This window comes from Cryptomeria japonica, chromosome 1 (genome assembly GCF_030272615.1).
Source record: "Cryptomeria japonica chromosome 1, Sugi_1.0, whole genome shotgun sequence".
NCBI lineage: Eukaryota > Viridiplantae > Streptophyta > Pinopsida > Cupressales > Cupressaceae > Cryptomeria > Cryptomeria japonica.
In genome coordinates, this window is record NC_081405.1 from 569880767 (window position 1) to 569952855 (window position 72089).

Genomic DNA, 72089 nt, shown 5'->3' on the forward strand with positions numbered 1-72089 from the left:
GTCTCTAAAATTGTCCACACCTATTCTTCTCAATTGGATTTCTTGGACTGTCAAAAGTCTTCTACTTAATGCATCGGCTACCTAGTTTAACATCCCTTTCTTGTGCTTAATGGTGAATGTATAGGCCTACATATACTCCACCCATTTCATGTGTTTATGACTGAGTTTATCTTGTGAGTTTAGGAAACTCAATGCTTGGTTGTCCGTATAGACCACAAATTCTCTAGGGAGGAGATAGTGTCTCCACTTCCTCAATGCCTACACTAAAGCATACAACTCAAGATCATAAGAGGAGTACTTCCTCTTGGAATCACTTAGCTTCTCACTATGAAAGATACTGGTCTTTCTTCTTGGCTTAGGACAACACTTACTACAACATTGCTTGCATCACACTCTACAATGAAAAGTTTCTCAAAACTAGGCAACACTAGTGTCGGTTGGATAGCTATCTTCACCTTCAAGGTTTCAAAACCTTTGTTTGCTGCTTCATCCCACTGAAAATTTTCTTTTACTCCACCTCTAATGTTTTCTAACATTGGTTCACATATAGCACTGAACTACCTAATGAACTTCCTGTAGTACTAAGCTAGTCCATGGAAGCTTCTCACCTGTGTTTTTGTCTTAGGAGTAGGCCAATTTACAATGGCTTCAACCTTGCTTGGATCCATCTTGAGGTTTCCTTGAGACAACATAAACCCAAGGTAAACCAACTCCGTTTTGACAAACTCACACTTATCCAAATTCATGGTTAGCTTTTCATCATACAATCTTTGTAATACATCTTGCAAATGATTAATATGATCTGCCCTATCTTTACTAAAAATGAGAATATCATCAAGATATACTACCACAAATTTACCTATGAAGTCCTTCATCACCTCATTCATGAGTCTCATGAAGGTGCTTGGAGCATTGGATAAGCCAAATGGAATTACAAGCCACTGATAAAGACCCTCAGTAGTCTTAAATACAACTTTCCATTCATCACCCTCCTTAATCCTAATTTGATGATAGCCACTCTTAAGGTCAATCTTGGTAAAGTACTTGGCTTCCCCTAAGCAGTCCATTAGGTCTTCTATTCTAGGAATAGGGAACCTATATCTGATGGTGATCCTATTTATGGCTCTAGAATCAGTACACAATCTCCAAGTACCACCTTTTTTTGGTGCCAACACGGTAGGGATAGAACAAGGGCTAATAATCTTCCTAATTAGGCCTTGTTCTAAGAGCTCTTGGATTTTCTTGGCTATTTCAACGTTTTGTTGAGGAGTCATTTTATAGGCTACCTTATTAGGAAAGAATTCTCTAAGAATGAAGTCTATTTGATGGCTTATGATTCTTTTAGGAGGTAAGGTGGCCGATTGTCCTTCACTTACAATTTCTTTGAATTTCTTCAACAAATATTGAAACTCTAATGGCCAATCTTGCACCTCTAAGGGCCAATCTTGCTGCTCTTTCTTGTCTTCTTCTTTGGGCTTCATCACAAGTGCAAACCCTATACCTTCACCTGCCTCAAGTGTCTTTAAGAACTATTTTTCGCTCACCAAAAGAACATTAGGACCTGATGCCCTTTTTTCACTTCCTCAAGGATAGACTGAATCTTGAATGTGACTCCATCTTTCTTGAATGAGTATTCATTCTTGGCTCCATTTTGGATAGCTTATCTATCAAATTGTCATGGTCTTCCTGATAGAATATGGCATGCATCCATGGGTAAGACATCACATAACACCTTTTCCTTATACCTTCCAATGGTAAAATCGACCCATGCTTTCTCATTAACAAGAACATGTTGACCTTTGTTCAACCAAGTGACTCTATAAGGATTGTTGTGAGGTACCCTTTGCAATTTGAGCTTGCTCACTACTTCTTCTGACACAATGTTGTCTGTAGACCCTGAATCAATGATCACTTTGCACACTTTATCCAAAATCTTGTATTTCATTTTAAATAAGGACCTTCTTTGCCTAGGCTCTTCTCTGACTGGTTCTTTGATCAATGTTATCCTTATCATCAAGTTGTCACGTACCTCTGACTCTAAGGCAACTTCTAAAGTCTTTCTGCTTGAAGATTCTTCTTGGAGATAACTCACTCTTCTTTCACCACCATGTGATGATGATCCTTTATTTGGACACCTATATGTTGGATGACCAAGTTGGTTACAATGGTAACACTTCATTGTTGCAAAATATGAGGAACCTCTACCTTGTCCACTAGATCTTCCTCTGAAACCACTATTGGATCCCCTTCCTCTATTGAATCCTCCTTTATTGCTGCCACTATCTTGTTGCTCAGTGAGTTTAGACTCTCCTTGTGTTCTTTGTTTAGAACTTCTTCCACCAAAGCCTCCTCTATGGCCTCTATTTTCTTTTCCTCTACCTCTGCCCCTATTGTTGCTTGAGTCATGTCTTCTTTTCAGTTTTTCCTCCAACTTAAGGGCAAGTTGAAAGGTTTGATGGACTATTTTTGGGCTCATTAAACTGATTTCTTCTTGGATGTCCCACCGTAGACCATTTAGGTACCTAGCAACCTTGAGACTCTCTTCTTCCACCGCATGAGATCTAAGGCTAAGTTTGTGAAACTCCTCTATGAAGATACTAACATCAAGGTCTTTTTGTCTTAGGGTTTGTCTCTTCCTATGAATTTGCACTTCATAGTCATCAGGGAGATAAACTTATTTGATTTTGACTAACATCTCTTTCCAAGAAGAGATGGGTTCTTTGCCCATTTTCTTCCTCTGATCTTGTACAAATTGACACCATTTGAGGGCAGCTCCTCTCATCCTGGACTTTCCTACCTTGAGTCTTTGGGCTTTAGTTATGCCTTCACATTCAAAGTGATTCTCCATACCTTCTATCCATTCTAGGACCACTTCTGCCTCCATCTTACTAGTGAACAATGGAAATCCTTCTAGTGATTTGCCACTCAAGGCTTTCAATGCCTTAAGGAAAGGTTCTTGCTCTAGGACATGATATGGTTTAGGTATCTTATCAATCTCTGCCACTTCTTTACCCTTCCCTTCTGCTCCTTCCACCTTTACCAACACTTCATCATCCTTGGTTTCAATTGCACCAAGCTTAGTCTCCAATTCAATAAATTTCTCTTTTAGGAGCCTATTCTCTTCCTCTTGATCATCCACATTCCTGGACAACTCTTCTAGTGCAAATCTTATAAGCTTTGATACCAATTTGATGGGGTTTACCTAGCCTGCTCAACTCTCCACCTAGTTGGTGTCGCTCAATTCCACCAACTCACTAGGCCTAGTTGCACTATAGACCTCCAATTCCTTCTCAATCTCTTCTATGGATTGATTTGTGACCTTACTAAGGTATTTTCTTTAGGTGTTTTGGTTAGGAACCCTATCAATTCACTGTGCTTCTCAAGTGCTCAATTTTGGCCTCTTAGCTTCAACTTGTCAAAATGACCTCCAACAATTTTGAGGGGATTCACAAGTGTAGAGAGGTCTTCTAACATTTTTTTAGTGCATTTGGTGTCCATTAGCGGTTTGCAACCTTGTGTTTTCTTACCGATTTCAAAATCTTGCCTAGAAAAGGGCTACAAGGAATGAGCCCCAATTAGGCCTCCAAAACCAGTTTTCTAGAGATTGAGGGAAAATGATTCAGAGGATCCCCAAACAAGTTTTGTTTTTCTTCAATAATTCACCCATCCCTAAAGGATTTTTGTGGTTTTAGGCCCTGGCCTGACCATACAATGTGTGAACCCCAAAATGAGGGTTTTGAGGGTTTATAAGGCCTTTAACCGATAGTGAATGAACAACTTGGGGTTTTGATGTCAAATGGATTTTTCAAGGCTCCTCCCTGCATAGAAAAGTCTACCCCAACCACATGGACCCCTCCACACTCTAAAATAGTGATGTTGTAGTCACCCCTGCACTTTAAACCACTTTTTCACCTTATTTTCTCTAGTTAGGTTGCTCCTAGACTCTCCTAGAATAAGGGAACAGTCATGTTTAAACACTTCTCCAACACTTGAACCTGCATATGTACAATGTATAGGAGGTTTCCAACCATGTCCCAACTATCCATGGAGGCACCACATATGAGACTCATGGGGCAACCATATTTACAAGAAAATTGCTATTTACAAGCCAAAACTGGTTGTTTACAAACTTGAACAAGAAAACCCCTATGTACAGTAAATAAAAATCTCTAAAATGAACCAACAGTACAAAAACACACAAGATTAACTCAATCCATTTCTGTATCAATGGATTCAATCTATATTCTATTGCAAAATTGAATAAAACAAGCCAAAATGCTGTCAACAAGACTGAAAATAAGTAGTTTCAATTGTTGGACTTACAAAACACACTTCACCAACCTTGGTAAATAGGAAAGAGAGGGTATATATTGGTTTCCCATGTGTGGAGTCCTCCTAGGGCTTTAAAAAATCCCTAACTCCAACGCTAACCAATTCTGGACAAAAGTTGTCATGACAACTTTTTGCAACTTTGCAACTTTTTCTCTTTTGGTCTCTCCAACTTATAAGACCTATTCAAAATCATCATAAGCAACTTTTCAAACATTTCTAAGACCTATTTAACCCTCCCTACTTCTCATGCCAATTTTTGACACTTTTGACCATCAAAAAGGTCAATTGGCTACTTAAACTCACTATTTACACAAAAATGCAAACCTAAGTAGAATGAACACAACCTAGGCCTACATTGACACAAAATGCTAACTCTTGGACCCTCTTGGAGTCCTTATTCATCACTGACTTGGATAGGGTCAGTACAAGCAAAAATTTTAAAAACTAAATTGCCCAAGTCCTAGGTGCTCCTGCACCAACATAGCATCATCATGAACAATTACAAATCTATGGTATATTTTTCTGTGGAGCATAAAAAAGGAATCGGGTGACTAAGACCTAATCCCACTCTCATGTACACATAGTGGAATACGAAAGAGCCTAGTGAGATAGTTCACTTTGGATACTTCTTGTGAGGAAGATAGAGCCATAAAATATCTCTTAAAATTTCTATTTCTTTTCTATAAATGAAGAGAAGATGTGCCAAATATGATGCAATGATCGACTGTGATGGAAGATAAGAAAATATGCACACATAAACTAAAAATACTGAAACTTGCAAATCTAAAATTGAGACATTGAATATAGAGAAGGGAGGGAAATTCTGATGTGTACTTGTGACTAAAATTTAGAGAAAACTGGGTAGGACAAGCGTGCCACGCCATGGTCCCTGATTCCACCACAGGGAGCTCAAACTCTAGAATTTGGGTCCACGTGGTCTGAAAAGGTAAACTATTAGAAATCACATAAAACCACAAAGGACTAGGGTGCCATGCCCTAGGCCTGGGGTGTACCAGGGTGCCACACCCTAGTCCCCGAGGGTTGGGTCCAAATTTGGAGGCAGGGTTTGTATTTGTGTCTTTTTCCAGTCTCGAAGATCATGTGTGCATCAGATTCCTGTGCTTGGACCTACAACTTGAAAAATGTTGTTTAGGTGGCTATATAGGGTTTTTCTATTAGTCAAACCCCTTGTTTTGGAGTTTTACACCTCCACAAATAGCCGAAAATGTATTAAAAATGTGTTTGCAAGAATCTTGTGTGTATGCAAGATCTAGAGTTCTACCCTAAATCAACAACAAAGTAGATCTAGAGTTCTACCCTATGCTTTGGAGAGTGAACCCTGAATAAGTGTAAATGTAAATGTAAATGCTTCAAATCACAAATGCAATAATGGATTTCAAGCATGATTGTAAATCTAACAATTAATGCCATGAAGCTCATACAAAGATATAAATATAATATGAAACCAGACGAAACCCTAAAGGAGAGGTACAAGCCAATAAACAGTCAATGATCTCTTATCATTCTTCAATGTCTTCAAAGATCCTAATGGATGTTGAAAATTATTGATGAAGGCTTGATAAATTCTTGATGAATGCTTGATTTTCCATTGTAGACTTCACATAACCTGCACTTTCACTTCACAAGAGTCTCCTTCAATCATTAGATCTTAGATCCTTGTTCAATCATTAGATCTTAGATCCTTCAAATGAGGAAAGGAAGGCTTTATGTAGGAGACCCTAAATTTGTTTTGAGTCATAGGCTGACCTTCAAATAATTATTTTCACCAATATCTTGGATTTGAATATTGAAATACTACCAAAAAATGCTCCCAAAATTTAGGGACAAATGTCGGGATCATGTTGGTACCAACATGGTCAAAACACACAATCTGACCAACTTTTCACCAAATTTTCTGAAAAGAAAGATATTGTGATTTTACGAGGAGTATGTAGGAATTTTAGATGTCTACGTATGCAAAATCGAGCCTTGAAGGTCAAAATAAGACATAATTAGGGTATTTTATGAAATGATTAATTGGGAAAATAAAATAAAAAGGGGCACACTTAGGGTAAAGGGCCAAATTTTATGTGTATAGGGATAAAAGAAGACTTTAGATTTAATTAAATTAATTAAATAAACTCTTCAAGAAAATTTAAAATATAAAATGCAAACACACTAAGGGGAGTGCTAACCTAAGCATGTAATTATACCACTCAATTATGGGTGTACAATTTATGATGCTACATCTAGCCCCCACTTTAGCAGCCATATGACACTACGTGCATATGCAAGATAAAGTATAGAAAAGTAAACATTTCATGAAAAATGATATATCCATAAGGTGTTGGACAAAGCCCCTAGCGGTATCTGCAGTACATTATTAGGAACCACACCCTACAAAACCACATGCTAGATAAAATCACCTAATTCTTACTAGGGAAGTGATGAAATTCATGGGTAGCTATATCCCCCCCACCACCTATTTTGGCTTGCTAATTTAGTGAGGTGAAACATGATATCAAGTTTACCACAACGAATTATGAAAAGAGGTGACGAAAAATGCTCTCAACAAAGCTTGATACAAAATTGAAGTGTATCATGGAACATTTGGTAAGAAAGAGAACTGAACCCAATTCCAACAAAATCAAGAGTGTGGGGATTGGAACTCTCTAACACAAGATGAAAGATTAAGTGAAAGAATGCAGAGTTAGGGTTTAGAAAAGAATTACCTTTTAAATTGTGAAAAAGAAGGAAGAGATCATTATGCAAAACACAACCACCTTTAAAACTAGAAGGGAATCTTTGATAAAGATAGAATCTTGAAAAATAGGAGAAGGAAAATAAGAATACACACCTTCTCCAATATGTAGGAAAGGAGGATTCTTAGAAAAAGATTGCACACTTTCACTAAGGAGAGATTGTTCATGAAAGATGCATCATTTCACAGAGAATAGGTGCTAAATAAGGAATAACCATATTCTATGCAAGAGATGACATAAAATGAAAAATGCAACTCCACAAAGAAAAGGTGAATCATTGGAGAAAGACTAGAAGATTTAAATATTACCTTTTCCCCCCAAGCATAGAGGCAAGGAAATCAAAGAGAGATCATTTATAAAAGAAACATTCTTCTAAAAGACATGTTGGGACTCATTAAAATTGAGTCAAGTTTAGAGGCCCATTTCAAAATTTTGCTCTGCATGTCAGAAAAGTACCTAAATGATTCAGTTTGAATGGCCTAGTTAGAGAGGGTAAAATGGAGCCGGTTGATTTTTAGAGGGTAAGGCTTGGGAAACTTGTTACACACCTTTCATTTGGCCTATTCAGTGATGTGCGAATTTCAGATTTCAATTTGGATAAGTCTACCAGGTACCCATTTCGAGGGGTGAGCTGAAGGTGCATTTTAGGCACAAATGCAGATTTTATTGAGTAGCCTACTTTGCATGTTTGTATGTTTTGCCCTGTTGATTGTCATGAAGAAATTAAAAATGGATTCAATTGTGTGCATAAATGTGAGTCAACCTGCAAAATTTCAAGTCTTGATGAATCCATTTGCAGTTTGTGTTTTTTGGCAAGTCCCTGTTTTGACAGCTAGTCGGAGCCTTGTTTCACATGAATGTAAAAGTTGCCTCAGTGAGTTTCATGCCAAAATGTTTCTTCTAGGTTAATGCTGATATAAATGATGAGCTACGTTTCAAATTTCAAGCCTCTATCAATCCATTTGATCGGTTTTCAAAAGGGTTCATTTAGCCACCATTTTCAGTCTTCTGCACTTTCAGTGTTATATCAGTTAATGTAGCCATTTTCATGAGCGCACCGTTTGCATCCTGTCAGAATTTTGGTCGAACCGAGATTTCTAAGTTTTAGTATGTACTTCAAGGTACCCGTGTTCCAAATTTGAGGGTCCACGGAGGTCGTTTGGTATTTTTGAGAAAGGCATCATGTGTTGCCAGAACATTGACTTCATCAGGTCCGTAGTGTTGACAAAGCCAGTTTGTCATTTTCGCCGATTAATATCTCTTTGCTCGAGACTCATCTTGAGAAACCATTTGGTAGATTTCATGCTTGCATATCAGAGTACACACCTGTCAGTTGGCAAGCTCCAGAAAGGTGTTTTGACAGATTTGAAAATTACGTCTTCGCGATTAAATGCAAAAATACGGCGTAATTGCCTGAAGGTTTTGAAATTCTATTTTATGATCCGAAAATGATGCCGATCATTTCCCAAGGTATGTTTGAGGTCTGTGAAGCATTTCAGAGGTCAGTTGTATGAAAACAAAAAAAAATTTAGTCGGACCCACTTTGGGGCCCGACCTGGCTCATGCTCGTGCATTGTTTTTGGTGGCAAATTGTTTTATTAAGAGATGATTTTGTTTCAAATGTGGCCATATAATTGAGAGGCTTTTATGAAGCTTTATGGTTTTGAAATTAGGTTAAAAGATGTCAATACTTCCAGAGCAACCAAGAAAGGACCAACATCTTTGGCATCATAAACATAGAATGAAGTCCTTGTAGCCTCATGCCCATTAATACCATTGACAAAGTAGAAGGGTAGACTTTAAAGCTAGTGCAGACCTAGTTAGAGAGCATGAAAGGCCCATGGACTTGAGAAACGTGCAAAATCAGCTAGAGGTAGAAGATCGTTTGGGTCACAATAGTGTTCATGTAATATGTCAAGTTGTGAGACTTGTTTTTCCTTTATGGAATCCAATGGCATGTAAGCTCCCAGCAAAGGGTAGTGTGAAGGAAATTGAAACATGGACCAAATGCATTTTGACCAAGCATCTCTCCCCTTTGTGTGGATGGCCATAAAGGCAGCAATGAAATCCTTAGGAAATCCGCACAAACTTCAACAAGTGCAATTGGAAGCTCATGAAGAGAGGATGCTGGCAAAAGGGAAAGCAGTGGTAAATGCTAAACCCCAACCCCCTCTACATGGCTGGAAAAATATAAAAATATATGTTGTAGCATGGTAACTTCATTACTTGAAGAAGCAAAAGCAAGCAGTACGAGTGTTGCAGGGAGTTCCTGCAATGCAAATATGGGTTCAAATAATTCTGTATTGCCAGATATGTTTCTATCTAGCAGTGCACCTCTCCAATTTCGCCAAGAAGTGTTTCTGGTTCCCCACGGTCAATCATGAGATGACATGGAGCAGGACCTAGTTATCTTGGATCTCCTCTGAAATTTTCCAGTTAACCTGTGAAAGAAGTCATCCCACTGTTTTGCTTTCACAATGGTTAACCACTTCCAAAGGAATTCGCAGAACAATATTTGGCAAGAATTGATCATTTTTTTTGGACACATGGATGGCTTACGAGTAGAAGACTTTAAAATTGTGACAAAGGAAATTTGCAAGCTACCTTCATTCTATTCAAGTATGCTTTTCAAAAGGATTGATGTGGATGATACAAGAGTGGTGACAAGGGACTAGTTTGTTTCTTACTGGATTGACAAGAAAATGTTGACTTTGGACTAACAAACCCAAATTTTCTCAATGTTGAAGCAGCCAGATTGAAATTATCTTACTCAAGATGATTTCCAGCCTCTATTGAGAGAGCTTTCGGCTACTCATCAATGGTTGGAATTTTTGCAGAATAGAGATGAGTTTCAAGATAAATATGCGGAAACTGTGATTTATAGGATTTTTTACTACATAAATAGGTTTGGAAATGGCCACATTACACTGAGGGAACTGAAGCATGGAAATCCAATACCTACAAATGGCATGAAGAGTGTGAGTTGGATGGAGAGGCCAGAGAAGTTTATGAATGAATTGGAGTGGCAACTCCCTCCCCGTGTTGGAAGCTCGTTGAAACCCTCAAGCATTTGCATTATGGCTTGTAAAAGGCCATTTGAGAGCCTCTGCAAATGCACTTTGCTGATGTAAATCCAAGGGCCGTGACTTTTTCTAGTATCCCCTCCAGCGCAGTGGTGAAGGGAGATTTAAATTTTTAACCAAATGCATTGGATGCCATTAAAGTCTCAACAATTGCTTCAAAAAAGTGCCTTCTTGGGCAAACACATTATCCCACATTCGTTGGGAAGTGATAGTTTTTAATGTTTATAAGCAAAACCTTACACATCAATAATGTCAAAGCCATCTGGGCTTTTGACGGATGATGCGCATTGGGCGCCCAAGGTGGGCCCACATGCGGGTGCAGATCCCAAGGCGACGAGAGGTGGCGACTAAGCGGCAACCAGGTGGACCCCACGCAAGCATGCTTCTGAGACAGACTAGGCAAAATTTTTCAGAGAAGGGCTGGCTTAACTAGTGAGCGGGTTGCAGAGGATCTGACGAAGCGTGTGATTTCAGAGCTCGAAGATGCTCGCTAGTTAAACCCTGTGAAACAGCGAAAAGAGGTAAAGGTCATTCAAGTTCTAGCCGATCCGACGGTGCACACGTCTTCGCAAGGGCGAGTTGCACACGAGTTAAAGGCTGCGAAATGATGAAATGCGAAATGGCGAAAAGCTCAGTGAAGGTTAAAGATCATGCAAGTCCGGGATGATCTGATGGTCCACGCAATTTCGGAGCCTGAAGTTGCTCGCCCATTAGCCATTATGAAATGGCAAAAGCCAGATGGCGGGGCCAGGTGGAATGACAGCTCGCGGGTCCTGTCCAGTGGTGATGACGTGGACGACAAGAAAGCGGACATGTGGCGGAGTGATGAGGTGGTGCCTAATTGGTGCCTAGTAGACCCCATTGACCAATCAGAGGCTGCCATGTGGCAGGGCATTAGAGCACAAAGGGAGCAAAAATCAAAATTAAAATCAGTAAAAGATATAGTTTCAACTATATTGAATAATTAAAAAAATGAAATGATTGTGCACATTGGAAGGATTAATTCGCCCAGGGCTGCATTTTTGGTCAAAATATGAAGTGTTATATATCGCTGGAAAGCTCTCAGAATGAGGAATCTGGTTAGATAGTTAATTTTGACAAATTTGGGATATTTTGAGAGCAGTTTCCATGAGAGTGAAATTAAGTTAGAGAGGAGATACTTGGCAATTTTAGTTGCAGATTTGATTTTCTTCCCTCTCATTCTTATTCCCAATTCTTCTCATTTTGGAAGGGTTCCAGAAATTTGGAGAATGGCTCCATTTTTTCATTGCTTACAATTTTGAGTATTCTTGAAGATTGTACAGGGCAGGACTTTTCTTTCAGTAATGGAGTTCAATTCTTTGCTATAGGTGTTCTTAGTTGCAAGTTCTTGTGTATGTAAGGCATGCACAAATTCGTGCAAAATTTGTCTCTGAAATGTAATCTCATTTTATTCAAATCTGATTCTTAAGGAGGATCATGTTGGTCATGAGCAGTTGTGTCTGTGAGTGTAATGTTGGTTTGTAGGTAATCTTCAAGGAAGATTTTAAACTTTGTGAACAAACATTAATAAAATAGGGATTATGTTTCTAGATCTGATATTTTCTGTGGATGAGCTGAGTAATGCATTTATGCAAGGCATTAAATGCAGGAATACTTAAGAATTAAGATGAATCTGTAGTATAAGTTTTCACCTATAGTTTGATTTGTGACTCTGTTGCCCTTGCATAAGGCACTAATCTTGCAATTAAGGGGGTTCTCAAACCAATTTAAAATCCAATCAGAATATCTTTAGTGTATGTTATGTTTTGAAATGTTTCATCTATCTCATGCTCAAGCATAGTTGAGTTTTATGTGTAGATCTAGCCCATCTGCAATAAACTAATTGTTTTGGAGTGAGATCTATCTGTTTATGTTGATGTTGTCATAGGTGTGTAATAGGTTTAATTCTAATCATCAAAGGTATACCTGCCTAGGTTTTGCAGAGCCTGAAGAGTAGAAGGATTCATGTCCTTGTCATGTTGTCCAAGCCCTGAGGTTCTTCATAGTTTGAATTGGCTACTTCATAGATCAATTGCAGGTGTTCTTGGGTTATCACTTTTGGTGAACAACAAAAGTGGTGACTCTGATGTAAAAGACTATGCTAAAAGTGAAGTAAATATCTTGATCTACAAGTCTTATAGCTGCAAATCTCTAGGTATTTTCAGAGGTTTTAAATGCAATACATCTCTTCTAAAATTTTGAATATATAATGTAGTTTTCCCATTTAGTGAATAGCACTAGTAAAGAGGGAAAGAGAGGATCTCAAAATCAATTTGCATATCTATGATGCTAAAGTATCCAGTGTATATGATCTTCCATAGTATACAAATTTGGAAATCCCTATGTCAAGTAATGTTAATGAATAGATTTGAATAAGGATATGTGCTTGAAGTTTTTATGTCCAAGATTGTACAATCATTTGTGGGAGTAGGGAAAAATGAGTAGTGAAGTTTTTCAGCCTTGTTTATTTCCACATAGAGCCATGCCTAGTAAACCAGAACAACCATGTAATAGGAAGAGTTTTAGTATGAAGTATTATGATGCTCTAAACTTTGAAGGTATTCCGGGTTACCCAAATCCCATACCCACATAAATCAGAAAGTATTTGCCAATTTTTCAGTGGGAAGAAATCAGAATCAACATGTCAGCATGTGAAAAGAGTTTCAAATTTGATAGGAGGATTTGAAATTTGTTAGGAAGATATATGCATGAAATTGTTTGTTCAGTCATTGAAAGAAGATGTAAGAGATTGGTTTTCTTTTTTTCCAGTGAATTCTATTACCTCATGGGAAGAATTGATTTCAGATTTCATGTATCAATTCGATGAGAAGGTGAGTGATTATGACTTGTTGAAAGAATTCACTTATATACAAATCAGAGAAGATGAATTGGTACCAACATTTAACATCATATTTTCACAAGCATTGACTAAAATTTCCAGAAAGTATAGGTTTGACGATATGGTATGTCTGGATATTTATATGAGTTCTTTTGGTAAGAAGATGGGTTTCCTATTGAGAAACAAAGAAACTAAGACTTTGTATGAAGCTTTTAACATAGCTAGAGACATTGAAAATAATTTGAAATTTGGGATAGCCAAGAAATTTGTGTCTATTGTAGTTTCTTATCAAAATGCCTTCAATGGTGAAATACCATGTGAGACTCAACAAATCATTCCGTGTCTGCGTGCATCAAGCTTTGTAGTTCCAAATGGTTTTGTTAATGCATGTGCTTCAAATTTGAATGAGAGTCAAGATCCTCTGCTGTTAATGCCAGTTGCCTCTCACAATAATGATGGAATGATTGGTGTGCAATGTTGTGATAATGTTGATACAAAGATTGATATATACAAGGGATATGTACCATTTGATTTGTATGCTGGTTATGCTGACTATGTGACTGCAAATTATCAATTTAATCATGCATCTCCTAAGGTTAACAATAATGAAAATTATGCTAATGATGACCATCAATCTTTAAATGTTGCTGATGTATTTGATGTTCAAATACCAAATACTGAAGGATCACTAAATGTTGTTGAATATGTAAGTGAAGTTGTGCAATATGATGAAAATCAGATTTTGGTTAAGTCTAATAAATCTGAAAATGAAATTGTGAATGATGTTGATAATGTGTTCAGTGCAAGTATACCCAGTGATGAATGTGTTTCAGAATGGAGTGGTGTTGCTGATTATGAGGACAATGAGTTCTATTCCTAGCACCTTGAAGGTATGCAAATGAACAATGAAAATCAATTTCAGAATGAGAACGATCTTGGCACAAGTGTTTCGCTTCCTTTTGATCAGCAAATGAATGCCAGCTATGCTACTGATGATGGTTATGAGAATTCTTATTATTCATCTTGTGAAGATGATATAATAGAAGACCAAGTTATGTACCTTAGTTATGAATCTGAAAACAAAAGTGTTTTTGAAGATAAGAATGTATGTGACAGTGCTGATAATGTTCTTTTTCCAGATTTAAATGAACCCACATTTGAATGCTTTCAGAATTTCAAGTACCATGATGAGGATGTGAATGTTGATAGTATGCTTGAACTGGATTTGGAGTTCTTTGCTTTTGATACTAATGTTCATGGTGCTGATTTCATTGATGAAAATGCCGAAGTTTTACCTTGTGTTGAACAAGTTTGTAATGATGATGAAGTTTTGAACAACAGTAGCATGGGTTGTAAAAATTTACTTCATGATGAAGACAAGAGGCATGGGTTATATGATGACTTTTTCAGACCACAAATGGAAGTGTTTCAGGTAGATGTAAGCCTGAAAGAGAAAGAGTTAGCTGGGGATTTGCTTCAGCCAGAGGTATGCATTCTTTTCCATGAATGGGATGCTGAGAATGCGGAGGTTTTCAGTTTGATAAGCAAGGATAGTATGATGTGTGATCAACATAGTGAAGTATCACATCTGGATTGTAGCATTCATGTTCCCTATTTGCATTAGTTGGTTAGTAGTGTCCCTCATTCTATTGATTTAAATGATAATAAGGTATGTGCTAATGAGTATTAAAATATTGAAAATGAATGTTTTACTTTTTAAGTTTAGTATGATGATGTCCTTGCAAATGGTAGAAATGATTGGGATAGTGAATTGTATTACAACTTGTGGGAAGGCCTCTATGGTGAATTGTCTCATGTTTTTACTTGTGTTGAAGTAGTGTGTGATTACAAAGTTCAAAATCAGACAAGAGGTATGTACACCAACTGTTATAGTAATGAGACAACAGGGGTTGATTATAAAAGTTATACTCAGTTGTTATTGAAAGGTGCCTCTGTTTGGATCAGGATATCAAGAGATGAAAATTAGATTTTTGACAGAGGTAAATGTTTGTAAGTGGAGCAGTTATAATCGGTTGTGAGTTTGTCTATATCTATTGTATAGTTGTTTTGTTTCAATTGTGCAGTTTTCAATAAAGTGCCCTGTTGTCTGGGTAGAATAAGGAAGCCCTGTTTTTTAAAAGAGAAGAATGATTCATTTTTGGGTGGTCTGCTTAACCAAAGATATTTGGATTCTTGTGTTGATCTTGCAATAAACCATCCCCAGTCATAACCACTATTGGGACTCATTAAAATTGAGTCAAGTTTAGAGGCCCATTTCAAAATTTTGCTCTGCATGTCAGAAAAGTACCTAAATGAGTCAGTTTGAATGGCCTAGTTAGAGAGGGTAAAATGGAGCCGGTTGATTTTCAAAGGGTAAGGCTTGGGAAACTTGTTACACACCTTTCATTTGTCCTATTTAGTGATTTGAAACTTTAAAATTTCAATTTGGATAAGTCTACCAGGTACCCATTTTGAGGGGTGAGCTAAAAGTGCATTTTAGGCACAAATGCAAATTTTATTGAGTAGCCTACTTTGCATGTTTATATCTTTTACCCTGTTGATTGTCATGAAGAAATTAAAAATGGATTCAATTGTGTGCATAAATTTCAGTCAGCGTACAAAATTTCAAGTCTTGATGAATCCATTTGCAGTTTGTGTGTTTTGGCAAGTCCCTATTTTGACAGCTAGTCGGAGCCCTGTTTTGCACAAATGTAAAAGTTGCCTCAGTGAGTGTCATGCTAAAATGTTTCCTTTGGATTAATGCTGATATAAATGATGAGCTACTTTTAAAATTTCAAGCCTCTGTCAATCCGTTTGATCGGTTTTCAAAAGGGTTCATTTAGCCACCATTTTCAGTCTTTTGCACTTCAGTGTTATATCAGTTAATGTAGCCATTTTCATGAGCACACCGTTTGCATCCTATCAAAATTTTGGTTGAACTGAGATTTCTAAGTGTTAGTATGTACTTCAAGGTACCTGTGTTCCAAATTTGAGGGTCCACGGAGGTCGTTTGGTATTTTTGAGAAAGGCATCATGTGTTGCCAAAACATTGACTTCATCAGGTCCGTAGTGTCAACAAAGCCAGTTTGCCATTTTTGCCGATTAATATCTCTTCGCTCGAGACTCGTCTTGAGAAACCATTTGGTAGATTTCATGCTTGCATATTAGAGTACACGCATGTCAGTTGGTGAGCTCTAGAAAGGTGTTTTGATAGATTTGAAAATTATGTCTACGCGATTAAATGCGAAAATGCGGCATAATTGCCTGAAGGTTGTGAAATTCAGTTTTATGATCCAAAAATGATGCTGATTATTTCTAGAGGTATGTTTGAGGTCCATGAAGCATTTCAGAGGTCAGTTGTATGAAAACGAAAAGCTTTTTAGTCAGACCCACTTTGGGGCCCGACCTGGCTCATGCTTGTGCATTGTTTTTGGTGGCAAATTCTTTTATTAAGAGATGATTTTGTTTCAAATGTGGGCATATAATTGAGAGGCTTTTATGAAGCTTTATGGTTTTGAAATTGGGTTAAAAGATGTCAATACTTCTAGAGCAGCCAAGAGAGGACCAACATCTTTGGCATCATAAACATAGAATGAAGTCCTTGTAGCCTCATGCCCATTAATACCATTGACAAAGTAGAAGGGTAGACTTTAAAGCTAGTGTAGACCCAGTCAGAGAGCATGAAAGGCCCATGGACTTGAGAAATGTGCAAAATCAGCTAGAGGTAGAAGATGGTTTGGGTCACAATAATGTTCATGAAATATGTCAAGTTGTGAGACTTGTTTTTCCTTTTTGGAATGCAATGGCATGTAAGCTCCCAGCAAAGGGAAGTGTGAAGGAAATTGAAACATGGACCAAATGAATTTTGACCAAGCATCTCTCCCCTTTGTGTGTATGGCCATAAAGGCAGCGATGAAAGCCTTAGGAAATCCGGCCAAACTTCAGCAAGTGCAATTAGAGGCTCGTGAAGAGAGGATGTTGGCAAAAGGGAAAACAGTGGTAAATGCTACACCCCAACCTCCTCTGTGTGGCTAGAAAAATATTAAACTCTTTTCTATAGCGTGGTAACTTCATTACTTGAAGAAGCAAAAGCAGGCAGTACGAGTGTTGTAGGGAGTTCCTATAATGCAAATATGGGTTCAAATAATTCTGTATTGCCAAATATGTTTCCATCTAGTAGTGCAACTCTCCACTTTTGCCAAGAAGTGTTTCTGGTTCCCGACAATCAGTCATGAGATGACATGGAGCAAGACCTAGTTCTCTTGGATCTCCTTTGAAATTTTCCAGTTAACCTGTGAAAGAAGTCATCCCAACGTTTTACTTTCACAATGGTCCACCACTTCCAAAGGAATTCGCAGAACAATATTTGGCAAGAATTGATCATTTTTTTTGGACACATGGATGGCTTACGAGTAGAAGACTTTAAAACTGTGACAAAGGAAATTTTCAAGCTACCTTCATTCTTTTCGAGTATGCTTTTCAAAAGGATTGACATGGATGATATAGGAGTGGTGACAAGGGACCAGTTTGTTTCTTACTGGATTGACAAGAAAATGGTGACTTTGGACTAACCAACCCAAATTTTCTCAAAGTTGAAGCAGCTAGATAGAAATTATGTTACTCAGGACAATTTCCAACCTCTATTAAGAGAGCTTTCAGCTACTCATCAAGGGTTGGAATTTTTGCAGAATACACATGAGTTTGAAGAAAAATATGCGGAAACTGTGATTTATAGGATTTTTTACTACATAAATAGGTCTGGAAATGGCCACATTACACTGAGGGAACTAAAGCGTGGAAATCCAATACCTGCAAATGGCATGAAGTGTGTGAGGTGGATGGAGAGGCCAGAGAAGTTTATGAATGAATTGGAGTGGCAACTCCCTCCCTATGTTGGAAGCTCGTTGAAACCCTCAAGCATTATGGCTTGTAAAAGGCCGTTTGAAAGCCTCTGCAAATGTACTTTTCTGATGTAAATCCAAGGGCCGTGACTTTTTCTAGTATCCCCTCCAGCGCAGTGGTGAAGGGAGATTTAAATTTTCAACCAAATGCACTGGATGCCATTAAAGTCTCAGCGATTGCTTCAAAAAGGTGCATTCCTGGGCAAACACATTATCCCACATTCGCTGGGAAGTGATAGTTTTTAATGTTTATAAGCAAAACCTTACACATCTATAATGTCAAAGCCATCTGGGATTTTGACGGACGGTGCCCGTTGGGTGCCCAAGGTGGGCCCATGCATGGGTGCAGATCCCAAGGTGACTAGAGGTGGCGACTGAGTGGCGACTAGGTGGACCCCACACATGCACACTTCCCGAGGAAGACATGGAAAAATTTTGCAGAGAAGGGTCGGCTTAACCAGTGAGCAGGTTGCAGAGGATCTGACGAAGCGCGTGATTTCGGAGCCTAAGGTGCTCGCCAGTTAAACCCTGCGAAACAGCGAAAAGAGGTAAAGGTCATACAGGTTCCAGCCGATCCGACAGTGCACGTGACTTCGCGAGGGTGAGATGCACGTGAGTTAAAGGCTGGGAAATGGCGAAAAGCTTAGTGAAGGTTAAAGATCGTGCAAGTTCGGGATGATTTGACGGTCTATGCAATTTTGGAGCCTGAAGTTGCTCACCCGTTAGCCATTACGAAATGGCGAAAGCCAAGTGGCGGGTCCAGGTGGAATGATAGCTCGAGGGTCCTGTCCAGTGGTGATGACATGGACGACAAGCAAGCAGACACGTGGCAGAGTGACGAGGTGGTGCCTAGGTGGCACCTATTAGACCCCATCAACCAATCAGACGCTGCCACATGGCAAGGCGTCAGAGCACAAAGGGATCAAAAATCAAAATTAAAATCAGTAAAAGATATAGTTTCAACTATATTGAATAATTGAAAAATTTAAATGATTGTGCACATTGGAAGGATTAATTCGCCCAGGGTTGCATTTTTGGTCAAAACATGAAGTGCTATATATCCTCGGAAAGCTCTCAGAATGAGCAATCTGGCCAAGTAGTTAATTCTAACAAATGTGGGATATTTCGAGAGCAGTTTCCATGAGAGTGAAATTAAGTTAGAGAGGAGATACTTGGCAATTTTAGTTGCAGATTTGATTTTCTTCCCTCTCATTCTTATTCCCAATTCTTCTCATTTTGGAAGGGTTCCAGAAATTTGGAGAATGGCTCCATTTTTTCATTGCTTACAATTTTGAGTATTCTTGAAGATTGTACAGGGTAGGACTTTTCTTTCAGTAATGGAGTTCAATTCTTTGCTATAGGTGTTCTTAGTTGCAAGTTCTTGTGTATGTAAGGCATGCACAAATTCGTGCAGAATTTGTCTCTGAAATGTAATCTCATTTTATTCAAATCTGATTCTTAAGGAGGATCATGTTGGTCATGAGCAGTTGTGTCTGTGAGTGTAATGTTGGTTTGTAGGTAATCTTCAAGGAAGATTTTAAACTCTGTGAACAAACATTAATAAAATAGGGATTATGTTTCTAGATCTGATATTTTCTGTGGATGAGCTGAGTAATGCATTTATGCAAGGCATTAAATGCAGGAATACTTGAGAATTAAGATGAATCTGTAGTATAAGTTTTCACCTATAGTTTGATTTGTGACTCTGTTACCCTTGGATAAGGCACTGATCTTGCAATTAAGGGGGTTCTCATACCAATTTAAAATCCAATCAGAATATCTTTAGTGTATGTTATGTTTTGAAATGTTTCATCTATCTCATGCTCAAGCATAGTTGAGTTTTATGTGTAGATCTAGCCCAACTACAATAAATTACTTGTTTTGGAGCCCTTGTGAGATCTATCTATTTATGTTGATGTTGTCATAGGTGTGTAATAGGTTTAATTCCAAGCATCAAAGGTATACCCGCCTGGGTTTTGCAGAGCCTAAAGAGTAGAAGGATTCATATCCTTGTCATGTTGTCCAAGCCCTGAGGTTCTTCATAGATTGAATTGGCTACTTCATAGATCAATTGCAGGTGTTCTTGGGTTATCACTTTTGGTGAACAACAAGACAAAAAGAGGTCCTCATAAGGGATACACATGTTCACAACATAGAAGTTTTTCTTATAAAAGATACCACATAATGAAGCAAAGAATTTGATGAATGATTAAAGAATTCCTACACTAAGAAAGATGTCCAATTAAGGATGTGCATTTTAAAATCCTCATTAATGATACTTGTTCCAATATGAGAGAGGGAATTGGTAATAAAAATATACACCTCTATAATCAATGAGAGATCCTTATAGAAGACACTACTTCGCAAAGGGGAAAAATTTTAACCTTGGGAAGGAGAGATGTTTGAAACCACTCTTGCCCACACACATATAGACAAGAGATAGGACAAAAATAGGCTATTATGTTGCTTCCAAAGTATTATTGCATGTGAAAATATACAATCATGAATGATAATGAATCCCCAGTAAGTGAGCTACCAATGTCACATAATGATGAGCAACATAATAGCCACTAATGTTATTTGAAGACATGACAAATTGGATGAATAATTTGAATATGAGATGTTACATTCTCTACCATCTGTGAGATTAAAAAGATGTATAAGGTGATAAAAAAGTTTTTATCAAGAGAGTAGTTTGTAGGAGAAGAATAAGCCACTAAGTCATGTTCCTCTTGCACACAAGAAGCCTTAGGAGAGGGACAAGTATAATTAATTAGAGCCTTATTTCTAGAAGAGAGGATAGTAAAATGAATAGAAGATAAAACCACATAAGTGGGATTGGAAATCTCTTGAGAAGATTTATAAAGAGACTTGTCAGTCACCATAATTTCCTTACGAGGGGGATCAATGTTGAGAGACATAGAGAATGATCTAATGGAGATGAGTTCATCATCACTACTAAATACAATATTCGCATTGGGAGATGGTATTTTAGATGCTTTGGTGGGCTTTGAAGAATTATATCCAAGTCCAAATTAATCTTCATGCATGTTCTTTTATAAAGGAACCCTAATTCCTTGTTCATTTTCACCACAACCATTGCCATTATATCTACTCTTAGCTAAAATTTGAAAGAGCGGACCATAAAGGGATGCCAAATTAGAAAGAGGTGGTGGGACCTCATAGGTCTCAATGATATATGAAGTTGAAGAAGATTTTGAAGAATTGTTTGAATTAAAAGCAGCCACAAAATTGTTACTTGGCTATTTAGACAAAGTGAGTTGCTTTTTAGGTTCCTGCTTATCTTTCTCTCTCTAAACTTTAGATCCTTTCCAAGAGATACTATATTCTCCCATAAAAGTAGGGTTAAATTATAGAGATCCCCAATAGTCATCTAAGAGTACCCCTTCAAGAGAAAAAGATACCTTTGGAAGAAGATTCAGATTGAGTACAGTCATTTTCAAGAGTCATGCAATCACTAGAGGGAACAAGGGTATTCAAGGAAATAGATATATTTGAATATGTAGGGGAATTGGAAGAAATATTATAAGTAGTTGAAGAAAAAGATTTGGTTTGCAATGGAGCGTGAAAATTGGTATCAACCAACAAGGTATACATCTTATTGTTGTAGATGAACTTAAGTCTCCTATGCAAAGTAGAAGGGACAACTTACATATTATGAAGCCAAGTTTGTCCTAATAGAATATTGTAGGTGAGGTTATTGGGCATGACATGTACAAGTGTAGGAAAAATAAAAGGTCCCACCTTAATAGGAAAGGTTATAGTACCTAAAGATTGTTTAGCAATATTCTCAAAGCCATGAATAGTAAGAGAATCAAGTTGAATAGAAGAACAATCCACATTAATCTTATGCAATAAATCCACACTAAAATTATTAAGGCCAAATCCATTGTCAACAAGGGTTCTTCTTATAGAATTATCATTGGTGATAACCACAATTATAAGAGGATCACAATGGTGTTAAATCTCATGGGAGGGCAACTCATCCTGTGTGCATATAATTTGAGCTTCAGATTCTTTCATAGCTTCAATCAAAGAAGCCATATTATTAGGTGTCACTTTGGTTGGGACATCTAAGTTCTTCAAAGCATCTTGTAACATTCCATGATAAGTTGATGAAGTTTGAATAAAATCCCAAAAATATATCTTGGTAGGAGTAGCTTTATGTTGTTCAATAAGATCATACTCCTTACTAAGAGTTTTTGGGATACGAGGTGCTTGTGGAAGAATAGGTTGAGGAATGGGAAGTGAAGAAGGGATAACAGAAGGCAGATTAGGTTGCCTGTTGTTTCACATATTATATGTATGAGCAACCACATTGTAACTCTCTAGGATGATTTCTTTAGCATACTCATAAGGGCTCTTAGTAGGATAACCTCCGTGCATAGTAATAATTGGTTTGTTAATAGTGTGAAAGGAATCATCACTATAACCACCTTGAACTACCAAGAGAGGCTTCTTTAGAGGTTGAGAATTCATAGAAAGACTAGCACCTTGAACTGTGAAGAGGGGTTTATTAGGTGTTTTATAACCCTTCACATTTATCATATTGATCGAAGATGGTTTAGGATTATGAAACCTTTGTGGCCTAAGATCATTCTCTCATTCCAAGGTGTTCTTACAAATTTTAGAAGAAGGATGAACATCACTTATATGATTGTTGAAAGAAGTGTCAATAGTCTCTTCTTGCACCAAAATGTTATCATGGATAGGATCAATTTTAGGAGATGGACTAGAAGTAGGCATTAATTTTTCATCCCTAAAGGTAAAGTTATTGAAAGAGGGTATAGAGTTAGTAAGAAAGATCATATCATCCCTATCATCAAGCGATCTACATGGGAGGGGGACTCTCTAGGAGAAGGAACAAAATTACTCTTCAAAGCTTCACCCTTGAGAGGGAGATCTTGGAAGGAATTATTTACAATTTATTCTTGAACTAGGGTATCCCTATGAGGAGGATCAAGTTTGGGAAAGGGGAGAGCATTAGGTATTAATCTATCACCCTTGGAGGGAAGTTTATTGAAATGAATAGAAGGTGGGGAGTTATTAAGGGAATTGTCAATCATATCACCCTCTTTATCATGATGTCATCTTCTTTGACCAAGGTATTCTTACGAGAGAGAGACATAGTAAGAGATTAATCAACATAATTCTCCGAAGGATCACCCCAAAGACGGGGATCATTCTGAGACTAGGTGTTAAAAATATCTTTTTGCCATGATGATGTCTCCATTGTTAAGGCCAATTTTGGGAGAGGGAATGACATTATTGAGTAATGCCCCATCCTTAAAAGGGAGAGCATCAACACATGTGTTGTTAAATTCACCCTCTTGCCTCAAAATGTCTTTAGTGAGATCTTTAGGAGAGATAGAATTAAGGAAAGTACTTATAATTTCATATTCTTCTTCTGAAATACCTTTATGGTTAAGACAAGCTTTAGGAAAAGGACAAGTGTGACTCATTAATGCTTCATCTCTCATCGAAATTTAATTGAAATAAAAAGAGAAACTGCTATCACTAGGAAAAATAGGGATAATACCATCTTCTTGCACCAAATGATCCTCATGGGGGAAGTTATTCTTAAGAGGAAAATGAGCATCAGTCTTCAAAGATTCACACTTAGGAAGGAGATCTTCAAAAGAAGTGTTCATAACATTTTGTTGCACTATTGTGCCCCCTTTGATAAGACCAAATTTAGGAGAATATAAGTCAATGTCCATTAATATTTTTTCTCTAAGAGAAGCATCATGCAAGGGAGGTAAGATGACATTAAGAAAGGTGTTTATGATATCATCCTCTTCCTATAGGATAGCCTCATGGGAGAGGCACATTTTAGGAGAATTATCAACATTATTATTCAAATATTTATCTTCACAACATGGGAGAGTTTTGAAGGAATTGGTAACAACTCTTTTTTGCACGAAAATGTCTTCATGGATAGGAGGATATTTAGGAGGGGTAAATTGAAACAAGGGAAGCCAACCCATTACCACATCTATGAAATGAAAGCATTATGACAACAATTTTCCTTTTTCAAATGATAACATATGCAAAATAAAAAATAATGTTCAATTTCTATCACTGCAAGCACTAGAAAGTGAGATCTATAAGTGCAAAGTGTTCCCAAATCAAATATGAAATTATTGATCCAAATTAAGCAATCCACAAGTCCAATTTTGAATCTAAAAATTAGGGTTTCAATGAAATTAACCTCTAAATTTTTTAAATTTGCAAGAAAATAAAAAATGTAAATGAAAATTTTGTTAGAATTTGTGAAATACGAATCCCACAAGCCTGATTATCTTCTACAAGAATATCTGTCACACATAAAGAGAAAATTGAACAACAAAATAATTGAAGACAAATAAAAATAATTGAATTTCTTGTATTGCTAATTTCTTATGGCTTGATTACAATGAAGGACATGACATCCTTATAAAGAAATCTAACTCTAACGAAAGAAACCCTAAATGCTAGAGTCTACAAGATAGACTAAGAGTTAAAAAGGAATGCATGAATCAGTCATGTATTCACAAAAATAATAATAGACTAATTATTGCATGCAACTCTCAAAAATCTAAACATAGTTTTCATTTTCGAGTTTACATTATGCATGAAGATAAATATTAATTAATTATTCATAATTAATTAACTAACTAAAAAATGGCAATAATTAATTACTAAGGCATCGATTATTTAGTGAATTAATCCAATTAAGTGAATAATTAATATATAAATTATTTACTCCAACAACCCCTCTGAATGCACAATTGGGAGAGAGGAAAAGATGTAGGAAAAAGCATTCAAAGATGAATGCAATATGGGTCCTGGCCTAAAGCCCGATGAGGTACCCATGAACAAACATGGCAGTTTCTCATAAATGGAGAAAAGGAGAAAACCTTGAATGGGAACAAAACTCCTCTCCAAAAGAGAAACAAAAGACAAGCATGAAGAAACATGAAGCATGAAGAAGCTGCAAACGTTGTTGTAGTAAGACTACTATGATGCTGAAAATTTATTCTCTAGAAATAGGAATGCAAGAGTGTCGATATGGTAAGTGTTTCATCTCACGAAATGCATGGTTAAATGGTCATGCTACATCTCCTAGTACATAGGAACAATTACTGAATACATAGATAACTCCAACATGAAACCAAGGAAACATTAGCATCGATAGTAGAAAGCCCTCCATAATGCTGATAAGGAAGAGGTATGATAGGTACTAATAATCTGAATGGTATTCTCCATGATGCTAAAATAATAAAGATATAAGCCAAGAAAGATGGAGCTCAGATCATAGGAAGGCGGAATAGGGCTAGAAAGGCACTATTGACTTCAAAAAGAAGAGACAATGGTTGGTAATAAATCTAAAAAAATGGACTTGAGATCTAAATAGAACTCTGAATCATCTTTCTAATGATATCTTGTTTGTGAAATACCATGTCTGAATGCACAAGATATATGCCCCCAAGAGTGCAAACAACAACTTCTAACTTCAACATGCAAAAAATCCCCCAAAATTAAAAAATCAGAAAAAATACCTCCATATCTAGATAGGCCTTGGAAAGAGCTTTCCAACAATATATGGTTTGCGTGATTTTGACTCTGTATGCTCAAGTTATGAGCAAAATAGAAACCCCCTCTTTTAGGACACAAAGAGGCTCAAAAGAGGCCATGCATGGTGGTCCATATAGCATGACATCCTGCTGACATTAACGCTGATGCAAGGTACTTTTGCTACATAAGGTTTGACTTTTTTTATTTTTAATTTTAAAAAGCATTTTGTAACATGCACCAAATTCATATTTTTTTTAGAAAAAAACTAAAATTAAAAACCTAGCAATCAAATTTGATTTTACCACCCAATTGATTTTTTTTTTTTTTTGGGAAAATTTCGGACACAGGTGCAAGTATGACTCTATGGATTTTCATGCCTCAAAAAATGTGTTAATAAACAGATCATGCCCAAGATGCCTTGGTCACCAAAAGTAGGCAAATTGTATATCAAAATTTGTGGAATCAGCCTTCTCAATCCAACCATGAGGTCCTTTTGGGCCCAAAAAGCTCTAAGTTTTTAAGTACCTGATAAAATTATAAGGCACTAAGATGGGGGGTTGACTTAGTTCAAGCAAAAAACTTAATAATTCTAATTACACCATTTACCAATCTAAAAACCAATATGCATGCAAGAAATAAAACCACATAAGAAAACACCCAATAAAGCATGCAAACCATAACACAAGGATTTTCACATGGAAACCCAAATGGGAAAAACCATGGTGGGAATTAGTACCCACAAAGATCAACTATTTGAAAAATAGATATTTGATCCGTTAAGATCATACAAACACCCTATTAGGAATGACACCCAGTCAAGGGTACTTTAGCCCGGTTAAGAGCTATTACAATAAGGCCTGTTAGGACCCAACCCTTTTACGAGGTACCCAGCTAAGGGATTTCAAAACACAAGATAATGTGTCACCTTGTTAGAGGATTTAAACCTTCAGACCTGTTAGGATCCTACCGCACCCTATTAGGAGTGATCTTGTGAGAGGATTTTCTTGTTGCAACTGTTAGGGAATAACAAGTTTGACTAATCTATTGTTATCATCTTTGTGACTGATTAGATCCACTTCCACTCTACTTCTATTACTAACTAAACATCAAACTCTAACTCCTTCCACCACATGATCAAATTCTTACTCTTGATCTCATCAAATCATATAATTTAGATCTCCTAATAAAAACTTTGTTAAGTCAGCTAAGAACCTTAGAACAATTCCCTAGGTTCATTGAATATAGTCACCTTATTCATTGTCCTTCTTATTATACTTTAATTATGTCAGCCACACAAAACATAAATAAAAAATATAACATAAAGTCAACAGTTAACCGATCAAAGTAACTCTGCTTTATCGATTCTTTGTTCTTCCTACTTGTGACAGTTCTTCTTCCTACCTGTGACAGTTCTTTGGATTATAACTTGCTCAATATTCTGAATCTCTTGATGTGGTTTCAATCAAAAACTCATACAAATTTCATAAACATGTGTACCAAATTACAATGTCTAACTCTTCACCAATCATCTATACCAGTTGTCTGATCATCACTTTGTTCTTGTTTGCCGGTTTGATTGCAACTTAACAATTTTGTTGTTTAACTGACTCCACTACTAGTTAGGCTCTACTAGTTGGTCTAAATGACTTAAGTGACTCTCAAAACATGGTTTCCATTTATGATAACACAAATAAAGTAATCATTCAACCTATTACAACATCATCAAGCCAACAATCTCCCCCTTTGGCATTGATGGCAACACTTAGGAATTTTTTTGTCTAAGTGTCACATTACAAAAATTATGACTCAATTGACTCAACTCAAATACAAAAATCCCCCTTAGAAATTCCATGCTATTGAAAATTTTTAACTGACTTATACTACTCCCTCTTTGACAGAAATGGCAAAGGTAAGCAAAATTTATACAACACACCAAAATTTGTATTACCAAATGTATAAGAGTTCATTACAGTATTACATTTTGAGAGAAATGTCAGCAAGATTAGCCTTCAAGACTTTCAGATCATTCTCCCATGTCTCAAAAAGAGTATATTTTATTTCAATATGTGTTCGGATCTGGTATGCAAGCTCTTCCATAGCATCAAGTGCACTCATTTCCGATGTAGTCAAAATTGACTTTGTCTCCTTCTAACCTCTTTGTAAAATTTGTAACTTAAGGACTAGGTGAGTCTGTAACTCCTGTAATGATGTAGTCCTCTTTACCTTTTCAGCCTTATATGCTTAAAGCTTATGTTGTATACGTATAATTGCTCTACCAAAAATTGTAGCTGAATCATTTAAAGAGTCAAATGATTGACTCAAAACTTTCATCTCTTGCTTCTCTTCCTTCCTCTTCTTATCAATATCATCAACAAACAATGAGAAGTTGCAAATATTCGATAGAATTTTACCTCCGTTTTGTAATGCTTCCTTGATTTGCTCCATATTTATAGTAAGACCTACTCTGTCTCTATCAATTGCCTTAATCAATTGCTCAATTATTTTCTTCTCATATTCTTTCTCAACATTATATAAAGCAACTTCTCCAAGACTTTTTATTTGTTCCCCTGTAGGTGTGACCAAGTGCTCTAGTCTCTTAATACAAGTCGAGAGACTATCAGTCTCAGTCTCCGATAACAGACTAGAAAATATATCACCAACAATTTGTATAGTTTGAGTTTCTCTCCTTTATGCTCTTAACATCTTCTTCTTTGCCTTAGATTTCATTGTAGATGCAATATCCATCAACTCTGTAAGACTCAACATATCCATGTTTATTGGTCCTTGAATAGATACAGTTTCATCTTCCTCATCATCATCAATGATCTTCTAAGAAGTAAGCGACCGGTAGGTCACTTTCTTCTCTTGGTATTTTTCTTTCTACTTCTCTTCTACCTTCTCTCTTTAGTTGTTTGATCAACATCAATCTGTTCAATCTCTTGAGTGTCTTTCTCTATTTCTTCATCTTTCTCTAGTGGCTTAGTGAACTCCACATCATCCATTTGTGCATTCCCTTATGTCTTTATTTCATCTTTATCTTTATCGATTGAAATACCTTCCGGTAACACTAGTTATTCTACTATAATAGTAGGAACATTTGGCACTATTGTAGTAGTAGGAATGGAAGTGGTGCCACCTTCTGGTCCATTCTCCATTTGAGTAAATATTTCATCAATCTTCAATACATCTAGTATTTCTCCTTCAATTACCAGTGCCTTAGGAATATCTTCTTCCTCATAAATTTCTATATGTTCCGGTTCCTCTTGTACAAGTCCTAAAAATTTCTTTAAAAGCTCCCTAGTCTCAGCTTCAATCGACTAGGATTCTCCAACAAGCAATCTATTCAACCTCTTCTTCATTCTAAATAATAGTTTAGATTTCAAGAGAATTTTTTGTACATCCTCCTGTGAGGTCTCTTGTTGCAAATGCATTAATACATACTCAATTATTTCTTTGTCTTGCTTAATAGTAGTCCACCATCTTGCTTCCATTTTATTATACAAAGAATCGGGTATTTGACCTTGTAACTCAATCAATGCTTTTCTATAGTGATTCATGTACCAAACAACTAAATCTTCAATATATTTTTGCTATTCCTCATCAAAATAAATATAATTCTTATTCACACCAACTAATATACCATAATTCCTTATATTCTCCAACAATTTCTCAAGTATAGTAGTTTTGGTTACCTGTGGCTTAATTGTTTTAATAGTAGGTGCTCCAACCACTTTGGATTTCTTGCCACTTGCCCTCAACTCTTTCTTGCCTCCTTCTGATTATGTTTCCTCTACTTCTTCTTCTTCTACAACTCTATGTTCATGTTCTTTCTTCCTATTACCGGTAGCCTTAGGTGCTTCCGATGCAATCTCCTTAGATTTTCTTCTGATTTGTATCTTAGGAGGAGGAGGGGGCTTCTCTTTCACAACTGTACTCCTGGTTTGCCTACTGGTAGGTGCACTAGAGGTTTCAGCCTTCTTTGCTTCAAATCTTGTTCTAGCTTCATCAATCATTTCTTTTGTAAAGAATTGTTCAACATAAAATTGCTCAATTTCTTTTCTGACTTTTTTAGCTATTACCAGTTTTGCCAGCTCAGAATGTACCTCTATTGATTTCTCTTTAAAAGTTTCAAACCTATATGCATTAGGATATAGTAGTCTGGATAGGAGGTGATCAACATAAATAGTCAATTTATCTTAATCTACCTCATACCCCATAGGAATAACCCATGAATTTATTGGATCAATAGCCTCCAATTGACATGTACCAGTACCAACCATAAAACTGTGTAGGGGAAAAAGTGAGACTAAGTATGGAAACACTAATCCCACTCTCATACACACTCATGGAATATGAAAGAGCCTAGGGAGGTAACGCACATTGGATATTTCTTATGGGAAAGAAAGAGTAGTGGATTATCTCTTAGGTTTTCTATTCCTTCATTGTAAATGAGAGAGAGGAATGATGCAAACATGCAATCTAACCTAGAATGCAAGTAAGAAAGAAAACACTAATCGGGGAGTGTAGATCAAAGGAAAAAAAATATATGATTGAAAAGTACAGACCTGAAGGAAAAATTAGAGTTGCACTAGTGTTTGAAGTCTGAGCTGAAATGTCTCTAGGACCAGGGTGCCACGCCATTGTCCTAATTCTACACTTCTGGAGCTGCAACTGACAAGATGAATTTTGAAGCTTGCAAAGTACTATTCTCCCAAATCCTGCTGATAGAGGGAAGGGCCATGGCACTAGGCCACTATCTTGAGAAAGACCAGGGCACCACACCCCTTTTGTTAGGGTTTTTGCTGAGATCTGCAACCTAGAACTATCCCTGTGTGCTCTTTCGGTCCCGGAACTTCTAGTGACACTCGAACCCGAACCTGTACCTAAAGCTTAAAAAAAGGGTTTGGGTGGCTATGTAGGGTTTTTCCTTAGTCAACCCCCCATGTTTGTGATTTCCACCTCCATGAATAGCCAATAATGTACTACAAATGTGTGTGCAAGAACCTTGTGTGTGTGCAAGATCCTAAGATGAAAGCAAGCAATCTAGAGCAACCCTAAAGAGAAAACCCTAATTGCTTATAATTGAAAAAGTAAATGCTCTAAATACATAACGCAAAGTTACCTAGATCATGAATATGAATAAAAATAAAGCTTATACAAAGACATAAAAACAACTTGAAACCATACCCAACCCCAAGGGAGAGGTACAAGCCAATCATCGATCGGTGATCTCCTATTGTTCTTCTACATATTCAAAATCCCCCAATTGATATAACGATGCTTGATGAATGTGGAATGTTGTTGAAGACTTCAAAGATCTACTATTTTGCTACAAAGAAGGCTCTAATGCTCCAAAAACCTTTTCTTAGATTCTTAGAAGAAGATCCCTTCAAATGAAGAAAGAGATATCTTAAGTCTAAAACCCTAGATCTTAATTTCATGTTTAGGCCAACCTAGGATTTTAATTTTCCTCTATTATTTTGGGGTTAAGTATTATCATATCATAGGATTGCTCTCTCGAAATTTTGGGGAAAAAGTCGTGGCCCATGCGCATTCCCACCACGGTCCAACCAACTTTTCACTAAATTTTCAGGGCCATTAGATATGATGATATTAGAGTGCATCTTAAAGTTACAGATGATTTTGAGATGTTTTGATATGTGAAATCAAGCCTAAACGGTCAAAATAAGACATAATTGGGGTTTATGATTAAATGATTCATTGGAGGAATCAGATGAAAAGGGGCATGCTTAGGGTAAAGAGCCCAACTTTATAATATGTGAAGTGATGAAACATGACCTTAGATTTAATCAAATTAATTAATTAAATTCTTAAATGAGAATTAGAAATGCAAGATGCAAGACACACTAAGGCGGTTTCTAACCTAAGTGTGAAATTGTACCACCCTAGCAAGGGTGTACAATTTACGACACTACATTTAGCCACCACTTTAGTGGTCATATGACACTATGTGTATATGCAAGATAAAGTACAAAAAAGTAAACATCTTTTAAAAAACTATATAGCCATAAGTTGTCGGATGAAGCCCCCGACAGTATCTGCAATACACAATTGGAAACCACTCCCTACAAAAGCATATGTTAGATTCTAAAATCACCTAATGCTTACTAATGAAGGTGATAAAATTCGTGGGTAGCTATATGTCCCTCCCTATTTTGACTTGCTTATTAGTGATGTGAAACAAGGTATCATGTTTTTCACAATGAATTGTGATAAAGATTTTGATGAAGTTGACAACAAGGCTTTATTTCTCATACAAGAACATTATGGAACTAATGCAGAGCGAGAGGGTGAACTCATAGTTCCAATTCCATTTACGGGGCAAGAATCGAAGCATCCTAGCTCAAGATATGATAAAGTGAAGAAAAAGTGCATAAATCAGGGTTTTAACTTCAGAACATAAAGTCAAAAAGTGCATAACACATAAATATGAAAGTGACACCTTCATTTGTCACTTTCTAACTTTTTGGCACTATTCATTGCAGAGGATCCCACATATTAGCCATTATGCCCCGATGCCGACTTGAGCGACCTATGCAGATGCAGATCTTGCGCTAGTCCATACTTTTCGACGACCACTCAACAAGGTGAGTTAACCTTTCATTGACTCCATTTGACTTTTTCATGCTTTCATAGTTTTTAGGAATGGTGATGTCATCACCAAGTCCAGGCTTGGGCCCCCTCTTCGGGGACTGAGGGGTCTTAGGGTGCCCTGGTCCTCCTTGGGCGTCATTATCCTCCTAGGGTGCCCTGGTCCCATCTGAGCACCCTTGTCTTGCTTGGGCACCCTTGTCCTGCTTGGGCACCATGGTCCAAGTAAGGTGCCCTGGTGCACCCAGGGCACCCTAGTCCCTATTTAAGGTGACCAACGGTGACACGGGATTAGGCGATAAAAGTTAGAACTGATAGAATGGTTGCATTAAATAGATGATAGTGATGATGATTGATTACTGATGATAGAATGTTTTGCATTTTGTAGACACTTCCATACATCCATGAGCATACCACTAGTCTCACCTTTTGGGGCCTCCGGGAGAAGATCCCAAGACTGACAACAAGGAGAGGGAGTTGCTACATGTAGTGGGCTTGTGGGATGTGATGAGTATACCGGCCATCAAATTCCATTCTGCAATGTTTATGGCACTAATGGAAAAGTGGGATGCACACACCTCGACATTCATTCTACCTATGGGGGAGATGACAGACACCCTTGAGGATGTATACTGCATTCTACGCCTTCCCATTAGGGGAGAGACCATGAGATATCGACCTGACTGGACAAAGGAGGATTATAGGAGATAGAAAGTGTATGTTATGGGGAATGTGATACTCAGTGAAATGAGGGGTTGTGTCATGGTTAGCTGGCTCCTACACCCTACCGATGAGGTTCCATTAGTGAGGCGACTCATGATTGCAACCCTTGCATTAGTTCTGTGCCCTAATACGCGCGACACTTGTATGCATGGAGGACTCATCTACGCTATCCGAGAAATGGAGAGACATGGGAGGGTATACTGTTGGGGTCAAAGAATGCTTGTGCATCTCTATCATGACCTTGGGGATTATGTGTTTGGATAGGGATGCAACCTAATGACATGCATGCTACTACATGCATGGATGTTTGAGCATATTACCTGCACGAGGCCTTCTCAAGCCCCCATAGAGCTAGTCCCAGAGAAGTCTAGGGTATTTTCTTATCCCCTTACCCACTAGTGGTGATTAATCAATCTCCAACATTGGAGGTTGAGCTTAGATAGATTGATATTGGGCAGAGTCATATGGAGACCCTATCTCAAGATGTACATGTGGGTAGGGATACACAGGTAGATGTTTAGCATGTAGAGGAACCATCTACTAGAAGGGTTGTATAGCCACATAGTCATTCCCTTCTACTTCAACTGAGTTCGATGATAGTTTGAGTTCAAAGAGTATGTTCCTACTGATGTGCTTGTGTACATCCGACACTCATGCATGATGCTGAGGCTAGGAGACATTCCTAGGCCTACTAGTGATGAGATCAACATCACAGATTTGGATGGGTCAGATTAGGACATTGCGATAGACTATAGAGATGATTCGGGTGCGCACTAGCGGTACATCACATGGTGGGGGAGAACATACCCTAGAGTCATCTTCCCAACACACTTCCTTAGTGGGAACCCTTGACTATGGAGACAATTAGGTGATGGAGAGGGATCTGATACATTTGAGGAGGGCTCAGTTGATCAAGCTAATGACATAGAAGACCAGGAGGTAGGCAGAGATGGAGACGATCCTAACACTGGAGAGGGAGATTAGGATGGAGATGATGACAAGGATGGATAGGAGGAGGACAAGGAAGAGGAAGAGGAGGAGGATGATGAGGACGAGGATGAGGACAAGGAGGACAAGGAGATTGATGAGGAGGATGAGTCAGTTCCTCATCACTCCAGGGAGGATACCATAGCCCTAGATCCACCGAGCCTCTAGCTGCAAGTGGAGAAGGACCCTATAAGGGATCCTAATCCTATTTCCCATTGGCCCAAACCTACTATATAGAGAAAGTACAAGCACGGAGAACCTAGGGGGTCCTAGTCTTAGGTGGTCACTTTCCATGATCCCTATTGGTGAGAGGGAGATCCAGGTAAGGTTTCTTGTTATTTATTAACTTATGTATCTTACTTGTTTATATTTGATGATATAGAATGTTACTGATAAATTTTTTTTTCTCTTTCTTGCAAATACTGTCTAGGAGTGGCATTCACTTATTCAAAATGTAGTGATAGACCTCATCGTGACTGCACACATTCTAAGTTCCTCACAAATATTGCACAGATCCTAGATGATGATAGGATGACATGAGGATCTTTTTTCTCCTATTTGGATGGAGATGAATGTTCTATGAGAGAGATTATGATAGATAGAGCATGATCTAGTTGCGTCACAGACAAAGGAAGCCACATACCATGTGATTATGATGGAGAGGGATCAGAAGAGCTCCTCGCATAGTCACTCGTGGTCTATATCACAATACACCCCCATGAGGCCACCCCCACAGCCAGATCAACAGGGAGCATCTAGCCACCATCCTCCTGTTAGATAGTTCAAATAACCAAAATACAACTGAGAGGGGGGGGGGTGAATCAGTTGTCATAGATTACTAGAACATTTAGCAATTAAAACTTTATTACCAAAACTAAATATATTAATACAAGAATGCTTAAACCAAATACCAAAATAGAAGTTAAACCAATTAAGCATAAACAATAATCAGAGAATAAATACCATCCACATGACACCAAGATTTATACATGGAAAACCCGATTAAGGGAACAACCACAGTGGGAATCCTACCCACAGTCAGATAATATGTCTATAGTAAGTATGTGAATTACAATTGACTAGCCTGCACTTGCAGGAAGGCCAATAGCATAGAGTGCATTGCTCATCACAAAAGGAGTCTCATTGACTACATAGAAATCCAGACTACAATCTGGAAGAATGAATGAACTACAAAGATAGCATTGTTGGCATTACATGAAGATTACATTAATGAAGTATAGTGTTGTCATTTATGTCAAGAGTAACTAACAATTGAGTTGTATTGCAACCAATAGTGATGCAGTAATGCAACCGATAGTAGAGAAATGAAGGAAACAGGAATTGGTATTTCAAGTGATCAATAGCTAACCCTAACCAATTGATATGTAGAACCCTAACTGATGGATCTCAGTGAATTGGTTATGATTATCTAGGATTGAATGGTGATCGGAGATGAAGATGCCATGTAAGCATGATGCATGTGATGAGTTTCAAAGTGCTTTTGACACGTGAAGATAACTGTTTATCTTGGGAATGAGAAAATGCACAACATGAAGTGGAAACTACTTGATGAGCTACAAGATTCGATGTGCGGTGATCCAGAAGCGGTTGAAGTTATCTTGAGCAATGTGTAGTTGATTGCTATGTAATCCAATGGTTATGATTGAACTGATATGTTCATAATCTCTATGAGAGTTGTAGGTTTTGTGATGTGTTACCGACCTATTGTATTTTTTTATAAGGTCGATGAATTGTTTGTAATTATGTTGGAAATTTGGTTAGGTGTGGTAATGAGATTGTTGCCGAACTAGAAGGAGCATCTGCAAAATGTTGTGAAGGAAGATAGGAGCATTAAAGGATATGACTAAACAAGATAGTGCTATTACTAGATCAACAAAGACCCTATTGCTCTCTAACCATTACAATAGTTAAATCCCTTAACTAGGTAGGCTTTAATAGGCTTGGTGTTGTCTAAATCCTCTAACCAGGTGATCCATTAGCTTGGATTTGAAATCATCTCTTGAGGTTAGTCCTAATAGGGTATTGTAGTCAATCCCTTAACCAAGTGGTCCCTAACCTGATCTGTTCTTAACTGAGCATTATTTTGTAAGCTTCTAACAAGGCTTGGCTCCTAATAGAGAAAAATTCAGAAGAGTACAAAATACTTGTGGGTATTCATCCCCACCATGGTTTTTCCCATTTGGTTTTCGACATGAAAATCAATGTGTCAAGTGGTCAATGATTTTGTGGATGTGTTTTTATATGGTTGATATGGTTAACTGGTAAAGCCACTTAGATATGTTTAGATGACTTAAAGTGATATGAAATAAACTATTACTGATGTTAGTAAAGTGGTTTAATATTTTGGTTAAATGGTATGTGAGTTTCAGATCTGTTACATTGTATCATCAATGTTTTGATCAACTGGTAAATTTTGATAGTTCACTTGCAATTTTGGATAAAGTATCTAAACCAATTTTGTTTTGCAAGTTGTTTATGAGCTAGGATTACTTTTGGTGAAAGTTTAGTTTGTTTTATATCTACTGATTCACCCCCCTCCCCCTCTCAGTAGCTAACTGGATCCTTATTGTTTCATTATATTATCAATTGGTATCAGAGCATTTCACGTCCTCTTGTGTTTAAGCCTAATAGCTTGAGGAAAAGATCTAGGAGAACATGATGAAGAAAGAAGGTCTGAAATTCAATAGGGAAGACTATAGAATCTAGAGATATAGGATGAAGATCTATATCAAGAGCTTCAAAAGTCAATATTGGGAACATGTTGTTACTAAATATAACCTACCTAGGGGCATTTTGTTAGATGATCAAAAGAAGGAGCAATAGGAGAACAATCAAGCATTGGAGGCCATTATTAGTTCCTTGTTTGATTCAAATTATGTTGATGTTCATGGATTGGAGATTGCACATGAAGTATGGAAGAAACTAGAAGATATCTATAGTGGTGATGAGCATGTTAAGATTGCCAAAGAGGAGAGTCTAAGAGGTAAATTTGATGATATGTAGATGGATGAAGGGGAAAACATTCAACAATATGGTCAGAGGATCAAGGAGATAGTCAGTGAGATCAAAAGTGTTGGAGGTATAGTGGAGGATACCACAGTGGTTAGCAAGGTGTTGAGAACCCTTCTACTGGTCTACGCTATCAGAGTTGCAACCATTTAGGTTCTCAAGTCTATTGATAAATCAAAGGTAACTCTTGACTCCATCAATGGTAAATTAACTACATTTGAATGAAATGGTTCTGAAGGAAGTGTTCAAAGATCAAAATCTACATTTAGAGCCTTAGTTTCAAACGCACCGGTAAGGAAAATCAGAGAATCTAGTTACAGTCATGAGTCTAGATCCAGCATAGAGGTAGATGATGAAGATAGTCTGATTGATCTTGAAGCATTGTTGGCCAAGCGGTTACCCAGAGGTACTACTAAGTATAGAGGTAAATTACCTTTGAAGTGTTTTGCATGTAACTAGATTGGACATATTGTTGCTAACTATCAAAATGGAGATAATGAGCAAAAATGTGAGAAGTATAAGAAGTATAAAGGCAAAGGTAAAATAGATTGTCTCATCGCATTTGATGGAGGAATTACAAATGAGGAATTTGAAGAAGATGCAAATGAGGACATTGTCTTTGTTTCTATTAAAGAAGAGAAATCAAATCAGAAGGCATTAGTCTCTCGCATGGATAGTTTAGATGATTGGATTATAGGCAATTGTTGTTTACACCACATGACAGGTGACGAGAGTAATTTTCTTACTTTGAGAGAGTTTAATGGAGGTGTTGTGAGATTTGGAAATGACTCACCCTGCATGGTGAAAGGAAAGGGATTCATCTCTTTGAATGGAAAGAATAGTGCCTATGATGTCTACTGGGTTAAAGGACTAAAACACAATCTTTTGAGTGTAGCACAACTCAATGACAAAGGTTACCCACTAGAATTCGAGAATGGAGTCTGCAAGATTTATGGAAGCAAAGGCAAGCTGATTGCAACCAGAAAATAGACCAGAGGTAACTTGTTTTATTTAAGTTCTAAAGTCAACAATTGTTTAATTGCAAAAGTAGAAGATAGTTGGCTTTGGCATCGGATATTCTGTCGTGTAAATTTTGATAATATTGTAAAAGTCAGTAAGTCCAAATCAGTAAGAGATTTGCCATAGTTGGACAAACCGATGAATGCTTTGTGCAAGGAATGTTAGTTAGGGAAGATGACATCCTCAAATTTCAAGAGCAAATCTTTCTCAGTAGAACATTTGCTAGATTTGGTTCATACCAACCTTTGTGGACCAATGAGGACTAGGAGTATTCAAGGTGATCGATATTTCATGATTTTTACTGATGATTGCTCAAGGATGATGTGGGTCACATTATTGAAAGACAAGACAAAAGCATTTAGCAAGTTTAAGGAATTCAAAGCCTTAGTTGAGAATGAGAGTGGAAAGAAGATAAAGTGCTTAAGAACTGATCAAGGTGGTGAATTTACTTGAGAGGAATTCACTAGTTACTGTGAAGATAATGGAATTAAGAGGTAGCTTTCAGCACCTAGGACACCACAACAAAATGGTATTGAAGAAAGGAACAACCAGTTAGTTTTTGAAGCTACTAGGACTATGCTAATACAAGGAGGTGTAGCTAAGACATTATGGAGAGAAGTTTTCAGCACAACTGTTTACACAATGAACCTGATACTAGTTAAAAGACGTAAGTATTAAACTGCCTATGAGTTCTGGTATGGTAGATCACCTAATGTTAGTTAATTTAAGATTTTTGGTAGCATATTTTTTATCAAGAGAGGTGATTATGTTGGTAAGTTAGATGCCAAGAGTGATGAAGGCATATTTCTTGGCTACTCCACCAAGAGAAAAACCTACAAGTGTTACAACAACCTTACCAAGAAGATCATTGAAAGTGTAAATGTCCAAGTTGATGAGCTTCCTGAGAAATCAGGAGAAACTAGTAAGGAGAAGGAGGAAGAAGAAACTTACACACTGTCTTTGGAACCCAAACCGGTGATCCCATAAGTTGAAGAACTGAACAAAGAAGCCCCAGTTCAACTGAAACAGGGAGGTTCAGTAGAAGAAGAAGAAAGTAAAGAAGAAGAAGAACCTGGAAATCAAGATCATGTTATTCCAAGGTATGTTAGACTCAATCATAGTCCCGATCAGATTATTGGTGACATGAATGCAGGTGTGTAAACAAGAACAAGGACTAGAGAGAACTCTTGTATTATTTCCACCATTGAACCAAGAACTACAAAATAGGCATTTACAGATGAAGACTCGATCAAGGAAATGCAAGAAGAACTTGACCAGATAGAGAAGAACAATACTTGATCATTGGTACCTAGATCGGAGAACAAGAATTTAATAGATACAAAATCGGTATTCAGGAATAAACTAAGTGAAGATGGAGTAGTGATTAGAAATATAGCCAGACCGGTATGCAAAGGATATGCACAAGAAGGTGAAGATTATAGTGAGACATCTACACCAGTTGCAAGATTGGAAGGAGTAAGGACTCTACTTGCATTTGCATCATACAGAGAATTCAAAGTATATCAGATGGATGTGAAGTCAACATTCCTAAATGGAATATTGGAAGAGGAAGTCTAGGTTGAACAACTAGATGGTTATGCTTTAACTATAGAAAAGGACATGGTGTGAAAATTGTATAAGACATTATACGGACTAAAGCAAGCACCTGGAACATGGTATGAAATATTGCACTCTCACTTGGTGAAGATAAGTTTTAAGAGAACCAGTGAAGACAGTAACATATATCTCAAGTTAGAAGGAGATAAGATACTGGTAAGTGAGGTATTTGGTTGATGATATCATTTATGGAGGATATGATGATATGTGCCATGACTTTTTGATTTGATAAAGAATGAGTTTGAGATGTCACTAGTAGGTGAAATAAAAATTTACATAGGCCTAGAAATCCAATAGATGAAGAATTGTATTTTCATCATACAATCCGAGTATGTGAAAGAAGTATAGACACCTAAAATTAATATTTAATTAATTTAAGCCTATCAACACAATTAATTGACTTAATTGTGTTATCCTCATTCCTCTCAAAATCAATTAAATCTAATTTAATTAATTCCATCACTATTGTCCAATAATTAATTTATCAAATAAACTAATTATTCCCCTATTCTTCTAAAGTCCCATCCAATAATTATTTCTTCTAAACCCACACAGTTAATTAATTTTAATTAATTAACCTAGTCATGTGATTCCTACAAATCACTTTTCCTAATCCCACTCAACCTAATTAATCCTTCTAGAATCTCTCATAATCATGCTTATTCTTATCTCTCAATTTTTCATTCCCACTCATGTCACATCAATATTGAGTCTCTCAAAGAAGTTCAAATTTCTTTGAATCCTCCAATGCATCCTTATTTTGGAATTTTTAAATCCTCATGTTTGAAATTCAAATTTTTGCAACCCTTTTTCCCAAGGAATTTTATATTCCTGTTTATTTTCCCAAGGCACCCTTGATCCATGCCTTCTATCTAAAATCAATCGCAACCCTCCATGATCAAATCAATCTTGGCCCTCCATTGGCCTTCTCCAATCTATAAATTGAAGCTTATTCTCCTCACAAAGCATCCACTTCTCATGCATTGTCCTTGCTGCTCTTTTCTTCTCTCTCTTCTTTCTTCAATATTTCAATTCAAATCCATCCAAAATCCATCCAATGATCCTATAAAATCCATCAATCTTGTTGAGAAAAGGAGATCGATCCACATCCAAATCAAGCAACCAGCACATCAAGTGGAGCATCAAGGGTGCATCCTCATCATCCATCCACTTCATCAAGCTCAATTTGAGGGAGAGGTAAAAATAGAAAGGTATAAATGGTTATTCATTGTGTTTTATGTGTATGAATGCTTCATTTGAATACTAACCATCTAATCCTACCTTGCTACATTTTCCCCTCTTCATTCTGGCACCCCCGATGGGACTCACATCCCTGAATCTAACATTCATTGCAAGTTTTTGTGAGTGTGCAAGTTGCAATTATCCGCACAATGTGAGTGCTTGTAAATTAGCATGAACGACTCAAGATTAGTGCGACCAAAAAAAATTTAGCGCGAGCACAGGCACATAAGTGCGAGCGCTCCAAATTTAAATTAATTTCTCGCTTCCCTGCAGGTTTGCACATTACCACATACGTTTCTAGATCAACACATCCGATTTTAAAATTTTCTCTCTAATCTAACACACTTCTTCAATTCTCATTCCACTTCTTTTTTTGTTGGTTAACGGTTAAAGTAATTAAAAAAAAAAAAATCTTAGGGGAAGATTTGGTTGTTTAGTTTTACAAGTTAGTCTTTTTTTCTTAATACTTATGGTTCAGCATGAATGACTTGTGAATAGCATGGCCACTCTGCTAAATCCCTACCCAAATTTAAATTTTGGGATTTCTTTGAATTCTGCTAACTTTTTTAGTCTTTTTCAATGCAGATGCCTGCATTTCAGTGCAGGAGAAACTCTATCAGTGTGACTATTTTCAAACATCTCGCCCTCTATAAATTTTTTTTTTTTTTAGATTTTAAATCTAACCACTAACTTTTTTTGCAAGTTTCTATGTTTTAGTGCAAGCGCAGGCATTTCAACGTGAGTGCAGGCATGTCAGTGCGTGCGTAGGCACTTCGGTACGACCAATCCAGAACAACACGATAGTCAGGTATAAATCACCAATTCTATTTGTGTTCATTTTCTGTAATTTATTTTGATTTTGACCCTCTTCAGCGCATATGTAGGTGTTTTAGCGCCTATGAAGACACTTTAGCATGCTAGACTGTAGATCAACGAGTGCACTATTTCTGCAGGCCAGTAGCTACTGATTTCTTTTTTTCTATGAGTGGTGAAGTGTCTTCGACCATCCAAGACTTAAGAAATATAAAAATTACTAATCTAATGGTTTTTGCAGGTTGCCTAGGAGTTTCAATCAAACATCGTGTCTTTTTTCTTAACTAGGCACCTAGATCTAATTAGGTGGTAACTAAACCATTGTTTTTTATATTTGTGAAAAGCGTAAAGGTAGGAGACTATGCTCTCGTCTATCTAGACGATTAGAAATCCAAACCCTCGAAGCTTTTCATGTTTGTCGCATGTTTACCATTAGCGGGCCTGTGCTCCCAAGTTTCTCTTTAAGCTAGTGAGAGGGGAACAACCCAAGTGAGTACACCTAGACCTGGGGTTCCCAACTCACTATAATAAATAGGCCATTGAAGATGAAAGAATCAATGGTTGGGGCTATATGAGAGTTCAATCTCACATTGGGTGCTTAGTAGGATCCTAGAGATCTCAATTATGCTTGCGTGACTACTAAGTTTTTGGTGCTTTGTTGGGCTATATGCCTCAATTGTGCTTGCACAACTGCAAAGGGTAGCTCCTAACGAGAAGCCATACAAAACACCTTGTGAATAGTGGCCAAAAACCTTTTAGTCATTGATGCAAGAGGTCAAACCTCTAAAGCCGCCCACATTTTTATAGCCCTTAGTAGAGACACAAAGTTCACCATGAGGAGTGTTCATACGAATTGATGCTTGCCTTCCCTGGAGAAGTGAGTTTTGTGGAGGGGAGCCAATGGGGTCACGCATCTAAGTCTCCGCTCAGGGTAAGTGTAACTTTGAAACCAATTGGAATCCATTGACAATTGTCTTTTCTCACCATAGGATATGTTGTGAAGGAGCATGAGTTTCTTTTGAGTCTAACTTCTTTTGACCACTGTGTTTTCTTTACTTGACATCTCTTGCCAGGTCCATCCCCCACAACCAATCAATCATCCCTCTTTCCAAATTCCATCTTCTCATCATCAAATCTTTAATCCATTTTTATCTATCCAAGAAATTCTCCTATCCCCAATCCACTTTCATCCATTCAAACAATCATCCTCCCTCAACCAATATTTTTGTCCAAATCATTCATCTGACTTTGGGTAGCCTCTCCCTTTATTCTTCCTATTATCTATTCATTCTTCCATAATCATGCTCCCTCTAATCCAATCAAATCTCCAAAATTCCAATCAATTAAATCCATCCATCTTCCTAATCTAGTTTTCCAATCCTCCATCAATCAACAAATCTAATCTAATCAAATCAAATTAAATCCAATATAATCCAATTCAATTCAATTCATTCAATCAATCAACAAATCCAATCAATTCAAGTCCTAATCCAAGGACCATTCTAATCTAATAAAGTCCTAATCTAATGACCATTCCAATCCAATCAATTCTTAATCCAAAGACCAATCCAATCCAATCAAGTCCTAATCCAAGGACCAATCCAATCAAATCAAGTCCTAATCTAAGGACTCATCCAATTCCAATCCAAATCAAATCCAATCCTAATCTAATCAAATTTAATCCATCATCATTCCAAGCCAAGTCCTAATCCTCATCTTCATTTAACATCATCTTCATAATCTTTCCCCTCCAAAACATATTCATCCAATTCCAATCTAATCCTTCACTCTCAACACGACTACCCGGAATTTCAAAGCTTGGTATGAGAAGATGCTCATGGAAGTTCATGAATTTTCCTACCAAGTTAATCCCATAATCTCCCACTCTCCTATCATACCTTCATCCATCCCAACTCAACACATTGCACCCAATCCCAATCTATACCATATCTATTATCCTTCCTCTACCTTCGACAAGGGAAATCCATCTTATTCCCCATCCATATCTTCATATTATCCCTCACCCACATACTCCTCTAATCCAATATGTATACCTTCATCTCCCCCCCATCTACATCCCAAACCCCATCCTTCTACAATTCATTCATTACCTCTACCCCCCATCCAAATCCTTTACTCCATATTCCTCCAATCATTAATCCTAATTCCCCAATCAATTATCCTAATCCTCCATCCAATCGTAATCCCAATCTGCCATCTAATCCCAATTATCCATCTAGTCCTAATCCTCCAAAATCCATATTGTCCACATCCTCCAAATCCATCATCCATAATATTATCCAAGACATGCTAGCAAAGGAGACAAAATCCTCACCTCGAAGCAAAGTGGCCAAGTCTCCTCAATTCCCCCATCCACCACAATTGCCTCCACCTAAAAAAAAATCCCAATCCTCCTCACTTCATGATACCCCCATTTCCCCATCTACTCACATCAAATCTTCCATACCTTCCTCCATCACACAATCCCCACAACTCCAAACATGCCAAAAGCTCATTCCAAAGCATGCTAGCATAGAATACTCTCCATCTCATAATGCATATCTCTCTACTCCATCTAATGATGGCATTCCATCCACTTCCTCTCATGATCATATGATTCCTCTATCCAACCCTCTCCATCCATCACATGATCCTCTTTCATCTCATGATACAATCACCCCTCCCACTCCATCCCATGATAACCCTCCCATTCAAGATCAAAGTATCCCTTCATCTCCATGTCACGATCCCAATCCATCTAAAGATCCTAATATTCCTTGCACATCTCATCCCCCTCAAAATGGACTCGCATCTTGCTTCTGAAATAATAAGGGTCCTGAAGCTAATGCTAAAGATGTTGGTACATCCTCTATTCCACTTAAATCCAAATTTACTTCATACAAATCAAAATCCTGTTATCTCGCGTCATCCACTTCTATTTTGGGACCCTATATTCCAAAGCTAAATCCTCCATTCCTTCCATCTATTTTGGGTCATTACATCCCTCCATCCACTATCCCTAACTATGATCAACAAAGGCACGCATCATTGAATGCCTCCCAACACACTCCTTTCATCATCCCACCATCCATGAAATCCTTAAGTCATTCATCCTCATGCACCCATCCCATTTTTATTGGAAGCAATTTGGATGCCCAATATAAAAAGAATAAAGAACAAAATCCACAAAAATCAAATGATCAACATGTCCCCTCAAAACGACATGCTCAAAAGAAAAATATGATTTGAAAGAAAGAAAAATCAAACAGGCCATAAAGGCCCCAAAAGAAAAACTCAAAAACTATGTGGATTCCCAAAGAGGCAATGCATCCCAAAGAAAAATCAAAATTGGAATGCAAACTTGTTAATCCAAAAGCTCCCTCCATTCATAAGTCCTCCAATCCTCCATCTAACACTCCTCCATCTTCAAAATACATTTTGGGTCCTTAAGTCCCAAAATCCACCATCCCAACTTCATCATCCCCTTCTTCTATTTTGGGTTGTCATTTCCCAAAATCCACTCTCCATCCCCCATCTAATTCAAAACACTCTCCCGCACTACTCCAACACTCTTCAAGGTGTGTGCCAATGTTTATATTCCACAAATTATTCAAAACCCCATCAATTATCCACAATCTAGTTTTCACAATCCCATTCCATTAGTCCAATCCTTTCCAAATCCTTATCTTCCATCCCCTATCTACTTCATCTCCCCAATCATTGTTACCAACATCTATGAGCATACCCCCACTTAAAAGCAATACTAAGGGATACCATCTATGGAACTAGATACTTGAGTCCTCCCTCCCTCTTTCATACATCCACTATCTTCCACATCTACTCATCCTCATCCTTATCCAAAAATTCGAAAATTCAAAAAAAAAAAAATCAATACAAAAAAAAATAAAAATCAGAAAAAAGTAAAAAAAAATCATTTCATCCAATGGTGAAAACCACTTCTTGTGGCACCTTGGGTAGGTACCATGATGAAAAATTGGCAAACAAGCATCATGTGTAATCCCCTTATCTCCTTGCAGTCTACACTTGGGGGAAAGCTTCATCCATACAATCATCCTATCCGTTTGCACCCCATCTAAGTCCATTCTCCTTTCCCATCTTTGATCTTGACTATCCTATCCATATCCTCCATCTCATATCCCTCAAAGTGAATCCTCCATTCTTATTTTTCAGCCTAATCATATAATGGAAATAAGGTATATGCATGCATGCTTTGGAGCATTCAAGCCTTAATCCTCTACCATCCATATCCATTACACATTATCCCTCCACCTCATACATATTTATCCACCATCCTTGCATCCTTAATTCCACTACCTCTATAGTGGGGCATTGCACTCCTTTGCAGAATAGTCCTTGCATCTCAATCATCCTATCCTCCATCCTTTATTTCTCCATTTCCTATCCATATCCATCTACTTGATCCATCTATCCAACCAATATATCTATCTATTCATCCATCCATCCTTTTACTAATCCTTGGTTCTCCCTTGTCATTGGTTCTAGTCAATCAAATCCTATCCACCAATCCACCACATCCTATCCATTTCCTAATCCAATCCTATCTCATCTAATCATATTCTCCATCTCTTCCAATCCAATCAATAATTCCATCCTCAATCCAATCCTACTGAATCATCCATCCCCTTTTTCATCCTATCTAATCATTTAACCTTCTTCCAATCCTATCCAATCCATCAAACTTAGCTTTCCTCATATACCTGAGTTGGCACTAACTTGTGTCTAATCCAAGAACCCATCCATACTTTTCTAATGAAACCCAAGTGTCAATCCTCTCATTTACAGATCTTGCACATCCAACTTGTATTTTGTCATCCATCAATCTATCCATCACCTACCCATCGGGATGCATCCTTCTCTAGTCCGACAGTTTATCCAAATCTATTTCCTACTCTTGGAAAGAGATGTTAGTTGGTCATGTGCATGTTGTTTGCATGCTTGAGGTTTTCACTTTGTTTTCATCTTGTGTTCCAAGACTATGCTTGTTTAGGACTACCTTGATCATCCTATATCTTGGTATGTCTTGGCTGGTGTATAATGGGGCATAGTTTTCATGGCATGGTGTGTTTGAAGGTTTTCCTTGCATGAAATGACAACCCTGGATTAGTTTTTATCAACACTTGCATGATTGTGTACAAGGCATTCTTATTTGACTGAGTGTCAGTCCATGCCTTGGATCTTAATATCATCTTGGCTCTTATAATCAGTGGTGTAGACTATCCATGGCAATATTTAATCTAGGATTGCTCTCTATACTTGCTCAACAATAAATCTAATCCATTTATCATTTCTCTGTCTCATTTCATTCGCAACACTCCAACCCATCCTAGTTCCCTCTTTCATTATCTTCATCCTTTCATCACTTATTCTTCTAATTCCTTTCGAGAGCACACCCGTGTTCTTAAAACTCACATGTCTTCTCGAGGGGGCATACCACTGCTTCTTCATCATCCTTCCTCCTCATCATCCTTTTCTTCATCTCATGACTAGGGCATCATGCTACTGTGTGCGGGAAATTTGGGGGATGAAATGGAAAATGTGATTTCGAAACTAGTCCACACACCAATGGGACTCTTGGTGCAAGTTATGGAGTTATATTGAATAACTCAACTTCCCAAGGAATGTCCACTGTTCTCTATCTCACAAGACCCCTCAAGCAAATGCCTTTTCTCTCGGATCACTGAGAAAAGTGACATAGGGATGAAAACCATGAGAATGAGGGATGTTTGATCAATCTAACATGAATGGAATTCTAAATATGCATGATATTAACAAATATGAATTAAACTAACATGTATATGATGATAAGATGAAAGGATTAGTAAAAGAACTATCCTAACATGATACACTAGCTTAATATGATTATTATGATAATGGAAATACTTATAAAATGCTAGTTTAGATTATTTCTATTCAAAGAGAGACTCAATGCTTTATATAAATTTGTATAGATTAGATGCATGAAACTTGGATGATCAAAATGGAGAAATGAGGGCTCTATTTATAGGAAAAACAGGGCAATGAAGGGTCAAGATTGGATAATCTTAACAAAGACCAGGATTGAAAGCTATCAATCCATGTTTACAGTTCTCACCAATGAAATGGTGATAATTGTCAACATAAGACTGCTTGAGAGGAGATGTAAGAAGCATTAAATGTTTGAGAAGACCTCATGGTTACCTTAGGAGGTTAGGGTTATCCAATGGATAAAGCTTTTACCCAAAAGGTAAACTCTTGTGTAAGGGTTAAAGAGATAACCATGGTCAAACCAATGAATGCTTGATGAGACCCTTGGGTTAGATGAGGGTTGAGTTAGAGATAAATTCTCTAATCATGCAAGAGGCTTAAGTTAACCATTAATTGTTTAGAAGACCTTCAAGGTTAACTTGTTAAAGACATAAATCCTTTAATGGTTTTCAAAGACTTTGAAGGTTTGAGAAGTGACTTCCCTTTATCTAGTGATGTGACAATATTTAGATGATGGATTAGGCTAAATTAGAAGTGTTTAGAAGAATGTAGAAGGGGGTTTAGAGAAGCAAGTGGGAGATGTAGGAGAATGCAAGTGGATGGAGGGTAATTTTAATTAAAATAAATTACTTAATTTCAACTAAAATACATGTAACTTGCATTAATACAAGTGGAGGATTTAAATAAATAAATTAGATTTATTTATTTGCAATGAAAAATTTAATTAAATGTAAATTTAATTAAAAGGGGAGAAGGGGGAATTAATTAAATAAAGTGATTTATTTAATTAAAGGGGTAGAAAAGATGTAGGTGAATTTAATTAAATAAATTGACTAGCTTATTTAATCAAATAGATGAATGTGGATAATTAAATTAAATTAAATAGAGGAATGAGAGTAAAATGAATATTTAATATTCACTTAAGAAAGTGGTCATTTTTATACGTCTACATTTTGCCCATCTTTGAAGTCAAGTGTGTGCATATGGTGATTCAAAGAAAACTGTTAGATATGTCGATGTTGTGTGTTGAGATGTTGATATGATGATGTCATGCCCTAGTTTTGAGGAACAATATTGATGATGCCCCCTCGGGAGATGAATCAAGTATTTAAAAAATTTTGTTGATTTGATAATCGTTGAATTGATTGCATTTTTAAATTTTGACTGTGTTGAATGCATATTGTTTGACTCATCTCCCAAAAATAACATTTTATAGAGTTAAAAGTGAGAAAAATGAGCAAAATACATGCCCCACCTAGTAACCCTAGTTGACTTTTACCCTATAAAAGGTAAAAATTGATTTCATTTGGGTTATTTGCACCTTTTGAATTCTCGTGAGAGTGACACATGGAGAGTGACAAAAATGTCAGTTCCCTATGCTTCACACCATTTCGAGTGCGTTCGCCGATACCGGAGGTCCACCACGTATGGTCCACCTATAAGTCATCTTAATTTTGCCCTGTTTTATTTTTTTTTTGTCGATTTCAGTCACGTTTTTAATTTTTTTCTTTGAATTTTTGCGGTTTAGCGCGCAGGACTCCTTTCCTAGCACATATGATACAAACTTCATCGCATAGGGTTGTTTATCTAGGATAGCATCTGGAAGTCATCTTGTAGCGCGTCATAGGTTTAGGGTAGCGCATAGGGATTTCTAGCACATAGGGCTAACAGGGTAGCGCATGCGGGGAACAGGGTAGCACCTAGGGTTAACCTAGTGCATAGTGTTCTTAGGTTAGTGCGATGGAGGATTTGGGTAGCGCATAGAGTCAAGGTCTTAGCACGTAGCTTAGTTTAGCTAGCATATAGGTGGCAGTGTAGTGCGTGGGAGGATTATCTTAGCGCGTGAGCAGGAAAAATAATTGGGAAGAAGTGGGAAGATTGCGTTGTGAGGAAAAATAGATGAGGGAGATGATTTAGGGGTGAATAGGTGCCTATTGAGCTATGTCAAGTTCATGCCTGCTGTCTTAATGTCCAATTTTTCTACTTTGATATTGATTGCCAGCTTGAGTGTTTATTTTTGATGAGGATCTTGATGTTCTTTTGATATGGATCTTTGATTTTTGCCTCACAATTGAATTTGATGTCCGATATGAGTTCCAATTTATGATTTCTGATATGGTTCCTAATATGATTTTTGAGATATAGATTTGTGAGTTGCTTGTGTTATGGATCTTTGAGTTTGATTTCTCGATATGGTTCTTGCGATATGATTTTTTGATTTTCAATGTGGTTCTTGATTGTCGATATGGAACTTGATTTGATATTTCATTATTTCAAGTTGTTGTTGATTTCGATATGGGATTTGATTTTTGATATGGAACTTGATTTGATATTTGATTGTTTCAAGTTGCTTCTGATTTCATTATGGGATTTGATTTTTGATATGGAACTTGATTTGATATTTCATTTTTTCAAGTTGCTTTTGATTTTGATATGGGATTTGTTTTTCAATATAGAACTTGATTTGATATTTCGTTGTTTCAAGTTGCTTTTGATTTCGATATGGGATTTGTTTTTCGATATGGAACTTGATTTGATATTTTGTTTTTTCAAGTTGTTTTTCATTTTGATATGGGATTTAATTTTTGATATGGACCTAATGTTGGACATTTTTTGCTTTGCAGGCACAATTTGGCGTGCTCCAGTCATGAGAGCGATTTCCAAGACCATAGTCCTTGATTCTGCATTTGACATAGGCAGATAAAGATGTTATTGAGAGGTGTGGTTTATCCTCTTCATTGTACATGCCTCGGTATATGATTAATTGGGGTTTGCTGACAACTTTCACAGAGAGGTGGCACAGTGACACAAACACCTTTCATTTGGCTACTGGCAGGATAAGAGTCACTCCAGAGGATTGTTATCAGATTCTATGTATTCTAGTGATTGGGGCACTATTTCCATATGAGCAGAGAGAGAAGGATGGGATAGAGGCCCTTCATCGGATATTACATGATGATCAAATTTGCGGATATGAGATCCCTTGGTAAGAGTTTATAGATTTTGATTATGCTCCACTACCCTCTATACTGGTAGGTTTTGTAGGTGGATTCTTTTGTCTTGACCGTAGGTTGAAGGGACTAGCAGTGGGCTGGGGACTAGTGTTGGAGGACATGGTGACATAGGGATGCAAGTTCACTTGGGGATCCTATATGTTAGCACACCTATATATGGAGTTGCACTAGGTAGTGTATATGGGATACATGAGTTTATCAGCCGGGGTCACATTAGTACAGGTGTGGGCTTGGGAGCACATTCTTGGAGCGAGCCCACCTGCAGATAGGGATAGGTCGATTGGTCGAGCCTATGCATATTGGTGTATAGGTATAGATGTCCACTGTAAGTTGGGCAAACTAGAGCATTGGAGGAGGGTGTTGGATGATATTGATATGATCATCTAGAGATCGTAGATGGACTGCAAGGTATGGGATGAGGATGGGCTAGAGATGCCCTATGTTTACATGTTAGGATACCTGATTGGGTGGATGCATTTTATCATTGAGAGGTTCTTGCATAGCCAAGTTTAGTGGTAGTATGGTCGACAATAGGGTATACTATAGGGAGCATGCTCATATGCTCGTCGGAGATAGGATGTGCTAGAGTGGGGTTTGACTATGATAGTGAAATAACTATGGAGGATTACATGCATTTGGCTAGACAAATATGGGATTATAGGTTTGGAGTGGTGAATGCAAGGAAGATAGAGGAGTTTGCAGCGTTCTTTGTGGCCCATGTTATGGCATGGATATCAGATCTGGCAGAGATGATTCCTGCCTTTGATGATGATGAGGATGAGAAACCAGAGAAGCTAGTGAGATAGACAGAGGAGGGATATGAAGATGATAGAGGAGATGACAGGGGAGATGGGAGGGGAGGTGGTAGAAGGAGACGAGGAGATAGAGGAGGGGATGGAGGAGATAGAGGGATGATTGGAGGAGGTGATGGTGGGAGGAGAGGAGATGGGGGAAGGAGAGGAGATAGAGGGGCAGATGGGAGGGGAGATGGAGGAGATGGGGGAGGATTGGATTAGTCAGATGACTGGGTGGTGATGGAGGTAGGGAAGGTTTGGTTCTTGGAGCTAGTGGGGTTGGCAGAGCAGGTGAGGTGCTAGCTGCTGTGGGTGGCATAGAGGAGTTTAGGCGATCGACCCCATGGAGGAGATCAGATGTTTTACCTCCACCGGGGCATAGGACAGGGATAGGTAGCATTACCACCTAGGTACTAGTGCAGATTAGGGTACCATTGCTTCGACAAGATTTATAGATTTGAGCATTGCATGTTACAGTGCAGAAGTTGCAGGTGCAAGTAGTAGCTCAGCAACATCAAATTACAGAGATTACCGCAGAGCCAGATACGATGATAGAGCACTTAGGTCGAGTAGAGGAACTAGAGGAGAGACTGTAGAGAGCAACGACTAGTGCCCCTATGAGAGACACATTGAGGGAGACATGGTACATGACCATGGCGGTTGAGTACTATAGGTAGCTATATGAGAATCTAGTCCCTAGAGAGCAGAGGGCTCCTAGTTTTACTGCTAGTCAATCAGCTTGGAGTCAGTCAGGGATGGACAATAGAGATGTTACAGGGCCTTCTCGACGTGATCCACCTAGAGATCTAGGAGCTGGGACATCTGTTGTGAGACCATCAACCTCAGGAGATAGTCATACCTAAGAGATTTGTCTCTATTTGTATTGTATTTTGATAGTCATGACATCCTTTGTATATTTTGACCATTTTTGAGATATATATATATTTATATGACACCAATTTTCTGATCCACATGTGATGTATGCATTGATATTATGTTTCTATGATGATGATGTGATTCTTTAGATAAATTCTTTTGATTTTATATTTATTGATGATGAGTGATGATGAAGATGCAATTATATAATGATGGGTTTTTGTGATGACTTATTTGATTTTTGAGATGTATCTTGAAAATGAGATGTATGATAATGATATGTTGTGAGATGTATCTTGAAAATGAGATGTATGATAATGATATGATGTGAGATGTATATTGAAAATGAGATGTATGACAATGATATGATGTGAGATGTATCTTGAAAATGAGATGTATGATAATGATATGATGTGAGATGTATCTTGAAAATGAGATGTATGATAATGATATGCAACTAAATGCAAGTTTTAAAATGATATGCAACTAATTGATCACCTTCTTTATCTTGTTGTCATTCTCATATAGTCACATATTTTCTCTTTGTTTTTGTTTATCATCATTGAGATTTTGATATGCTGAAAGTTATACAAGCATAATGGTATAATTAAACCATAATAACCTGAGAAAAACTTACATGGATTTTGATATTGCAAGATGGCACAAGCATCGAGGTATAATTGAACCAAGACATCCTGAGTGCTGCTTGCATATAAACAGACAAGATTGAACCATTTGGATATGCAAAGTGGAATAATGTCTTTGGTGATATGTTTCGAATCACATCTCAAAACAAGATTTGCACAGTACAAGTGTTCGCCTCATAGATAGAAAACCAAAAAATATTAGACCCTCCGACCACTTTCTCTAACTCGATGCATCATTGAGAAAATTTAGGAGATCCAATAAGTCAAAAAGTTCAAATGAAAAATAGTCAAAACTTCATGCGAGATGTAAAAAAATTATATTTTAGAAAATCATCCATCATGTGTGTTGAAGTTGTTAATTGGGTCAATGTTGTGTTTTCTCAGATGTTTGAGCTTTGGCTTGACAGGATTTGTTTGACATGTTGCGATTCTTGCTTGCTTGAAGTCAAATGAATGTTTCCCCTAGTTATAGATACCGATCAATGCGGATATGTATAGTGATTACCAAGCCATGGTGGGATATAATGAACTGATCTTCAGATAAGCAAGGATAGTGACTACGCTAAGTATGTCTAGGATAATGTTGCATATACAGTGTTGGGCGATGGCCATTAGTTATGAATTTGGATGCAAAAACATATGTGTAATGATAGATAGAGAAGTTGTTCCCTCACAAATAGAGCTTTTTGCCAGGTTTTCACCATTTTTTTTATGGCACCTTTTTGTTGTTTTGATTTTTTTGTTATTTTTCTGGTTTTTTTTTTTTTTTTTGTATTTTTCACTTTTTTCGTGATTAGACCACTCAAGTATAGAATTTATTCAGATGGATGTTGTTGGTTGGTTCATCGATCACATCTCCCTCTGAAGTTGTAAGTTGATAGGCACTAGATCCATAAGCTAATATTATGACATAGGGACCCAACCAGTTAGGTTCAAAATTCCCCTTCTTTTCACGATCCTATTGATTTCTGGGATTCTCTTTGAGTATGAGATCACCGAATTTGAAAATCCTAGGGATGACATTGTGGTTGTAGCTTCTACACATGCGTTGCTGGTATGCTTTGAGGTGAGTATAGGCATGTTGGCTTTTTTCATCCAGAAGCTCGAGTTCTTGCAATCTGTTGACCCGATAATCCTCATCTGGAATGAAGCCTTTTAAAGATACTCTGAGTGATGAAATTTCTACCTCAAGAGGTAAAATTTATTTTGATCCATACACCAATGAATATGGCATGGCTCCTATAGGTGTCTGTATGCTAGTCCTATATGCTCAGAGTGACAGATTGAGTTGCACATGCCAATCCTTTCCTGCATCATTTACTATCTTCTTTAGGATTTTCAATATTGTTTTATTTGATGCCTCTGCTTGACCATTACCTTTTGGATAGTAAGGTGTAGAGAAATGATGTTGTATTTTGAATTGTTTGCATGGTTCTCGCACATCCTAATTTTTGAAGGGATGCCTATTGTCCATAATAATAGAACTAAGGATACTATATCTGTAAATTAGGTAATTGAGAAGAAAAGAGGTGATTTTTTTCCAGTCTCTATGGTCATTGGGACTACTTCAATCCATTTTGTAAAATATTTTGTTGTAGTGATAATGAACTTGTGTCCATTTGAAGAGGAAGGGTGTATTTTTCCTAATAAATCAAGTCCCCACTGACAGAAAGGCCAAGAAGTTTCAAATGGCTGCAATTCCTATGTTGGTGCATGGATAAGATTGCCATGGATTTGGCATTTAGGACATTTCATGGCAAATTGATAAGAGTCTTTCTCCATTGTCGGCTAGTAATATCCCATTCTCACAAGTTTTTCAGCAAGAGTGGGACCTCTTGAATGTGTGCCAAAGATACCCTTGTGAAGCTCATGTAAAGTAGAGTCAGATTCATTACGATCAAGGAAATGAAGAAGAGTACCATCTAGACCTCGATGGTAAAGGGTATCAGCAATTAAGGTATACTGAACGGCTTGCCAGATAAAGTTGCATTTTTTACTCCAAGATAGGTCAATGGGTAGGGTATTCATGTTAAGATACTCAAATATTGTCTCATATAAAGGAGAGTCTGAACTGGTTAAAGAATAGATAACATGGGATGCAAAATTGTCATAGGTTGGGGAAAACAATTGCTCTACCAAAAACTCATAACGACTCTATTTCTCTAGAATTTGTAGTAGTGAAGTGATAGTAGCCATTGCATTGGCTGCTCTATTGTCCAACCTTGGTATTTGCTCGAAGGTGATGTGTACAAAATACTATTTGAAGCCATCTACCATTCTTTTGTATGGTAGCAGCTTGTCATCCTTTGTTTGATATTATTGTTAATCTGATTTATAACCAGTTGGGAATCTCCATAGACCTTCAATTCTATGATTCTCCATTCCATGGCCATTTTGATTCTTGTGAACAGTGCTTCATACTCAGTGATTTTATTTGTGCATGGAAACATGAGTCTATATGATCTTGGTATGGTGTGTCCTTCAGGAGTGATGAACAAGATGTCGGTACCTGAGCCATGTTGAGTGTAGGAACCATCAAAGTACAGGGTCCATTGCTTGGTGGTAACAGTAAGGTCATCCCTATCTAGAAATTCAAGCTCCATTGGTTTCTTATCTAGTAGTGGTGCTTCAGCTAATTGATCTATAATTACTTGTCCCTTAATAGTCGGATGCTCTGTGTATTGGATATCAAATTCACTGAGAATCATGACCCATTTAGCTAGTTTTCCTGTGAGAGCTGCTTTGCTAAGTAAATACTTGAGAGGATCAATTTTTGCTACTAGCTTGATTGTGTGAGCTAGCATGTAATGTCAAAACTTTTGAGAGGTGAATACCATTGCTAAACAAGCCTTCTCAATAAATGTGTAATTCAGCTCATATCCATTTAATGTTTTGCTGATGTAATAGATAGCTCGTTCCTTACCTTCTTGATCTTGTTGTGCTAACAGGGCCCCCAATGATATGTCTATTGTTGATATGTAGAGAATAAGTGGCTTCCCTTCTATTGGTGGTACTAGAACTGGTGGGTTCATTAGATATTGCTCTATTTGATAGAACAATTCTGCATAGTTGGATTCCCATCTGAATGGTATGTTTTTATGTAGAGAATGATTGAATGGTAGACTTTTATCTACTAATTGGGTTATGAATTGCCTGATAGACTATAGCCATCCTTGTAGAAATCTGAGTTAGCTAATGTTCTTGGGAGGTAGCATCTCCGTGATAGGTTGTACCTTTGCTGGATCTATTTCAATGCCTTTTGCTGACACAATATAGCCTAATAATTTCCCCAATGTCACCCCGAAGATGCACTTCTTAGGGTTTAGCCTAACTTGGAATTTCTCCAATCTTTGAAAGATTTTATCTAATATGCCCAAATGTTCTCCCCGGGTAAATGACTTAGCCAATAAATCATCCACATAGTCCTCCAGGAAGGTATGCATCATATCATGAAAGATTGACATCATTTCTCTTTGATAAGTTGACCCAGCATTCTTCAAGCCAAAAGGCATGACATTCCGACAATAGGTTCCCCATGGACAAGTGAATGCTATTTTATCTTGATCCTCTAGAGATATCTTGATTTGATTATAGCCAGAGAAATCATCTATTAATGATAGCATTGCATGCCCTGCTGTGAGGTCTACAATTATGTCAATGCTAGGCAAAGGAAAGTCATGCTTTGGACAGGCTTTGTTAACATCCCTAAAACCTATGCATATCCTGATGCTTCCATCTAGTTTTGAAATTGGCACAATGTTTGAAATTCATTCAACATAGTCTATAGGTCGAATAAATCCGATGTCTAATAACTTCTTTAGTTCAACTTTGACCATTAAAGCTACATGTGGATTCATCTTTCTTAACTTTTGCTTCACTGGCTGAGCTCCTAGAGCAATAGATAAATAATGCATGATTAAGTTTGGATATAACTTGGCCATATCTGCATATGACCAAGAAAAATTGATTTGCTTTTCTTTGAAGAATCTGATAAACTCTGGTTTTTCTTCTACTGTCAAAGATTCTGCTAGGTGTATGTTTTTAGCTGCTTCTTCTGTACCAATGTTGATTGATTGAGTGGGCTCAATCAATATGGGTGATTGCTCCTGATAGTGTTTAGGAAGAGTGCCAAGTCTCCCATCCTTGGGTGCCTTAAAAAGGGTTTCACCCTCAGATGCATCCTTTATTTTGACTTTTTTGTGATCTAGTGCTGCCATTGATTGGTTTTTAGCATTACATCCTCTATTTCTTTCATTTTAGCGACTAAGAGACTTGGCACCCTTCTAATTGCAGATATTGTTATTTTGTTTACTGGTAGAGTTTGTTTCTAGGTTGACAGTACATAGGTAATGGACAATATATTCATCATTTGGGAAAATAGGTATGTCAGAGTGTTCAGGTTCATCCCAGTCTATGAGATCAGGAAATACGAGTGGTAAAGAGTCATTGGGTGGGTCAAGGTCAGCTGTGGTAAGTGTCATGATAGAGGTATTGTTAAGGTTGTCTGTGAGATTAGTTAATTTAATGATATTGTCAAGGTCTTCGATGGTATCATCTTCCATGTAGACTTGCTCATAGTGTCATTGCTTGCTTTTCTTAGCTTCATAGATATGTTGTGGACCAAATTCAAGTAATCTAGTCTCTACACCTTGTACTTCCTGAGAAAGGGGTGTATCAATATCACCTTCAGGGATTTCTTCAATAATATTTAAACAGCTACCATATTCATAGTCATTAGAATTAGTTTCAAAAGTATTGTCCCAGAGTCTTTTAGTGCTGCTGATAGGTATGTTGTAAGGTGAAAAGAGATCCCTGATAATTGATACCAGTCTGGTAGTTTTCTCTGATTTCATATCAAAACCTTCTTGTACTCTTTGCATCTATTCATATATTGTTTTTCCTTGGGAAGTAGTGATTTCTTTAGGAGGTGATTCTTCTTTGTTTTGAATAGGTTACTGAACGTGGTGTACTTCCTCATAAGATGCTTCTTCTCTTTGAATGGCCAACTCCTCTTGTTGTTTCTCTTTTTCTTGGTGTTCTCTCTCTTTCTGTATTGTTTGTGTTTCTTGGTGTAGTGCCTCTTTCCATGAGTCCTCGTTGTATTTATTCTTTGCTTGCCACTGAGGTTTTTGATATTTATTTTGTTTCGGCCTTGGGGGTAGACTGTGTCCATATCCCAATCCCGTTTTGTCTCTAGAAAACTGTGAAGGAGGGTCCAATGGTTCTGTAATACCCGCTTGGTGCTTGCCTATAGGTCCTTTGCCATTGTATCCCATTTGTTGCATGATCAAGTATCCTTTTCCATATTGTTGTGTTGGTATAGCTACCTCCATAGTAGCAGCTCTGTCTTCTCCCTCATCCTTGTATGGACAACTAAGGATGTCTTTCTCTTTTGATTCATGTGCTAGTGTACCTAGTTGAATAAACTTGCCATCAAACTTGGTGACGGGTTGTGTTGTTTGATGTGTCGATGCAGAAGGTTGTCCATGAAATTTTGGTGATGCTGGTAATTTGGTTAGACACATGGGTTCGAAAGAGTATTCTCCCATGCCTTTCTCTTTGATTTTCATCTTTTGTTTGAAATCCATGGATAAAGATTTGAGCTTTTCTTGATGATGATCTAACGTTGAGGAAGTTTGGGCTTCCTTGTTGTGTGGAAGCAAGCTGTCTTGGGCTGCCCCCATAGCATTGAAATGTTGAAAAGGGTTATTGTCAATAGAGATGGAAATCTCTTGCCCATTATATGGGAATTTGACACACTGATGGTAAGTTGATGATACTGCTTGCATTTCATGTATCAAAGGATGACCCATATGTGAGGTCTATGTCTAAGACTTGGCACATAGTGTCTCTTTGTATCGATCCTACTTGAATAGGTAGTATGATTGTTCCCTTGGATGATCTCTCTTCATCATCATATGAATTGATGGTGATTTTTTTTGTGTGGATCAATAAATTGCTCAGAGAAGCCTAATGCATAGATAAGTTTTAAGGTACATATATTGATACCAACTTCTCCATCTATTAATACTCTTTTAACTCAATGTTTGTAGACTAAAACTTTAATATGAAGGGGAGTATTATGTGGATGGCTCGAGGAGATATTATCATGTTCAGAAAAGGTGAGATTATTAGGCCTTGTCATGTGAGCCACCATGGCTTGAAACTTGTCAATATCAAGATATTGAGGTACATTTGTTTCAACTAGTGCTTGTTCCAGGATGTCCTTATGTTTTGGTGAGAGTTTGAGTAACTCGAGTATGGATATCTAAGTAGGGGTTCTCCCCAGTTGACTTACGAAATCATATTGAGTCTTCATGATAGTGGTTGATGTTGATGTATGCCCTGTCAAGACATATTTTTGAGCTCGAGTTGTCACATTGATTGATGTATGGTCTTGTTTGTCTTTGATCTTTATGATGTTTATCTGATTATCCTCTGTTGATATGTGATTGATAGTGTTGTTGTACAGATGATTTATGCGAGCTCCCCATGTATCATTTGATGATGAAGCTTCTTCTTTGTTTTAATTTAGAAGAGTATTTTTAAAGGCGTCATGATCACCATTCATCTTAAGACCACCAAACATTAAATCACCTCTATTGATCATATCTTGAACAATTTTTTGAAGCCTCATGCAATCATTTGTGTGATTTCCTTTATTTCGATGAAAAATAATAGAAATGCGAGTCGCTCCACCAAGGTGGTTTGATCTGGGGTTCAAAATTATTGATGGCTAGTAATGTGATGATCTGATTTGCTAGGAGTTCGCAGAATGCTGATTCTAAGGATTGCCCCAAGGGTGTGTAAATGCGTCTATTTGGGAAATTGTTGGTGCTACCCCTGAGATTCGGATTAGTTCCTCAATTTGTGTTGTTGCCTTGGGTATTGTTGGTGGTGTTTGTATTTGAAGGTACCTGATTGGTATTTGGTAGATAAGTGTTAGTTCCTTGATTAATACCTTTTTGATTCTTGGTAGGTTGGGAATTACTTGATAAAGCCAATACTAGTTGTTTGGACTTTATATTATTAGCATCGGTTCCTCCCTCATTAACAATGTTTTTGTTTCTAGTCCAGAATATGGATTTGTCTAAGGTGTTGTTGTTGTTGTGGCTGTTAAAATGAGAGTTGGATGAATTAGTTCCTTCTTTGAATAACTTCAATGTCCCCTTCTTGATCCATGCTTCCTATACTTGGATTCTATTTTCGATTAACTTGGCAAAAGATGGTATGCATTGGACCTTGAGTATATAACTCATCTCACTATTTATATTGTCGATGAAAATCTCCATCTTTTCCTTTTTAGGCACATCTTGAGGATATCTCAAAACCATCCGTCTCCAACATTGAAGAAACACCATGAATGTTTCATTGTTTTTTTGTTTGGTATTACATACATCCAACATGGCGATTGCATGTTAAATATTGTAGGAGTATTGAGTGATAAATTTATTGACCAACTCATCAAAGGATCTGACGGAAGGTGTAAGTTTAGACAACCACTCCATTGTTTGCCCTCCCAAACTTCTTGGGAATAGTCTCATCAAATAAGTGTCATCGTGGGAAAATTCAAGGCTCATGGTATAAAACTCCCGAACATGATCACGAGGATCACTCTTACAATCATACTTATCATATTTGGGTATATCTAAATTCGGGGGAAAAGGTATCATGTTTAATCTCATGTCAAAGGGGTAGGGACAAATTTCATTTAAGGAATATCATATTGTGGTCCCCTATTGCATGTCCTGCATTTGTATTTGTTGTGTAAGAGAAACCAGGGGTGCAATTGCTTGCTAAGGGAAGGTTTCTTCCCTTTCATTATTCCTAGTTTGGGTATGGGTGTGTTATGGCATGTTATGTTGTTCAGGTATGTTTTGTTGTTCAGGTATGTTTTCAAGGTCACGGGTTACCACTTTTCTCTATTGTTCTTGATAAGCATAATTTTGAGACCTTGTCCTAAATATTTCACTATCGAAGTCTTTAGGAATCCTAACTCCTTTGCTTGTTAGCATGAGCATGTATTTTTCTTGGTGAGCCTCTATGAGACTTTCCATAAGTTCTTGGAATGAAGGGTTTTCTTAACATTCCTAAAGGAGCTCCTCAGTGATCTTTGTTTCTTCTAGATCAGTATAATTGAATGGGTTTGATAATCTTCGACCCATACTAGACTCTAGTTGTGGTTCACTTTTCTTGTTTTGTTGAGAGCGAGTGATAACAGGCATCTAGTAGAAACTTTCTGTGACAAAGGGGACAAACTCTTCTTCTTCTTCTTGTTCGGGGGTTGGTGGTTCAAATCGAGCTACATTATAGGTGATGTAGACTTCTGGGAAGAAAGCTGGGTTGATTTTTCCTCCACGATTCAAGCGTTGACTGAATGCTCATTTTTGGAAAAAGGCTCTACTTCTTAATGGTTCTTCATCAAATTCGTTTGACTTGTCTTGAAGATACAACTGTATATGATAGAGAATAGTGTGATGTGATTTGAAGAGTTGACGATTTATGTAGAGAAATTTGTTTCGTTTGGCAAGTGTTTTGGAACTAGGTTGTCATTTCTTCAACTTAGTGTTGTGATGAATACTTTTTCTTCTCAAAATATGAGGAGTGGTCATACATGATTGATCAATGGTTTCCTTTGATTTGTTTAGATTATGATACTTCATTTGAAAACTTAAGCCTACTTTATAGAGTAGAGGTTTAGATTTGCCTCCAGAACAAAGTGCATCAAATGATATGGAATAAGAGTTTCCTGATATTAAGACTCGATTTGACGACTTCAGTTTAAACTAGGTATGTTTAGTTGATGGAATATGTTTAATTGGTGGACCTTTTGATCAATGTGATGATGTTACCTGATTTTGATTGGAGAAAGTTTTATCTCTAGCTAGTTTTAGTTCTGACAATTTTGTTCTAAAGACACTTGCTGAATTGTTTCTCAGATGTTCTAGTTCAAATTTTGATTGGTGAGTTTGACTAAGAGTCCAAAAGGGTATTCAAGATTGATGATAAAATTTTTCAAAAATGCTCAGTTCACTCTCTATTTTTCCAAGTTTTACCTATGCGCTAAGATAGAGAGCGGATGTGCTACTGTGTGATCCAGATGCGCTATTCAAAGCCACCTATGCACTAAGCTGCATGTGCTACGTGCTAATACAGAGTTTTGAATTTTGTTCTGATAGAGAGGGTTATGTGTTGGTATGTCTTGACTATATGCTAAAGTCTGGATACAAAATGCTAAGGTTTTCCCCCAATGCGCTAGGCTGATGCGTCAAAGCGCTAATCTGGTAGCACCAAGCGTTAATAAAATTTTTGCTGAATTTTCAGATTTTTATGCACTATTTGGAAGGGTTAATGCATGATGTTTTGGCTGGTATGTGCTAAAGTATGCTCCAGATGTGCTAGGATATTTCTCCTACGCGCTAAACTACTCTGTTTGCTTTGTTTTTGGCTTTGTTGGATTTTTCAATTTTTTTTAATACTTGTTTGATTTTTTATGGACAATTTTCTGAAAATACAAATTGCAAACACAACATGAAAGAGACAACTAATTTTCCCTATTCTAAACAAATAGTGTATGTTCTGTGAGAATGTGTTCAAATCCCCAATGTTTTCACAAGTTTGGATACAAAGAAGACAAATCAGACAAACTCTTTATTCAAGAGTCATCAACAATATCATAGCCCACTAGTCTCGATACTCCATCATCTCAAATAGTTGTGTCACCCCCTAGGGAGTACCGGTTTTTTTGCCTTTTGCCTGAAATTAACTCAAAGTGATTTGCTTCACAATTGAGTAGCTATCTTGGGAGCAGATTCTTCCCCACCCTTACACTATGATATTGAGGATGTTTGGATACTGACTCGGCTCAAGGTTTCTATTGTTAAAGTTTGTAATCAGGCTTTCGTTCAGTCTTCAGTGATAAAATCCCTCGGGAGGCTTCCCAACCTTTAGAACAAAGGCTTTATGTATCTTAAAGATATTGGGGAAGGCTAATCGCTGACCAAAACTGTTGAAGGGACTTTTGTCATCCTCCACTTTTTATTATAATGGGTTGGAACACTTGCCAATAAAGTTGTTTCCCACTTAGGTCATTCCCCTCTCACCGACCATTTAAATGACGCTCTAAGAGCAACTCGGGAGGGCAAGCCTTCTAAAGGATATAAATGCTTTCATTATAGAAAGCTTAAGAGTGGTTTGACTTTTTTATCACCCATTTAAGGGGAGAGCATATACCTTCCACTTTTGAGGAAAGGCACAAAATAGTTCTTTTTAGCATTCAATTCAGTGATTTGCTAACTTCTATTTGGAGAGGTTGATCCAAAAAGGCATGCTGTTCTTTTTAATTTTCAAATCAATGATTTTTTTTCTCTAAGTAAAGAAATCCTGATCAACAAAGCAAATTTTTGATATGCTCAACAAAATAAATTCAATAGGGGAAGGAATTTCCTCTTTTGCTTTATCTAGAATTTGGAAGTGAGGTTTTTTAACTTGTGCAAAAAAAATGAAGTGGATCATTTTAAACACCAAAGGATGGTGAGGTTCATTTTATACTTTACAAAAATAAAGTTTGTTTTTGTTCTTTTTAAATCGCAAAATGAATTGTTTTTCTCCCTATTAAAGCAAGATTAAGGTTTTTTTTTTTTCGTTGTTCTTTTTAAATAACCCAAAAGGAAAATGAGTTTATTTTTACCAATAAGGAAAACAAAAAAAAATTCAAATAATTAACTTAGCAAAGTTAGAAACAAGAAAACTTAATCAAATGCCTAAAATAGTAAAAAAAAAAAAACTTCCGATCTTGCAAAACAAGGGTTGGTGACTTGCAATCAAAACACTAGTTAGCAAAAAAAAGTGTTTCCAAGGTGGACTTCTACAAGTTTAAGTTCTTGTCTCGATTACAACTGTGTTTTTTCTCTATATCTGCTATGCGCTAATCTATAGACTCTATGCACTATAGAGTGTACCCAATATGCTAACAGAAGACCCAGATGCGCTACGTTGTTGTATGGATGCATTGAACTGATGCTTTAAAGTGTTGATGCTTATTGAGAATCAGTAGAAGTGTTATGCACTAAGGTTACTATGAAATGCGTTAAGTTTTGGGTCCAATGCTCTAAACAGTACTTCGGATGCGTTGACAGAAAGCCTGGATGTGCTAAAGGAAGGCACTGACACACTAACTCAACTTTTCTGCATACCTATGATATTACTCTTGCATAAGAAATGATTTCATAAATGGGGTTAGGCCCCACGGTGGGCACCAAAAATGTGTGCAGTAAAAGTGAGGGGATGAAACGGAAAATGTGATTTCAAAACTAGTCCACACACCAATGGGACTCTTGGTGCAAGTTGTGGAGGTATATTGAATAACTCAACTTCCCAAGGGATGTTCCATTCTTCTCTATCTCACAAGACCCCTCAAGCCAATGCCTTTTCTCTCAGATCACTAAGAAAAGTGACTTAGGGATGACAACCATGAGAACGAGGGATGTTTGATCAATCTAACATGAATTCAATCCTAAATGTGCATGATATTAACAAATATGAATTAAACTAACATGTATATGATGATAAGATGAACGAATTAGTAAAAGAACTATCCTAACATGATACATTAGCTTAATATGATTATTATGATAATGAAAATACTTCTAAAATGCTAGTTTAGATGATTTCTATTCAAACAGAGACTCAATGCTTTATGAAAATGTGTATAGATTAGATACATGAAACTTGGATGATCAAAATGGAGAAGTGAGGGCTCTATTTATAGGAAAAATAGGGCAATGAAGGGTCAAGATTGGATAATATTAACAAGGGCTAAGATTGAAAGCTATCAATCCATGTTTAAAATTCTCACCAATGAAACAATGACAATTATCAACATAATACTACTTGAGAGGATATGTAAGAAGCATTAAATGCTTGAGAAGACCTCATGGTTACCTTAGGAGGTAAGGGTTAAGGTTAGGTTAGGGTTATCCAATGGATAAAGCTTTTACCCAAAGGGTAAACTCTTGTGCAAGGGTTAAAGGGATAAACATGGTCAAAGCAATGAATGTTTGATGAGACCCTTGGGTTAGATGAGGGTTGAGTTAGAGAGAAAGTCTCTAATCATGCAAGAGGGTTGAGCTAACCATCATTGGTTTCAAAGAATTTCAAGGTTAACTTTTTGAAGATATTAAGCCTTTAATGGTTTTCAAAGACTTTGAAGGTCTGAGAAGTGACTTCCCTTTGTTTAGGGATGTGACAATATTTAGAGGATGGGTTAGGCTATATTAGAAGTGTTTAGAAGAATCTAGAAGGGGGTTTAGAGAAGCAAGTGGGATATGTAGGAGAATGCAAGTGGGTGGAAGGTAATTTAAATTAAAATAAATTACTTTATTTGAACTAAAATATATGTAACTTGCATAAATACAAGTGGGGAATTTAAATAAATAAATTAGATTTATTTATTTGCAATGAATAGTTTAATTAAATGTAAATTTAATTAAAAGGGGAGAAACGGGAATTAATTAAATAAAGTGATTTATTTAATTAAAGGGGTAGAAAAGACTTAGGTGAATTTAATTAAATAAATTGAATAACTTATTTAATCAAATAAATGAATGTGGATAATTTAATTAAATTTAATTTAATTAAATAGAGGAATGAGAGTAAAATGAATATTAAATATTCACTTAAGAAAGTGGTCATTTTTATACGCCTACAACTACTATTCCTTATCCTTTTCCTCCACTATGTTTTATTGTTCTTTGATATAACATCATTTCATGATACTGTATCAAAGAGGGGAAAATGTAGACACCTAAAATTAACATTTAATTAATTTAAACCTATCAACATAATTAATTGACTTAATTGTGTTATCCTCATTCCTCTTAGAATCAATTAAATTTAATTTAATTGATTCCATCACTATTGTCCAATAATTTATCAATTAAATTATTTATTCCACTATTCTTCTAAAGTCCCCTCCAATAATTATTTCCTCTAAACCCACTAGTCATGTGATTCCTACAAATCACTTTTCCTAATCCCACTCAGCTTGATTAATCCTTTTAGAATCTCTCATAATCATGCTTATCATTATCCCTCAATTTTTAATTCCCACTCATGTCACATCAACATTGAGTCTCTCAAAGAAATTCAAATTTCTTTGAATCCCTCAATGCATCCTTATTTTGGAATTTTTAATTCCTCATGTTTGAAATTCAAATTTCTCCCCCCCTTTTTCCTAAGGAATTTTATATTCCTGTTTATTTTCCCAAGGCACCCTTGATCCATGTCTTCTATCTAAAATCAATCTCGGCTCTCCATTGGCCTTCTCCAATCTATAAATTGTTGGCATTCTACACTCTCTTGAGAATAGTGGTGTTGTCATTGATGACAACCATCTGGCAACCTTCTGGCACTCATTTGGTAAAGCCACTAATAGGCACCGGCATAGACATCTACATAAACCAGCACACACTTCACCGACAGTGGCAACAATGCATACCGACACCCTAGCCAACAAAGAATAAACTTTTGTTTATTGTATTTCATTGAAATTATCTTTTGTAAAGACGACATGGCATATTGTAAAAGAATCATATATATGTATGAGATCTTATAGGTCATTTTGTGTAGTAGGTATATGCATGGAGAAAATATATAGATGATAATTTGTATAAGGAGATATAGTTGACAACAAAGGTTTTGGTAATAGAATGAGCTTAAACCAGTACTGAACCTAGCATAGTTGATGCTACTTTGATGCAGTACATCGTATTAGATTTCATAATCCACTTTTGTAGTCAGTGTGTCTCTTATTGAGCAGTGAACTCTAGGCAGTTAGCCTTCCTGCATGTGTAGTCCCCTCATTGTAAGTAATATTTATTCATTGGCCAGTGAGTGAATATTGTGGGTCACAAATCCCACCGAGGTTTTTCCCACACCAGGTTTCCTCATTAAACATCTTGTGTTATGGTGTGTTTTCTATACTATCCTTATTGTTCCTATTCATTGCATTAATTCTTATTTACCAGTACACTGTTTTAAGATGCAAAGTTCTTAATAAGTCTAAATATTTTGCTAACCAATTAGATACTAATTCACCCCCCCCTCTCAGTATCTTTGGGACTGTCATTAATCCTAACAATTGGTATTAGAGCCTGGTCCTCTATTTTCAAAAGCCTAACAATTTGAGGAAGATTCTAACACCGGTACAAATGGAGAACTTAAGAAAACAATTGGAAGGAGCTCTTGTAGACTATGATGCAGAGAAGTTGAAGAATATCAAACTTGAAGATGATCTAAGGATTGCATAGGAATTCATTCAAGGACTTCAAGATAATCTTACTATAGCTCGAAATAAAATAAAAGAACTTCATGAGAAGATGTAGAATGATAATGATGAAAAGGAAACTCTTAATGAACTTGTGAACAAGTTGAGACAAGAAAACAATACTATGAAGAATGAAATGCAAGATATGACTATGAGGTTTTGTAAAGACATTGAAGATAAAAAGAAGAATGAAGATGACTTGACTAGGAGACTCAATGATACTGGAAATGAAATCTAAGACTTAGTCATGAAAATGATATGTTGAAGAAAGATCTGATTCACATGCAACATGATAAAACTAAACTTATGAGACAACAGGGAATTCTAGAAAATAAGTTGGCTACTACAAATCAACACAAAGAGAAATTCAAGAAAAGTTTAGAAGAATTTGATAACATGTTGAAAATTCAAAAACTAATGGAGATACCAATAGACTTGGATTTGTAGTTGGAGAAAGTTTCGGTACTGCAAAAAATCATGATCATAGTAAACCGGTAAGACAACCTAGTGCTTATACATTTAATGGGAAACTCTTTAAATGTAACAAGTATGGTCATAGAGAAAATCAATGTAGATTCAGAAACAATCAGAACATTAATGCACCCATCGGTCAATGTTCCAAATGCAACACAATTGGTCATAATTCAGAAAATTGTAGAATGAGTGTGAGATGTTATGTTTGTGGAAGATTTGGGCACTTATCTAATCAATGTAGAACACAAACGAACATAGGAAATGGAAATGCTATTCAAAGGAATAATGTGACTTGTTATGCTTGTAACAAAATTGGACATATTGCAAAATTTTGTAGAAGCAAGACTTCACCGACAAATAATAAAGGACCCAGTTTGAAAGGAAAAGAAAAGGTAGATGAGACAAAGAAAGAATTTTCAAAACAATGGATTAGAAAAGCAGATCAGAATGTTGATGAGGCCATTTCTTCACCAATAGAACGAATTATTACTCCATGGGCAGGAGATTCTTCATCCAACTAAGAAGTAACCCTTTGGGGGTATTGCAGCAAATTGAATATCATGCAGATTACCCTCGGTCGATGGTGAGAAGATAAATTTCTTCTTTACCGACTAATGTGTTAAGTTTTCAATTAATCGGTGAGCATTTAAGGCGGTTGTTGAAACAAATTTTATTATAAATCATTATTTTTCCCTCATTTTTGATTCACCAAGCATTCAAATTAGCAGAGAGCGTGAAATCTGAGCAAAGGCACTCAAAGCGAAGGTGTAAAGCAATTTATTTCAAGCATTCAGACATTATCAGGCATCTAAAGGTATTTTTCAAATGGCTTCTTCTTCTGCTTCCAAATTTATTGCAAACCCTACTATTATGGAAAACATAAAATGCCCTAGGTTCGTGTTCAAAATTATTCCTGAAGTAGCTAAGCAAGATGATTCCATAGGAGCATTTTCAAAGATTCCAAAAGGTGTATCTTATGCTGAAGACCCTAAGATATATATTCATTGCAACATTGAAGAATTAGGTTCTAAGGAATTGTTAAAAATGTTTAAAACCATAATTTGTGATGAAAATGGCACTGTTAAACCCAAGCACAAGATTGTGGAGACTTTAGGTTTTGTTGAGATACTAAATATCTCTGAATTTCTAGAAGAAGTAGTGATAATTTTCCTAAGTAGGGCACATGGAGAATTTCTATGGTTAGACTCTGTCTGCAAATTTTACCCAACAAGCAATTAGGGTAGTAACAGGTTTACCCTCAACTAACAGCAGATCAGACAAGACAAAAAAAGTCCCTAACAACAAAGTAATGACCCTAACTGGAGAAACTTGAGAAATTAAATATACCTAATTACTTTCAAGACTTCTTCTTGTCATCACTCCATTTTTCTTATCCCCAATGATCTGATCTTCTAAATGATTCAATCTCACACACCTAGGAGTCTTCTAACTCTCTGTTCCTCTTCCCAGTTCTTCAATTATTATTGAATTTTCTGATATTGTCGTAGTAAATAGTTCAATGCTCTATTCTTGTAAAGATGCTACCAGTTTAGATATAATCATTTGCACCATTGGTTCTTGCTCATAAACTCTGATTTGACTTCTATTTAGCTTGTCCACCTTGACATTAGCACTCTCCACAATTCTCTGCAATATCTTGTTATAACATCTATATGCTTGATTTCATTAGAATAACTAATAAATATGCCTTCATCACATCTAGGATCAAATTTTCTAATGATATCATCTCTCCTGATATAAAATTTACTACCAAATATTCTGAAATACTTAACTATAGGTGTATTGCAAAACCATAATTCATAAGGTTTCTTACTGGTTTCTCTTTTGATATGTACTCTATTGAATGTATAAACCATTGTGCTCACTTCTTCTCTCTAGTAGATATGAGGTAGACTAGTTTCCATCATCATTGTTCAAGTGACATCCAATATAGTTTTGTACTTCCTTTCTACAACTCCATTATGCTGAGGTGTTCGAGGAACAAAAAATTGTCTCCTTATACCATGCTTCTCACAAAATTTATTAAACTCACCGGATGTGAATTCTCCACCATGATCTGACCTCAAATATTTAATCTTCAATCCTATCTCTATCTCAAATTTATCTTTAAATATTTTCAAAAGCCTTAGATTTCTCCCTTAGAAAAGTAACCCACATCATTCTAGAACAATCATCAATGATCAACATGAAATATCTATCACCTTGAAAACTTTTTACTCTAGTAGGGCCACATAAATCAATATGAATAAGATCAAGAACAACATTAGATTTATCTTATATACTCCTAAAAGAGGTTCTGATCTACCCATTTGACATTCTTTTATAGGGCTTCACAATCTTTGGTATATCTCTAACTGCCTTAGTTGAACTGATCTTCATGTAATGCAATCAAAATTCACATGACACAACCTTTTATGCCATAGACAACTCTCATTAATTTATGCAATCAAACATGTCTTCTCACTGGAATTTAAATGAAATATATTACCTTTTGTCTATGTGCCAGTTGCAATCTCCAAACCAGATCTATTAATGATTTTGCATTTTCCATCCTTGAACTATAATTGAAATCCCTTATCTACCAATTTTCCTACACTCAAAAGATTATGTCTTAAACCTTCAACATAATAAACATTATCAGTATTGTTCTTACCATCCAATGATATAGTTCCTTTTCCTTTGATCATACATTCTTTGTCATCTCCAAATCTAACTAGACAACCATCAAATTCTTGCAAAGATAGAAACTTCCTTTTATCTCCAGTCATATTATGTGAACAACCACTGTCAATTACCCATTCATCCTTGTCTTCAATTTTAGTAGCAAGAGCCTTCTCTTTAGGTACATTTTCTTCCATTGTTGGAACATCTTCCTTGATAGCCAAGAACACCCATTCCTTCCCATTACGAAAACCACTAATAGAGTCTTATGCTCGTTCATCATCAAAATTAGTAACACCTTCCTCATTCGCTATGTAGCATGATTTGTCTTTTTTTTTTTCCTATACTTATACTTGTTCTAATATCTATGGTTAGGCTTAAAATATCTTCTAACTCTTTCTTCAAATTTTTAATTTCTTTCATGACATCTAGATTCAAAATGACCAATCTTATTACATGCAAAACATTTAAAAGGTGCTTTTCCTTCATACTTACTTCCTACCAGTCCTTTAGGTACTCTTCTAGCAAATAGTGCTTGAAGGCTCAAACTCATCATCTTCTCTCTTCATATCATCCAATTCATTTGCATATAAAGCTTTCCAATATTTCTTACCAGTTGTTGATTAAGATGCATGAAAAATAGGTTCAGACTTCACAGTTCCAGAAGGTCCAAATTCTTCAAGCTCAAAAGTAGATAATTTCCCAAACAAGGTAGCTCTATTAACAAAAGTATTAGCTATTATTCTCAATTAATTAATTGCAGTAGCCTTCATCTTGTAAGCCGGTGGTAGGGTTCTCAAAAGTTTAGAAACTATTTCATCTTCACTCAGAGTTCCACCACAATATTGAATTCCCATAACAATCTCATTTACCCTTTCCATGAATGCAGTAATCCTTTCACCTTCTTCCATCTTTAGGTTTTCATATATCACTTGGTAACCATCAAGTTTAGCAATCTTCATAGTAGGGTCACCTTCATTAAGAGTCTCCAACTTATCCCATATAGTCTTTCCAGATGATTTGTCAGTTAATCTCATTATTTGTTGATCTGAAAGTGCACACAAGAGGGCTTCTCTTTCTCTACAATCATTCTCAAGCTCCTTATCCAAGTTTTTTGGAGGAGGATTGCTAGATGTTGTATTATGAGTTGTAACACCATTCTGTTTGATCTCTGAGATCTCCTTACCAAGACATCTCAGATGAGTCTCCATCTGAATCTTCCATACCATGTAATTTGTTCAATCAAGCATAGGAATGTCTCTCTGAAAGATAGCTCCAGATGAACTTGAATTGTGAGATGCCATAGGAACTTCCTCAAGCAATTAATCTTTTTGCAAAGAGGACTAAAGCTCTGATACCAATTGTTAGATAGTTCAAATAACTGAAATACAATTGAGCAGGGGGGGGATGAATTAGTTGTCACAAATTACTAGAACATTTAGTAATTAAAAACTTAATACCAGAACCAAATACATTAATACCAGAATTCTTAAACCAAATATCGGAATAGTAGTTAAACCAATTAAGCATAAACAATAATTAGAGAATAAATACCATCCAGATGACACCAATATTTATATGTGGAAAACCTGATAAAGGGAAAACGCACGGTGGAAAGCTTACCCACAGTTAGATAATACTTATGCAGTGAGCATGTGAATTACAATGGAGGGTCCTACACTTACAAGAAGGCCAACAACCTAGAGTGCA